The sequence below is a fragment of the Homo sapiens genome, chromosome X (assembly GCF_000001405.40).
Source record: "Homo sapiens chromosome X, GRCh38.p14 Primary Assembly".
NCBI lineage: Eukaryota > Metazoa > Chordata > Mammalia > Primates > Hominidae > Homo > Homo sapiens.
The window spans coordinates 116623944-116688394 of NC_000023.11; the positions used below are offsets into that span (position 1 = coordinate 116623944).

At 36.5% G+C, this 64451-nt stretch overlaps 1 pseudogene; it reads right to left on the reverse strand.

Moving 5' to 3' along the window:
- Positions 45867-54330, reverse strand: SLC6A14P1 (SLC6A14 pseudogene 1; annotated as a pseudogene).

Consider the following 64451-nt stretch of genomic DNA (forward strand, 5'->3'; position numbering starts at 1 on the left):
AGAAAACCCAGTTATCTCAGCTGCAAAACTTCTTGAACTGATAACCTTCGGCAAAGTCTCAGGATAAAAAATCAATGTGCAGAAATTACAAGCATTCCTTTACACCAACAATATGCAAGCAGAGAGCCAAATAGTGAATGAACTCTCATTCACAATCGCTACAAAGAGAATAAAATACCTCAGAATGCAGCTAACAAGGGATGTGAAGGACCTCTTAAAGTAGAACTACAAACCGCTGCTCAAGGAATTAAAAGAGGATATAAAACATGGAAAAACATTCCATCCTCATAAATAGGAAGAACCAATATCATGAAAACAGGCATGTAGGGAAAAGAAAGAGAGATAAGACTGTTACTGTGTCTATGTAGAAAGGGAAGACATAAGAAATTCCATTTTGACCTATACCCTGAACAATTGCTTTGCCCTGAGATGCTGTTAATCTGTAACTTTGCCCCAGCCTCTTTGCTTCAACCTCTTTGCCCCAATCTTGAGCTCATAAGTTCAGGAACAGAAAACCAAACACCACATGTTCTCACTCATAAGTGAGAGTTGAGCAATGAGAACACATGGACACATGGAGGGAAACATCACACACTGGGGACTGTCTGGGGGTTGGGGGCTAGGGGAGGGATAGCATTAGGAGAAATACCTAATTTAGGTGATGGGTTGATGGGTGCAGCAAACCACTATGGCATGTGTATACCTATGTAACAAGCCTGCATGTTCTTCACACGTATCCCAGAACTCAAAGTATAATAAAAAAAAATTTTAAAAAGAAATATAAATAAAAACTTTAGCAAGATATCACCTCACACCTGTTAGGATAGATATTATCAAAAAATAGATACTATCAAAAAATAACAGGTAACAAGTGTTGGCAAACCCTTGTACACCATTCGTGGAAATGACAAATGGTGCAGCATCTATGCAAAAGAATACTGAGGTTTCCCCCAAATTAAAAATAGAACTGCCATATATTCTAAGGATCATATGGCAATTATAAGCTGCTGATATCTGGATCTGGAAGAGGTATATGCACTCCCATGTTCATTGCAGCATTATTTACAATGGCCAAGATAAGGAGACAACCCAAATGCCCATAAATGTATGAATGGATAAAGAAAATATGGCACACATACAATGTAATATTATTCAGCCTTATAAAAGAAGGAAATCCTGCCCTTGGCAACAACATGAATAAACTTTGAGAACGTTATGCTAAGTTAAATAAGCCAGTTGCATAAAGACAAATACTTTAGGACTCCACTTATATAAGGAATGTAAAATAGGCAGACTCATTGAAGCAGAGGTACAGTGGCAGGTGCCATGGGTTGTGGGGAATGGAATGGGAGGTTGCTGTTTAATAGGGATAAAATTTAGGTTATATAAGACAAATACATTCTAGATATCTGCTGGACAACATTGTGCCTAGAGTTAACAATATTGTATTGTGCACTTAAAAATTTGTTAAGAGGGTAGATCTCATGTTAAAACTTTTTATCACAATAAATAATATAATTCTTTGACTTGATTTTTTAAAAGACATTCTATAGCAGAGGAATATGTCCAGTATTTTATTAAAATACCATTATTATTGTGATCCCAGTACTGCTGTGAAAGACCACACTCAATAAAAGGAATATAAAACTATTTTTCAATTTATAATCATATTAATTTAGCAAAGAAAATGCTTTTACAGAAACAGCATCATTTGTAGCCTCTTTCATCAGATTTTGCATGTTGCTATGGACTAATTTTAAAAAGTGCTCTCTCTCTTGTATTTTATTTGCTAGGAAAACTTGATATTTACTCGTGGGCTCATCTATGAGAAGAGTACTCACTTGTGTCCTGTCCAAATATATTTAGAGTAGCAGTTTAGAGCCCTAAACTCCCTTAATTCTGGTCTGCCTCCTCAGGCAGGGGCAAGGGGCAAATGGCAGGATGTAGTTCTGCTTCTTGCTTCCTCGCATTAGAGTTATATGATGGAAGATTTAGTTTGACCTTTTTTGGAGAGAAGCAGAAAGAGCAGGCTTCCTGGCTTTATTCAGTTTTAGATTCCTGCAGCCAAAGCAACCATATGTCATGAATGTGTGCTAGCTGGGCTCACTAAAGTTCTTCAGGAAGACAAAATTCATCAGCGATAACACAAACAAACACAACACTTACCTAGTGGTATTATAGAATTATAACATTACATATAGAGAAATATATAGCTAGATATATATACATCATACACACACATATGTATGTGTGTGTATAGATATATAAATATATATATATATGTATATATATAATTGTAAAGAGTAACAGAAGGGAATTTAAGGATTATTGAGTGGAAATCCCTAATTTTATAGACTGTTATGGACTGAATGTTTATGTCTCCCCAAAAATTCATATGAAGAAATTCTACCTCCCAATGTGATGATATTTGGTGGTGAGGCCTTTGTGAGCTGAGTAGGGCAGAGGTCTCATATATGGGATTAGATTCTATATAAAAGAGACCCTCAGAGAGCTCTCTCACTCCTTCTGCCTTGTGAGGACAAAACCAGAAGGCAGTCTGCAACCTGGAAGAGGACCCTCAGCAGAACCTGCCCATGCTAACACCCTGAACTTGCACTTTTGGTCTTCAAAATTGGAAAAAGTAAATTTCTGTTGTTTATAAGCCACCAAGTTTACAGTATTTTTTTATAGCAGCCCAAGTGGATTAAGACATAGGGACTCATAGATTTACAGGTATTAAGTGAATTGTTACAAATTGTTACAGTTGTTGGTAAGGCTGCAACTCCAAGATTAGTTTGTCTTTTCCAAGACATGAATGCTTGAATTCAAATGTATTCATAGGAATGTACTGAATAGTTTGATTTGCTTATCTCAATTCAGGGGCAACTTATGTACATTGCCAATACCCTTATTTCAAGTTATGTTGAGAATTTACAAACTTTGGTCACCAGTGCTTCACATTGAGGCAGTGATGATCTACCTGTTTGCACATAATTTTACACACTGCACATTTATGCACTGGTTGTGAAATATATTCTTCATTCATTCATTAATTCAAGTACTAAATGCACATTTATTTTGAGCACCTGCTTTGTGCAAATAAAAAAGGTACATACAATACAGAACCAAGAAACTTTCCACCACTGGGTCTTTAAGCTATAGTTTAGAGAGAAAAACAGTATGTTTCCAATCACATTCATTTTTATGCTATGATTTTATGATTTTATGCTATGATTTTATGATCATTTTATGATTGTTGTATGTGAATCTGATAATTATGTGTCTGGGGTTGATCTTCTCATGGAGTATCTTAATGGTGTTCTCTGTATTTCCTGAAATTGCATGTTAGCCTGTCTTGGTAGGTTGGGGAAATTATCCTGAATAATATCCTGAAGTGTGCTTTCCAGCTTGTTTACATTCTCCCTGTTTCCTTCCGGTACTCCAATCAATTGTAGATTCAGTCTTTATATGAAGTCCCATATTTATTGGAGGCTTTGTTCATTCCTTTTCATTCTTTTTTTTTTTTCTATTCTTGTCTGTAGGTCTTATTTCAGTAAGGTGGTCTTCAAACTCTGATATCTTTTCTTCTGTTTGGTCGATCTGGCTGCTGATACTTGTGTACGCTTCATGAAGTTCTCATGCTATATTTTTCAGCTCCATCAGGTCATTTCTGTTTCTCTCTAAACTGGTTGTTCTAGTTAGCGATTACTCTAACCTTTTATCAAAGTTCTTAGCTTCTTTGCATTGGGTTAGAACATGCTCATTTAGCTCATCATAGTTTTTTATTACCCATCTTCTGGAGCCTACTTCTACCAATTCATCCATCTCATCCTCCATCCAGTTCTGTGCCCTTGATGGAGAGATGTTGCACTCATTTGGAGGAGAAAAGGCACTCTGGCTTTTTGGGTTTTCAGCATTTTTTTTTATTGATTCTTTCTCATCTTCATGAGTGTGTCTAGTTTTAGTCTTTGAGGCTGCAGACCCTTGGATGGGGTTTTTGTGGGGGCCTTGTTGTTGTTGTTGTTGCTGTTAATGCTGTTGCTTTAACTTTCTGTTTGTTTTTCTTTCAATACTCAGGTCCCTCTTCTGGAGGGCTGCTGCAGTTTGCTGGGGTTTGCTTGAGACCTTATTCATCTGATTTCTTCCCATGCCTGGAGATGTTACTCAAGGGTGCTGGAGAGCAGCAAAGATGGGTGCCTTCTCCTTCTTCTGGGACCTCTAACCTTGAGGGGCACCAACCTGATGCCAGTAGGATTGCTCCTGTATAGGGTGTCTGACAACCCCTGTTGGGGGGTCTCACTCAGTTGGGTGGCAGTTGGGGAGCAGGACCCTTTTAAAAAAGCACTTTGTCCCTTGGTGGAGAGGGTGTGCTTTGCTAGTGTGGGAACCCACTCATCTGGGATGCCCGGATTCCTCAGAACTACCAGGAGGAGAGGGTAAGTCTACTGGTCTGCAGAGACTGTGGCCACCCCTCCACTTAGGGGCTCAGGCCCAGGGAGATCTGACTTCTGTCCCTGAGCCTCTTGCCAGAGTTATTGGAGACCCTGCAGGGAAGACCTGTCCAATGAGGAAGGATTGGTTGGAGTAAGCCTGAAAGGGCACTCTGGCCACAGACTGCCACAGCTGGTGTGTTAGGCTGTGGGGACAAGTCTTGCGAACAAGCTATCCAGCCTCCCTGGCTCCAGCAGGGGAAAGGCACAGCCTGGAGCTATAGAAATGGGTGTCACCCTTCCCTTGCCCAGGGAGCTTAGTGTGATGCAACTGCTTAGGCAGTTGCAAGTCCCAGTACTGGCTGCTGCCCCTCCCTCAAGGAGCTCAAAAGAATGAGACAGGGACAGGTGATGGTGGTTGCCCCTTTCCCCAGGAGTTCAGTAGGCTTAAGCAGATTCCTGCTGAGAGACTGTAAGAATCTGTGCATTCTGGATTTGGGATACTAGGCCTTAGTGGTGTGGGTTGATAAGTGGGAACTTCTGATTCGTGGGTTGCACAGTTCCATGGAAAAAACACAGTTTCCCTGGCTGGATAGTGTGCTCACTCACCGCCTCCCTTGGCTGGGGGAAGAGAGTTCCCCTTCCCTGTGTGGCTCTCAGGTAGGCCACGGCACCACACTGCTCTTCCTTCTCTCCATGGATCTAGCCAGCCTTCTAGTCAATTTTGATGAGAGTACCTGGATATCTTGGTTGCTGGTGAAGGATTCACATGCTTATTATGGTTTTATCCTTGAGAGCCTGGGAACACAACTGCTTCTAGTCAGTCATCTTGGCCCCGCCCCCTCAATAATTTTCTTTTAAAAACTTTAGTCTGGATATAAAAATAAATATTTGGCAAATAATTATTTTTTAATTTTAAAAATAAAGCATAAATTTGATGATTTTTATTATTATTCTAAATTAATAATCATAGTGTGATACTGGCAATAAGAACTGATATATACATCAGTGTAACAAAGTTGAAAATCCAGAACTAAATCCATGTACTTATGACAATTTTCATTTGAAAATTCTTATTTATTTTTACTTTTTATGGATACATAATAGTTGTACATATTTATGGGTACATGTGATATTTTGATATAAGCATACAATGTGTAGTGGCCAAACCTGGATAACTGGTATGTATCTTAACTCAAAAACATTGAGGTTTTTGAAAAAAAAGACAGCATTTCAAATCTTCTCTTCTAGCTATATTGAAATATACAATAAATTATTAGGTATAGTTGCACTATTGTGCTATTGAACACTAGACCTTATTCCTTCTACCTAACTGTATTTTTGTACCCATAAACCAACTCCTCCTTATAACCCACTCACTACTCTTCTCAGCCTCTGGTAACCACCATTCTATTCACTACATCCCTGAGAGCAATTTTTTTAGCTCTCACATATGGGTGAAAACATGCAGTATATGTCTTCGTGTTCCTGGCTTATTTCATTTAACATAATCTCCTCCAGTTCCCTCCATATTGCCACAGATGAAAAGATTTTATTTAATAGTTGCTGAATAATATTCCATTGTGTAATATATGTATTTTCTTTATCCACTTATCTATTGATGGACACTTACGTTGATTCCATATCTTGGCTATTATAATTTTTGATAAGGGAACCAAGACCGTTCAATAGGGGAAAAAAACAGTCTCTAACAAATGGTTCTGGATAATTGCATATCCACAAGCAAAATAAATGTAATTAGACTTTTACCACTCAAGACATGAAAAGTAACTCAAAATGGATTAAAAACCTTAATGTAAGGACTCAAACTAAAAAATCTGTTTGAAGCAAATATGGATGTAAATCTTCATGAACGTGCATTAAGCAATGGTTTCTTAAGTATATCACTCAAATAAATGACAACCAAAGAAAAGGTGAATGGAACTTCACAAAAATTAGAAACAATTGTATATTACACCGGGACAATTATACATTATACAATTACACAAGGAGAAGGAAGAGCAAGATGGCAGAATAGAAGGCTCCACCCATCATCCACCCAACCCTGCAAGGACACCAATTTAACAGCTACCTACAAACAAACAAAAAGAAACCCTTCATAATAACAAAAAATCAGATGAGCACTCATATTACCTGGTCTTAACTTTCTATCACTGAAAGAGGAACTGAAGAGGTAGAGAGAACAGTCTCAAATCACTGGTGCTACACCTTCTCCATCCCATTGCAGTGGTGGTGTGGTGCAGATAACTTTCCTGGGTCTGGGGGAGGAAGAGAACAATTGTGGGACATTAAACTCAGTGCTGTCCTGTTAAAGCAGAAATAAAAAATGGACCAAACTCAGCTGATGCCCACCCACAGAGGGAACATTTAAACCAGCCTTCGGCAAAGGAAAATCCCCAATCTCAGCAGTCAAAACTCAATCCCTGCAAGCCTCACCACCACAGGCTAAAGTGCTCGAGGCCTCTAAGTAAATTCAAAAGGCAGACTAGGCTATAAGAACTGCAATTCTTAGACAAGTTTAGTGCTGAACCAGGCTCAGAGGCAGTGGACTTGGGGGGAGAGGGTCACGCAACGCACTGAGACACCAGCTGGGGTGGCTAATGCAATGCTGGCATTACCCCTTCCCTAACCCCAGGCTGCACAGCTTGTGGCTACAAAAGAGACCCCTTTCATTCTTCTGAGGAGAAGAGAGGAAAGAGTGAGAAGGAATTTGCCTTGCATCTTGGATACCAGTTCAGACACAGCAGAACAGGGCACCAGTTAGATGCATGAGGCCCTCATTCAAGGCCCTAGCTCCCAGAAGATATTTTTAGACACAACTTGGGCCAGAAAAAAACCTGCTGTCTTGAAGGAAAGGACCCAGTCCTGGCAGCATTCATCACCTAATTGAAGAGGCCTTTGGTCCTTAATAACCAGCAGCAATACCCAGGTATTACATTGAAGGCCTTGGGTGAGCCTCTGATACATTCTGGCTTTAGGTGAGACTCAGCACATTACCAACTGCAGTGGATTTAGAAAGAAACCCCTTCAGCTTGAGAAAAGCAGAAAAAGTAAAGGGAATTTGTCTTGGACTTTAGGTATCAGCTTGGCTACAGTGGGGTAAAGTGCCAAGTGGGTTCTTGAGGACCTCAAATTCAAGAATTGAATATTGAATGTCACTTTCTGGACCTGCCTTGGGTCAGAGGGGAGCCCATTGCCCTAAAGGGTGAGTCCCAGGCTATGCAGCATTCATCACAAGCTGATGTAAAAGCCCTTGGGTCTTAAGGGAACATTTGTGATAGGCTGGTAGTATTCCCCATGGGCCTGTGGGGGTGAAGGCTATAAGATGAAGCTCCTCTGCCTTTGGAAAAGGGAGGAAAGAGTGAGAAAGACTGTGTCTTGTGGTTTAAGTACCAGCTTAGCCACAGTACAATAGAACACTACATAGATTTCTTACATTTTTGACTCTAGCCTCAGACACCCAGATGGCAGCTCTGGACATATACATTGTTATATACAATGGCCTAGTTATATACAATAGTTATATACTATTGTATATGGCCCCCAGCCATATACAATAGACCCTCAGCAAATATCATACTGAATTTGAAAAACTGAAAGCCTTTCCTTAGAGATCTGGAACACTACAATGATGCCCACTTTCTCCACTGTTATTGAGCATAGTACTGAAGTCCTAGCTAGAGTAATAAGACAAGAGATAGAAATAAAAGTTATGCAAATTGCAAAGAAACAAGTCAAATAATCCGTTTGCAGGTGATATAATCTTATATTTGGAAAAACCTAAAGAGTCTACAATAAAACTATTAGAACTGTTTTGGTACCAATACCATGCTGTTTTGGTTACTGTAGCCTTGTAGTATACTCTGAAGCCAGGTAGCATGATGCCTCCAGCTTTGTTGTTTTTGCTTAGGATTGTCTTGGCTATAGGGGTTCTTTTTTGGTTCCTTGTGAAATTTAAAGTAGTTTTTTCTAATTCTGTGAAGAAAGTCAATGGTAGCTTGATGAAAATAGCATTGAATCTATAAATTACTTTGGGTAGAATGGCCATTTTCATGATACTGATTCTTCCTATCCATGAGCACTAATGTTTTTTCATTTGTTTGTGTCCCCTCTCATTTTCTTGAGCATTCGTTTGTAGTTCTCCTTGAAGAAGTCCTTCACGTCCCTTGTAAGTTGTATTTCTAGGTATTTTATACTCTTTGTAACAATGATGAATGGAAGTTAACCCATGATTTGCCTCTCTGCTTGTATGTTGCTGGTGTATAGGAATGCTTGTGATTTTTGCACATTGATTTGTATCTTGAGACTTTGCTGAAGTTGCTTTTCAGCTTAAGGAGTTTTTGGGCTGAGATGATGTGGTTTTCTTAACATGCAATTATGTCATCTGCAAGCAGAGACAATTTGACTTCCTCTCTTCTTATCTGAATTCCTTTTGTTTCATTTTCTTTCCTGATTACCCTGGCCAGAACTTTCAATACTAAGTTGAATAGGAGTGGTGAGAGACAGCCACCACACATCTACAACCATCTGTTCTTTAACAAACCTGACAAAAACAAGCAATGGAGAAAGGATTCTCTATTTAATAAATGATGCTGGAAAAACTGGCTAGTCATATGCAGAAAACTGAAACTAGACCCTTTCCTTACAAATTGTACATAAATTAATTCAAGATGGGTTGAAGACTAAAATGTAAAACCCAAAACCATAAAAACCGTAGAAGAAAACCTAGGCAATATCAATCAGGACATAGGCATGGGCAAATAGTTCATGACTACAATACCAATAGCAATTGCAACAAAAGCCAAAATTGAAAAATAGGATCTAATTAAACTAAAGAGCTTCTGCACAGCAAAAGAAACTATCATCAGAGTGAACAGGAAACCTACAGAATGAGAGAAAAATTTTGCAATCTATCCATCTGACAAATGTCTAATATCCAGAATCTGCAAGGAACTTAAACAAATTTACAAAAAATAGACCAACCCCATCAAAAAGTGGGCAAAGGATATGAACAGACACTTCTCAAAAGAAGACATTTATGCCGACAACAAACATATGAAAAAAAGTCATTATCTCTGGTCATTAGAGAAATGCAAATCAAAACCAAAATGAGATACCATCTCATGCCAGTCAGAATGGCGATTATTAAAAAGTCAGGAAACAACAGATGCTGGAGAGGCTGTGGAATAATAGGAATGCTTTTACACTGTTGGTGAGAGTGTAAATTAGTTCAACCATTGTGGAAGACAGTGTGGTGATTCCTCAAGGACCTAGAACCAGAAATACCATTTGAACCAGCAATCCCATTACTGGGTATATACCCAAAGGATTATAAATCATTCTACTATAAGGACACATGCACATGTGTGTTTATTGCAGCACTATTTACAATAGCAAATACACGGAACCACCCCAAATGCCCATCAGTGATAGACTGGATAAATAAATGTGGCACAGGTACACCCTGGAATACTATGCAGCCATAACAAAGAATGAGTTTATGTCCTTTGCCGGGGCATGAATGAAGCTGGAAGCCATCATTCTCAGCAAACACACACAGGAACAGAAAAGCAAACCCAGCATTTTTTCACTCATAAGTGGGAGTTGAAGAATGAGAACACATGAATATGGGGTAGGGGGAACATCACACACCCGGGCCTGTCGGGGTGGGGGGCAAGGGGAGGGAAAGCATTAGAACAAATACCTACTGCATGTGGGGCTTAAAACCTAGATGGCGTGTTTATAGGTGCAGTAAACTACCAGGGCAAATGTATACCTATGTAGAAAAGCTCACGTCCTGCACATGTATCCTGGAACTTAAAGTAAAATTAAATAAATACATACATAAATACATAAATAAAATTTAAAAGAAAAATGATTGGAACTGATAAATTCAGTAAAGCTGCAGGATACAAAATCAATATACAGAAGTCAGTAGCATTTCCAGATGCCAAAGGAGAACAATCTGAAAAACAAATTAAAAAGGTAATTTTATTTGTCATATCCACAAATCAAATTAATCACAGATTGGAGGAATTAGTATTCTTAAAATGCCCATACTGCCTAAAGCAATCTACAGATTCAATACAATCCCTATCAAAATACCAAGGATATTCTTCACAGAAATAAAAATAATGCTAAAATTTATATGGAACCACAGAAGACCTAGAATAGTCAAGGCTATCCTGAGGAAAAATAACAAAACTGGAGGAATAACATTACCTGGTTTCAAATTATATTACAGAGCTATATTAAACAAAAAACTTGGTACTGGCATAAAAACAGAAACATAGACCTATGGAACAGAATAGAGAACCCACAGACAAATCCACATACCTATAGTAAACTCATTTTTTTACAAAAGTGCCTAGAACATACACTAGGGAAAAGATAGTCTCTTCAATAAATGGTGCTGGGAAAACTGGATATCCATATGCAGAAGAGTGAAGGTAGACCCCTATCTCTCACCATATACAAAAATCAAAACAAAGTGAATTGAAAACTTAAATTTAATACCTCAAACTATGAACTAGTGTAAGAAAATTTGGGGGAAAATCTTGAAGATATTGGTCTGAGCAAAAATTTCTTGAGCAATATACCACAAGCACAGGCAACCAAAGCAAAAATGGACAAATGGATTCACATCAACTTAAAACACTTTTGCACAGCAAAAGAAACAATCAGCAAAATGAAGAGACAACCTACAAAATGGGAGAAAATATTTGCAAACTACCTATCTGACAAAGGATTAATAACCAGAATACATAAGGGGCTCAAACATCTCTATAGGAAAAAAAATCTAATAATGCAATTAAAAATGGGCAATATATTTGAATAGACGTATTTTTTTGTTTGTCTAGTCCAACAAATGTCAAACAAACACACCTAGAGTGAACTCACATATGGTGAAACACACCTATAGTGAACAACTATTTATTTGCCATTTGTTTTAATAGTAAAACAAATGCCAAACAGACATATGAAAAGGTGTTCAACATCATTGATTATCAGAGAAAAGCACATCAAAACTACAATGAGATGTGATCTCACCCTAGTTAAAATGGCTTATATCCAAAACATAGGCAATAACAAATAGTGGCAAAGATGTGGAGAAAAATGAAACGCTAGTACACCATTGGTGGGAATGTAAATTAGTACAAGCACTATGGAGAACAGTTCAGAGGTTCCTCAAAGAACTAAAAATAGAGCTTCCATATGATCAAGTGATTCCACTCGTGTATATATTCTCAAGAAAGAAAATCAGTATGTCTATCAAAGAGATCTACACTCCTATGTTTGTTGCAGCACTCTTTACAATAACTAAGATTTGGAAGCAAGCTAAGTGTTCATTGACAGATAAATATATGAAGAAAATGTGGTAAATAAACAGAATGGAGTACTATTCAGCCATAAAAAGAATGAGATTCTGTCATTTGTAACAAAATGGATGGAACTGGAGGTCACTATGATATGTGAAATAAGCCAGGGAAAGAAAGAAAAACATTGCATGTTCTCACTCATTTGTGGAGCCTAAAAATCAAAACAATTGAATTCATGGAGATAAAGAGAAGAAGGATGGGTACCAGAGGCTGGAAAGGGTAGTGAAGTGTGTGGAAGGAATGTGGAGATAGTTAACGGATACAAAAAAATAGGAAGAATGAGTAAGACCTGCTATTTTATAACACAGCAGGGTGAGTATACCCAATAATAACTTAATTCTACATTTTAAAATAACTAATAGAATGTAATTGGATTGTTTGTAATACAAGTGATAAATGCTTGAGGAAATGGATGCCCCATTTTCCATGATGTGATTATCACACATTCATGCCTGTATCAAAACATTTTAGGTACCCATAAACATATACCCCACTGTGTAGCCACAAAAATGAAAAAATCCATACATAGGTACATAACACACACACACACACACACACACACACACATACACAATTGTACTTTAAAGAACACTATATATAAAATGAAAATATAATGCACAGAATAGGAGAAAACATTTGCAAATCATATATCTGATAAGAGGCTAGCATCCAGAATATATTTAAAAAATCTTAAAATTCAACAGTTAAAGGACAAATCATCCAATTAAAACGTGAACAAAAAATTGAATAAAATATTCTCCAATGATGATATGAAATGGGTAACAAACACATGAACAATGTTAAACCTCATTAGTGATTAGGTAAATACAAATCAAAACCACAATGAAATCCTTCACCCCCACTAGCATGGATAGAATTTTAAAAATGGACAACAACATAAGTGAAAGAAAACAGTCACAAATACCCACTTATTATGTAATTCCACTTATTATATAATTCCACTTATATTAAATGTTTAGAATAGATAAATCCATAGAAATAGGAAGCAGATTAGTGTTTGACAGGAGCTGGATGGAAAGGGAGAATACAGAGGGACTGCTGTTGCATATGAGGTTTATTTTCAGGGTGTTTAAGATATCTGAAAATAAATATCATGATTTTTTGCACAACTCTGAATATACTAAAAATCATTAAATTATACGCTTTAAAAGTTTGAATCTCATGTTGTGTAAATTATATCTCAATAAAGCTGTTATTAAAAAAATGATGGCTTTCTGAGAAACTTGCTGGAAAATATAATGCATTCAGGATTTTTTTTCAAATTTTTCATAAACATTTCTACTTCCTAGCCATTTGTAAGCTTCCAATTTTACTCATTTGTTCCAAACAAAATATATATATATATATATATATATATATATACACACACATACACACACACACGCATGCACACAAGCACACATCTCCTAACACATTACACATTGCCAAGGAAAACAAATTCAGCACTTGTGGAAACTTAAATGAAAATGAGAAGCTTTGTCTATGCAGAAATTTGGAATATTTTGTCATGAGCAGACGTGGGAAAACCGAGCTTACGTTTTAACTTCTTGTGTTACAAGGTTCTGTGTTAAAGTGGTTGAGTCTGGTAACATAACTTGCAGCAAAAATCATTGGATATTTCGGTATTCATTTAGCTCAAAATGGAAATTTCAATACAACATCAATCAGCTGGCTTTATGACATTTCAGAGATGAAAGCAGAATACAAGAGAGAAAGACAAAATAATAATCTTAGAAATGAAGACTTTTCAGTGCTCTGGAGGCTGCTTAGGGACGTGTGTGTGTGTGTGTGTGTGTGTGTGTGTGTGTGTGTGCTTACAAAGGCAAAGGAGCTTATGCTAAAGGTACAAGAGTCAGAGGATAATTTAGAAAGATAACTTGCAAGACTTGCAAATAACTAATGTCCAAGAAGCTTAAATATTCATTTCTACTTTTCTGGAGGAAACTGTAATGTTTCCAAAGATCTTGATTGTTGAGCATCATAGAACAAACACACAGAATATCAAAAAGTGTCATAAATAGCAATGGCCTATCATTTTCTTTTTAACAGAGGTGAATAGGATGTAGGATATGTTATTTTCTTAACAGCTTTACTGAGGTATAATTGATATGTAATAAACTGCATTGTTTGTGTTTCAAGTGTATAATTGGGTGGTTTTGACACATGTTCACGACTGTGAGGCCATCACCATAATCACGAAAGTATCAAATCTAACATCACCAGAAATTTTCTAGTGCTCCTTAATAATTTATTCTTTCCATCTCTTCCCACACAGTGCAATATATCTCCACCTACCTCCGTGACTACCCTCCCCTCCCCTGCGTATAGCAGCTGCTAATCTGCTTTCTGTCACTATAGGTTACTTTTCATTTTCTAGAGCTTTGTATTAATAAATTTTTACAGAATGTACTTTTTTCGTGCTTCTTTTACTGATCCCATTACAGATGTTCCTCAACTTGCAATGGGCTATGTTCCAACAAGCCCATTGTAAGTTTAATATATTGCAAGTCAAAATGCATTTGATGTATCTAACCTATGGAACATCATAGCTTAGCTTAGCTTACCTTAAAAGTGCTCAGAACACTTACAGTAGCCCACAGTTAGATGAAATCATCTAACACAAAGCCTACTTTATAATAAAGTATTAAATTCCTCATGTGATTTATTAAATGCAGTACACTGCAGGTTACAGTATCATTTCTTGACCCTCGTGGTGCTGTGGCTGACTGGGAGCTGTGGCTGGCTGCCACTGTACAACATTGCAAGAGATTATCTTTCTTACTATATAGGAGTAGCCTTGGAAAAGATCAAAATTCAAAATTCAAAGTATGATTTTTACTAGGTGCATATCACTTTTGTACTCTAAAGTTAAAAAATTGTTAAGTAGAACCAATGCAAGTTGGGGACTGTCTGTATTTTGAGGTTCTTATGTGTTATGTATGTCAAGAATTAATTCTTTTTATTGCATATACCACAATTTGTTTATTCTTCCATTTGTTGATCAACAATTTGAGGTTTTTTAGTTTTAGACTATTAAAAGCAAAGCTTCCAAAAACATGTGTGTATAAGTCTCTGTGTGAACATAAGCTTTCATTTGTTGGTTAATTTTTAAAAACATACAAACTATTAAATAGCATCAGGAGTCAAGATTTATATTGACTTAGTAATAGCATATCAATATTTTTTTTACTTCAGAATGCATTTTTTTCTAGTGAAGTTATATAAAATTATTGCCACGTAATGGCAAAACTACTGCTTACTGAGTTAGTTTGTGTAATAATCTGCAAAATCATCAGTTGATACAATTATATAGTTGCCTTGTCATTCAATGTAAATTACTGTTTTTATTTTAAAATATATTTTATGTTAATGGTAGGTGTTTCTGAGTTGTAGGTGATCTTTTCCATTTACACTTTTCATTTCCTTTTTTATCCCTGAGTGTGTATTATATGTAAAATAAATAAATATTATTTCAAATTGTTTAATTATTTGTTTTGCCCTCAAACTAACCACAATAATATTTATATTATTACATGGTATATTAGTCCATTCTTGCATTGCTGTAAAGAACTACCTGAGTCCAGGTAATTTATTTTCTAAAAGAGGTTTACATGGCTCATGGTTCTGCAGGATGTACAGGAAGCATGATTGATGAGGCCTCAGAAAACTTACAATCATGGCAGAAGGTGAAGAGGATGGAGGCACTTCTTACAGGGCTGGAGCAGGAGGAAGATAGTGAAGGGGAGGTGTTATGCACTTTTAAACAACCAGATCTCATGAGAACTCACTCACTATCATGAAAACAGCAAAAGGAAATCTGACCATTGATCCAATCACATCCCATCAGACCCCTGCTCCAACATTGGGGATTACAAGATTTGGGTGGGGAAAAAAATCCAAAGCATATCATTTTGCCCCTGGCCCCCCAAAAATCTCATGTCCTTCTCACATTGCAAAATACAATCATCCCTTTTCCACAGTGTAACGAGTCTTAACTTATTTCAGCATTAACTCATAAGTTCACAGTCCAAAGTCTCATCTGAGACAAAGCAAGTGTCTTCTGCCTATCAGTTTGTAAAATCAAAAACAAGTTAGGTACTTCCAAGATATAATGGGAGTACAGGCATTGGGTAAATATACCCATTTCAAAAGGGAGAAATAGGCCAAAAAAAGAGGCTACAGACCCCATGCAAGTCTAAAGCCTAGCAGGGCAAGCATTAAATCTTAAACCTCCAAAATAAACTCCTTGGAGTCCATGTCTCACATCCAGGCCACACTGATTCAAGGGGTGGATTCCCAAGGCCTTGGGCATCTCTGGCCCTGTGGCTCTGCAGGGTACAGTCCCATCAGCTGCTTTCATGAGCTGGCATTGAGGGCCTCCAGCTTCACCAGGCACATGGTAAAGGGTGTCAGTGGACCTACCATTCCTGGGTCTGGAGGATGGTGGCCCACTTCTCACAGATCCACTAGGCGATGCCTCAGTGGGGACTCTGCATAGGGTCTCCAACCCTGCATTTCCCCTCTGCACTTTCCTAGAAGAGGTTCTCCATGAGGGCTCCACCTCTGCCACAGACTTCTGCCTGGACATCCAGGCGTTTTCATGCATCCTCTGAAATGTAGGTGGGAGCTCCCAAGCCTGAACTCCTACCCTCTGTACACCTGCAGGCTTAACACCATGTAAAAGTCACCAAGCCTTATGGCTTGCACCCTATGGAGCAGCATCCTTAGATGTATCTGGGACCCTTTTAGCCACAACTGGAGCTCATGAGGACTCACTCACTATTATGAAAACAGCAAGGGGGAAAATTGCCTCTATGACCCAATCACCTCCCACCAGGTCCCTCCTTCAACATTGGGGATTACAATTCGACATGAGATTTGGGTGGGGACACAAATCCAAACCATATCATATAGTATAATTATTTTAATCTTTTTTCACTTGTGATGTATCTGAACATGCAAATTAAAAATTGTAATTTTAATAATATTCAAGTTGAAAATTTTGCCCTTTAAATTAATACCTTTCTTTTTGTAATGGCAGAAGGCATTGAGCAAGAATTCTCCAGGTAAGTGTTTCAGCATTTCACTTGGCTGTATATGCGACGGCATACATAAATATGGATTTGGATATCCTGCCTTCCATGAGAAACACTTTGTCATATAATATGAATGAACCTGGCAGCTGACAACTTTATCACATTATAATAGACCAAAATTGGAGTTTAAGTGATCTTTAAAAAGAACAGAAAGTATTTTGAAAAACACTGATTTTTCCTGCCACGATCCTGTTGAGGTTCTGTCCCATATCTTCTATTTCTTTGACTACAACAATAATTTGCAAGATATTTTTTCAGTTTAGCCCACATTGATATATTGCGAGAGATATATTGTGCCTTCTATAAAGGTTTGGGTTATTTGAGACCAAAAGTAGCTTCACAATGTTTGCTGAAGAAAGGAAGAGAGGAATGATAAGAATTGTGTTGCTTGCATCCTGCATATATTAGTACTGGTACATTTTTGAAGCAAATTTTAGATGGACCACTAATATTTTCTACTTACTGTCTTGTGAGAAACATCACATATGTAATCCCATACTATGCTATAATCTTCAAGAAAATCTCACAGGATAGATAATATTATCTTCTTTGTACAGATTGCTAAGGTTAGAGAAGTTAAATAGTATGCCCTCAATCACACAAATAAAAAGGCAGAATGAAAGTGGAACTTGGATTTGATGAACTCCCTTGAAGAAGGGAGATGTTTATTTGACATTTATTGGAGGTTAGAAACTCTGCTAGGTGCATTAAAAAGTTCTTTCAGAATTTAATCACCATAGATAGCCCTATTAAGTAGAAACCATTATGACCTCCACTTTATTTTTTAACAAGGAACCCAAATCACAAAGAGTTTTAATAGTATGCCCAATATCACATACACTGGATGCAAACAGAAGCCTAGGAGGGTAATCTGGGTTTTCTTACTCCTGGCCTAATGTTATTTCTTCTATGCTACACCTAACGCTATGTTAGGGGAATTATCTTGGGAAAACATGGACAATAATAATCTTTTCTGTGCATTTTAGGAATTACCTGGGCCTTGGGTTTATGCTTTCTGCAAGAGTAGTAGTAAGAATTCTGGAGTTTGAGATAATTTGGGGAATGGAAACAAGTTAACATGTTTGTGATGCTGTGCAAAGCATAATGAAAAAATTAAAATCTTTCATTAGATTCCAATTGATACCATTTTCTCATTTCTGTTTAAAATCATTATAAGCAGATAATACAATCAATGGTTTTGGAACAAAAATCATCTTGAATATTCATAAGCCAAACACCTGCTTCCTTTTGCTCAGAATCTCAAAGAAAACCCGTGGAGATTCACAAGATAGAAGGCCGCAGATTTTAATCAAAGCTTTTTCTTTTTATTTTAATAAATTAGGCAAGAGAGCAATGTCACCCTTTATACAAAAGTATAACAGTGCTCAGAGAAGTGGAGGTAAATATCAAACTGAAAAAAACTCTATTAGAAAATAGATTACAGTTTATCAACAATGATGTATGTGCATGGAATACCAATGTTATAACATTTTAGATATTTTAATGTCTAATAATAGTTACTAATCAGAAGCATTATTTTTAAAAAGTTTGCAAAATTAATGGCAATACTAATTTTATTTAGTATACAAGTCTGTTCAATAATTCTGAGGAATTCAAAGTTTAATTATATTTAAATTTGATGTGGAATGAGTTCCCAGCCATCATATTTTTAAAAACAAAAGTTAGATCTAGAATAACAATTGTTGAAAGAATTGTACAATTTAATTATACTGACATAATGTACTAAAATGCCCATTTATAGCCATTTAACTTCAGAAAGATTTACATTATATTCAAGTCAATGGCTTAACGGCAGGCCAAAGATCTTATAATTTCCTTGAATTATCAACTTCCAGCTCTATTTTCTAAAAGTACAATATATTGATCTAATATAGTTGACATCACTCAGGTAATCATGTTTAAATACCCCAATTTCATCAAACATGAAATAATTGTATTTTATTGTTCAATGGCTGAAGTTTGCATTTAAAATAATGTTAATTGCATTTTTAGAATTATATAAAGAACATGTAACTATTGTAAAATTGTAAAATATAAAAATGTGAAAAGGAGCATTATCTCACTACTGAGAGATAATCCATTGTTATTTTAATGTATATTCTTTTCAGTTTTTCTATATCTTTATATAACATAATAATATAGGAATCTCACCCCACATATGACTTTGCAACCTGACTTTTCCCTTAATGTGATATTACTGAAATGGTTTCTTCTGTCTTATGCTTCAGCCCACTCTGACACAACTTTTGTCCCCTCCATTCCAAGAAAACTGAAGTACCAAATGGACAATTTTCTGTGTTCATCTTTCAAAACTCAAGCTGCACTGTTTAGTGTAACAGTAACTAGCCACATTTGGCTATTAAGGTTGAGATAAAACAAAAAATTTAGTTCCTCAGTTGCAGTAGCCATCCTTCAAGTGCTTAGTAGCCACTTGCAGATAGTGGCTACTGTGTTGCACAGCACAGATATAAAATATTTCCTTCACCACATAAACTTCATTTGGACAGTTCAGCAACTTTTGACAGAGGTGTTCACTTCCTCTCTCTCAGGAAAGTTTCCCTTCTGCTTCTATGAAAACAAACTCTCCTGGTTTTCGTCTTACGTTACCGATGCCTCTTCTAGTTCTCCTTTGCTGAATCCTCTTCCTTCCATCTAAAAATGTTAAAATGTTATTGACTATAGTCTCCTTGTTGTGCTATCAAATGCTAGATCTTATTCATCATATGTAACTATTTTTTGTACCCATTAACCATCCCCATCTCCCTGCCACCAGCTTTCCACTACCCTTCCCACCCTCTGGTAACCATCCTTCTGCTATCTACCTTCATGAGTTCAATGGTTTTGATTTTTAGATCCCACAAATAAGTGATAACATGTGATGTTTGTTTTTGTAACACAAAGTATAAATGCTTGAGAGAATTTATACCCCATTTTCTATTATGTGATTATTACACATTGTATGCCTGCACCAAAACATCTCATGTACCTTATAAATATATACACCTACTAGGTACCAAAAAATAAAAATAAAAAAGTAAAAATAAAAATGTTAAAGTGCCCTAGAGTTTAGTGCCCTAGAAGTCCACAGACATCTATTGCTTTCGCTCTTGTACCCTCACTCAAGGTGATCATATCAAGTCTCATAGATTTAAATATCATCTATCAGCTGGCTACTCCCAAAATTAAATCTCCTAAACACTAACTTTGAAATCCAGACTTGTTTATTAATTGTCTACTAATTATCTTTGTATCCAACTGAATACATCTGAAACAGACTTATTTCCAACTCTCCAAACCTATTATTCCCCAGGTATCCCTTAACTCAGTAAATGGTACCATAATCCACCTAGTTACTCAGTCTAAAAAAACAAAGGAGTAATTTTTTTTATAAATATCTTTCCCTCTACTGACATAGCAAATACATCTATTTCTCCTAGTTCATAAAGAACAATGCTTAAAGCGTAATGAAATAAAAAGTTTGAAAAGAAAGGGATGAGAAAAATGCCAACACATTAAGGGCTAATATAAAGAAAATGGGCATCGTGATGTTAATATCTGAAAAAAAGTCAAGGGGTTGTAAGCTTGGATAAAAGTAATATTTCATGTTAATAAAGCAGATATTCTAGATAGAAAATAAGCTTTATATCACAAAAAAGGAAACACTGATGAACGTGCAAAGAGAAACAGCAGACAAACCCACATTGGCATGATTTTTTTGGTCACAGAATTTGACAAATCAAAGTAACCAAAAATGCATAAGAATTTTATGAATTTAAATATTTCATTTAATTATCTTGTTCTAAAATATACTGTATTGTACCAGAGAATACATATTCTGTTCAAATATTAAATATCAACAGAAAAATAGCTATTACATTTAAAAGTAAAGTATTCTATGCCAGCAACAAAAATGATAAAATCTCTTAGAATAACTTTGGAAAATGTGTTGGATCTCCATCAAGTAAACCGTAAAACTTGACTGTGGTAAATAAAAGACCAAATCTTCTATAAAAACAAGACATGCCATATTATTTGTTAGGAGGAAAATTTGACAAACTGATCTAAATATCATCTCTAAGTGCTAATGAGGTGATACAGCCAAGATAATTTTGAAAATAAGAATAATGAAGAGACTAGCACTATTAGATTAAAAATATTGATGGAGTATAAAGCTAAAATAAATCAACATAGGACTGGTGCAAGAATAGCAAAAAATGTTTATGTAATCTACATCTTTATATATGTTGACAAACTTTATAAATCATAAAGGTGTTATTTCAAATTAGAAAATAGTGACAGACAATTGAAAAACTTCATAGGATAAGACTAAAAGAATCAACTATAATTTTATTTTTAAATTTCTGTATCTAAACAACCTCAAGAACAATTACAATCAAAATTGAAAGGTGAGTGAAACCTAGGTAACATTTGCAACATAGAGTTCAAACCCTTGCTATGTAGAGTTCTAACAAATAAATGAGACAACTGCCAACATCCCAGTAGAAAAATGTTTGAAGGACAAAAACAGGAAATTCATAAATAAAGAATACAAAAGGTAAACCTATAAAAATAAATTGTATATTATTAAAAGTTGAATAAATTTGCTTAGTATATTGTTAGCAATCAAAGAGATTTAAACATAAATACCTTGATAAATTGCTTCTGTATCAAATTGGCCCAAATTCCTTTATGATAAAGTGTTGAATATAGGCATGTATATGTATATATGTATAAATATATACATAGATATACATAACTAATATATACACACATATATTTATATATGTAGCATATTTTACTAACAATGTGAGTGTATATACCAAATACATATGTATTTTTAAATATATATATACTTTATATATATTTATATTTAAATATGTACATATATTTAACAATATTTATATACCATTTATGTCTATACATAAATATATATTTAGTACATAGGTTTGCTACATATAAATATATATTTATATTTATGAAAGTGTATTAATATATCTCAAGTATGTATTAATATGATGATATATATATTTACTGATCCTTGAACAAAGCAAGAACTATTCAAACTTGGTGATTGCCATCAAATGAGACATTGATTATTCTTATCCCACTCTTTGTCCAAAATAATAATGACACAAACTTCTTTTCAGATATAGCAAGGCCTTTCTTTTTCTGTCTCCACCCACAAACTTTAATTATGGAACTGTATTTCTCAGGATATAATATCTATCTTAGGCTTCTTGACATGTTGTATTCTCAGAGTTGAAATCTCTATATAAATTTGGAATGAGTGGAGACAGGTGACATAATATAACAGCATTGGCCTTATTTCCAAAAGCAAGCAGCTTCCTTGAAGCAGAGAGAAGCCTAACCATTTCTGTCATTGGTCCGATACTTGAGTATCAGATTCAGGGTACAGACAACCACAAAGAGATAAAGCATTTCCTATCTTTTTACTGGTTGGCATGCTTAATCTAATTGTTGCTGGTAATTCAAAGTTTTTGGTAATAGATTGCCAGTCCAGGATTTTGCTTTAGCTCTTATCTTTTTAATGTCCTCATAAGTATCTTGGTGGGAGATAGAGGCTGAATCAGAATTTGCTAAGCATTTTAATTTTAAAATTGTAAATTATTGATCTTTTTCCTGATTGTGAAAGCATTCTTTTAATCTTACAGAAGATGTAATTACTGTGCAATTGTTATGCATAATAAACATCTTTTTGGAGAAAATAGAGTATAATTTTTAAAACTACTCTAGTGGAATATATACCTATATACCTATATTCACATGTCATGCAATTCATCTATTTAAACTCTTCACTTAATTTTGAAAATATATTCTGAGGCAGGCAGATCACTAGGTCAGGAGATTGAGACAATCCTGGCTAACACGGTGAAACCCCGTCTCTACTAAAAATACAAAAAAATTAGCCAGGTGTGGTGGTGCGCGCCTGTAGTCCCAGCTACTCGGGAGGCTGAGGCAGGAGAATCGCTTGAACCCAGGAGGCAGAGGTTTCAGTGAGCCGAGATCGTGCCACTGCACTCCAGCCTGGGCGACAGAGCCAGACTCTGTCTCAATATATATATGTACTCGTCATTTTTTATGGCTGCATAGTATTCCATGGTGTATATGAGAACACTTGGACACAGGAAGGAGAACATCACACACCGGGGCCTGTTGTGGGGTCGGGGGAGGGGGGAGGGATAGCATTAGGAGATATACTGAATGTAAATGACGAGTTAATGGGTGCAGCATACCAACATGGCACGTGTATACATATGTAACAAACCTGCACGTTGTGCACATGTACCCTAGAACTTAAAGTATAATAAAAATATATAAAAATATGTATATAGTATATATATTACATATATACGTATATGTTATATATTACTTATATATGTATATATATGTAATATATATATACATATATTCACACAGTTGTGTAACCATCACAACTATCTGATTCCAGAAAATTTTCATCACCACAGAAAAGAAACTCTGTACCTATTAAAAATAACCCCCCAACTTCGTGTCCTCCCAACCCTTGGTCCTTGTCCCAGGAAACCACTAATATACTTTCTGTCTTTATGGATTTGCTGATTTTAGACTTCATATAAATGGAAATATACAACAATTGGTCTTTTCTTTATGACTTATTTCATTTAGCATAATGTTTTCAAAGTTCATCTCTGTTATGGCATGAATCTATACTTCACTTCTTTTTGCTGCCAAATAAAGCTTTATTATATTATTGATCATTAGATATAAATTATTAATCAAGTTGATGGACATTTGGGTCATATCCACTTTTTGGCTCTTATGAATAATGATACTATGAACATTCATATTTTTTGGTCATATGTTTTCATTTCTCTTTGATATGTACCTTGAAATAGAATTGCTGGATCATATGGTAACTCTTTATTTAAATGTTTAAGAAACTGCTAAATTTTCTCAAAGTGGTTGCACAAATTTACATTCTCATCAGCAATGTAGGAAGCTTCCAGTTTCTCCAAATACTTATCAACATCTTTTGTTTTCTTTTCTTTTTTTAAGATATATGGCATAGTTGTTATGAGCACAAGTAGCTCAGTGGCTTCTGTCACTATGCAACTGATGAAATGAAAATTATGGAAATCATCATTATGAGACTTTAACATGACAATGGATGTGCAGTTCTTAGGTACAGTGACCGGTGCATATTGACTTCTCAGTAAATGTTAAGTTTATTTTAATAATCTATCTATTTATTTATTTATTTATTGAGATAGGGTCTCACTCTGATGCCCAGACTGGAGTGCAGTGGTGCAATCTTGGCTCACTGCAACCTCTGTCTCCTGGGTTCAAGTGATTCTGGGGCCTCAATCTCCTGAGTAGCTGCGATTACAGGCACGCACCATCATGCCCTGTTAATTTTTGTACTTTCTGAGGAGTCGGAGTTTCACCATATTGGCCAGGCTGGTCTCAAACTCCTGACCTCAAGTTATCCACCCTATTCGGCCTCCCAAAATTCTGGGATTACAGACGTGAGGCACTGTGCCTGACCAGTAATTGTTAACTTTAAATACTATCCTACCATACATTGTAAAAATGTAATTTTCTAATATATTTGAAATATATCAGATGAGATTGAGCAATATTGCAGAACTCCTGCTCTTGAACAGTAACGTTAAAAATTTCTCAAATCCTATAGGTGAAGTGTCCCTGATCTGAAATGCTTGGGACCAGATGTGTTTTAAGATTTCAAGAATTTTCAGATTTTGGAATATTTGCATAGACATAATGAGATGTCTTGGGAATAAGACCCAAGTATAAACATGAAATTCATTTTGTTTAATATATACCTTATATACATAGCATAAATATAATTTTATACAATATTTTTATATTATTTTATTTAGTTATCATTTATTTATTTTTGTACATGAATAAGTTATTTAGTGATGATTTCTGAGATGTTGGTGCAATCAACACCTGGGCAGTGTACACTATACCCAATGTGAAGTCTTTTATCCCTCACCCCCCTCCCACCCTTTCTCCCAAGTCCCCAAAGTCCATTATATAATTCTCATGCATTTGCATCCTCATAGCTTAGCTCTCACATGAGATCGAGAACATATGATGTTTGGTTTTCCATTCCTGGGTTATTTCACTTAGCATAATGGTCTCCGGTTCCATCCAGGTTGCTGCGAATGCCATTATTTTGTTCTTTTTATAGCTGAGTAGTATTCTATGGTATATATGTGTATATATATGTATATATATAGACACACACACACCATATATATGTGTGTGTATATATATGCATGAATATATATATGAAAATTATATGATTTTCTTTATATATGTGTATATGTTTATATATATACCATATATGTGTGTGTATATAAACACACATATATACATGTATAAAGAAAATAATATAATTTTCATTATCCACTCATTGATTGATGGGCATTTGGGCTGGTTTCATATTTTTACAATTGCTAATTGTGCTGATATAAACATGTGTGTGCAAGTATTATTATTATTTTTTGTATATTAACTTCTTTGCCTCTCGGTAGGTACCCAGTAGTGGTATTGCTATATCAAATGGTAGATCTACTTTTAGTTATTTAAGGAATTGCCAAACTATTTTCCATAGTGGTTGTAATAGTTTACATTGCCACCAACAGTGTAAAGGTGTTCCCTTTTCAGCAATCCATGCCAAGATCTATTATTATTATTTTAATTATGGCCATTCTTGCAGGAGTAAGGTGTTATCGCATTGTGATTTTTATTTGCATTTCCCTGATTATTAGTGATGTTGAGCATTTCTTCATGTTTGTTGATATTTGTATATCTTCTTTTGAGAATGATCTATTCATGTCCTTAGCCAACTTTTTGATGGGATTGCTTGATTTTTTCTTGCTGATTTGTTTGAGTTCCTTGCAGATTCTAGATATTAGTGTTTTGTTGTATCTATAGATTGTGAAGACTTTCTCCCATTCTGTGAGTTGTCTGTTAAATCTGCTATATTTCTTTTGCTGTGGAGAAACTTTTTAGTTTAATTAAGTCCCATCTATTTATCATTGTTTATGGCACATTTGCTTTTGGTTTCTTGGTCATGAAGTCTTTGCCTAAGCCAATGTCTACAGGGTTTTTCCCATGTTATCTTCTAGAATTTTTATGGTTTCAGGTCTTAGATTTAAGTCTTTGATCCAACTGGAGTTGATTTTTGTATAAGGTGAGAGATTAGGATCCAGTTTCATTCTTCTACATGTGGCTTGCCAATTATACCAGGACTATTTGTTTAATAGGGTGTCATTACCCCACTTTATGTTTTTATTTGCTTTGTTAAAGATCAGTTGGATGTAAGTATTTGGCTTTATTTCTGGGTTCTCTATTCTGTTCTATTGGTCTATATGCCTATCTTTATACCAGTACCATGCTATGTTTGTTACTATGGCCTTATAGTATAGTTTGAAGTTGGGTAATATGGTGTCTACAGATTTGCTCTTTTACTTAGTCTTGCTTTGGCTATGTGGGCTCTTTTTTGGTTCTATATGAATTTTAGGATTGTGTTTTCTAGTTCTGTGAAGAATGATGGTATTTTGATGGGAATTGCATTGAATTTGTAAGTTTCTTATGGCAGTATGGTCTTTTTCACAATATTGATTCTACCCATTCATGAGCATGAGATGTGTTTCCATTTGTTTGTGTCATCTATGATTTCTTTCAGCAGTGTTTTGTAGTTTTCCACGTAGAGCTCTTTCACCTCCTTGGTTAGGTATATCTCTAAGTTTTTTTTTTTTTTTCAGCTGTTGTAAATGGGGTTGAGTTCTTGATTTCATTCTCAGCTTGGTCGCTGTTGGTGTATAGCAGAGACATTGACTTGTGTACATTAATTTTGTATCGTGAAAGTTTGCTGAATTCATTTACCAGTTAAAGGAGTATTTTGGATGAGTCTTTAGGGTTTTCTAGGTATACGATCATGTCATCCGTGAATAGCAACAGTTTGACTTCCTCTTTACTGATTTGGATGCCCTTTATTTCTTTCTCTTGTCTAATTGCTCTGGCTAGAACTTCCAGTACTATGTTGAATAGAAGTGGTGAAAGTGGATGTCCTTGTCTTGTTCCAGTTCTCAGGGGGAATGCTTTCAACTTTTCCCTGTTCAGTATAATGTTGGCTGTGGGTTTGTCCTAGATGGCCGTTTTTACCTTAAGATATGTCCCTTCTATGCCAATTTTGCTGAGGGTTTTAATTATAAAGGGATGCTGAATTTTGTCAAATGCTTTTTCTGCATCTATTTAGATGATCATGTAATTTTTGTTTTTAATTCTGTTTATGTGGTGTATCACATTTATTGACTTGTGTATGTTAAACTATTCCCACATCCCTGGCATAAAACCTACTTCATCATGGTGGATTATCTTTTTGATATGCTGTTGGATTATATTAGTAATTTTTTGAGGATTTTTGCATCTATGTTCATCAGGGATGTTGGTCTGTCATTTTCTTTTTCTGTTATGTCCTTTCCTGGTTTTGGTATTAGGGTGATACTGGCTTCATAGAATGATTTAGGAAGGATTCCCTCTCTATCTTTTTGAATAGTGCCAATAAGATTGGTACTAGATCTTCTTTGAAAGTCTGTATAATTCAGCTGTGAATCCATCTGGTCCTAAACTTTTTTTTCATTGGCAATTTTCTTATTACTATTTCAATCTTGTTGCTTGTTATTCATCTGTTCAAAGTTTCTATTTCTTCCTGGTTTAATCTAGGAGGGTTGTATATTTCCAGGAATTTATCCATCTCCTCTAAGTTTTCTAGTTTATATGCATAAAGGTGTTCATAGTAGCCTTAAATGATCTTTTGTATTTCTGTGGTATTGGTTGTACTATCTCCTGTTTTGTTTCTCATTGAGCTTGTTTGCATCTTCTCTCTTCTTTTCTTGGTTAATCTCACTAATGGTCTATCAATTATATATATGTATGTATTAAAGAATCAGCTTTTTGTTTCATTTATCTTTTGTATTTTTTTGTTTCAATTTCCTTTAGCTCTGCTCTGATCTTTGTTATTTCTTTTATTCTTCCAGATTTGTGTTTGTTTTCTCTCTTTTTTCTCTCATTCATTGAGGTGTGACCTTATATTTTCTATTTGTGCTCTTTCAGACTTTTTGATGTAGACGTTTAATGCTATGAACTTTCCTCTTAGCACCACTTTTGCTGTATCCCAGATGTTTTGATAGGTTGTGTCACTATTATTGTTCAGTTCAAATAAATTTTTAATTTCCATCCTGATTTCTTTGTTGACCCAAAGATCATTCAGGAACAGGTTATTTACTTTCTATGTATTTGCATGGTTTTCAGTGTTCCTTTTTGAGTTGATTTCCAATTTTATTCAGCTGTGGTCTGAGAGAGTACTTGATATAATTTACATTTGTTTTAAATTTGTCGAGACTTGTTTTGTGGCCTATAATATGGTCTATCGTGAGGAATGTTCCATGTGCTGATGAATAGAATGTCTATTCTGCAGTTGTTGGGTAGAATGTTCTGTAAATATCTGTTAAGTTCATTTGTTCTAGGGTATAATTTAAGTCCATTGCTTCTTTGTTGACTTTCTGTCTTGATGACCTGTCTAGTGTTGTCAGTGGAGTATTGAAATCCCCCATTATTATTGTGTTGCCATCTATCTCATTTCTTAGGTTTAGTAGTAATTGTTTTATAAATTTTGGACCTCCATTGTTAGGTGCACATATATATAGGATTGTGGTACCTTCCTGTTGGCCTAGTCCTTTTATTATTACACAATGTCTTTCTTTGTATTTTTTAACTGCTGTTGCTTTAAAGTTTGTTTCGTCTGATATAAGAATAGCTACTCAGCTGGGTGCAGTGGCTCACATCTGTAATCCCAGCACTTTGGGAAGCCGAGATGGGTGAACCACCTGAGGTCAGGTGTTCAAGACCAGCTTGACCAACATGGTGAAACCCCGTCTCTACTAAAAATACAAAAATTAGCCAGGCATGGTGGTGGGTGCTTGCAATCCCAGCTACTCAGAAGGCTGAGGCAGGAGAATCACTTGAACCCAGGAGGTGGAGGTTGCACTGAGCCAAGATTGCACCAGTGCACTCCAGCCTGGGCAACAGAGCAAGGCTCTGTACCCAAAAAAAAAAAAAAAAAAAAAAAAAAAGCATAGCTACTCTGGCTTGCTTTTGATGTCCATTTTCACAGAATATCCTTTTCCACTCTTCTACCTTAAGTTTATGTGAGTTCTTATGTGTTAGATGCGTCTCTTGAAGACAGCAGATACTTGGTTAGAGAATTCTTATCCATTTTGTATCTTTTAAGTGGAGCATTTAGGCCACTTACATTCATTGCTAGTATTGAGATGTGAGGTACTATTCTATCCATCATGCTATTTATTGCCTGAATACCTTTTAAAAAAATTGTTATTGTTTTATAGGTCCTGTGAAATGTATGCTTTAAGGAGATTCTATTTTGGTGCATTTCAAGGATTTGTTTCAAGATTTAGAGGTCTTTTTTTCAGTTCTTGTAGTGCTGGGTTAGTAGTGGCAAATTATCTCAGCATTTGTTTCTCTGAAAAAGACTAACTTTCCTTCATTTATGAAGCTTAGTTTTGTGGGATACAAAATTCTTGGCTGCTAATTGTTTTGTTTAAGGAGGCTAACAATAGGACTCCAGTCCCTTCTATCTTGTAGGGTTTCTGCTGAGAAATCTGCTGTGAATCTGATAGGTTTTCCTTTAGAGGTTACCTGATGTTTTTGCCTCACAGCTCTTAAGATTCTTTGCTTCATCCTGACCTTAGATAACCTGACTACTATGTGCTTAGGTGATCTTTTTGCAATGAATTTCCCAGGTGTTCTTTGAGCTTCTTGTATTCGTATGTCTAGATCTCCAGCAAGGCCACAGAAGTTTTCCTTGATTATTCCCTCAATTACATTTTCCAAACTTTTTGATTTCTCTTCTTCCTCAGGAACACCAATTATTCTTAGGTTTGGTCATTTAACATAATCCAAACTTCTTGGAGGCTTTGTTCATTTTAGAAATTTTTTTCTTTGTCTTTGTTGGATTTAGTTAATTCAAAAGCCTTTTCTTTGAGCTCTGAAGTTCTTTCTTCTGCTTGTTCCATTCTATTGCTGAGACTTTCCAGTGCATTTTGCATTTCTCTAAGTGTGTTTTTGATTTCCAGATGTTGTGATTGTTTTTTTGTTTATGTTATTTCAGTGGAGATTTTTTCCATTCATATCCTGTATCTTTTTTTTTTATTTCTTTAAGTTGCACTTTGCCATTCTCTCATGCCTCCTTGATTAGCTTAATAATCAATGTTCTGTACTCTCTTTCTGGCAATTCAGAGATTTCTTCTTGGTTTGGACACATTGCTGGTTAGCTAGCGTGATCTTTTGGGGTTGTTAAAGGACCTTGTTTTGTCATATTACCATATTACCTTCTAATTTGCATAGACTATGTCAGAGGGAAGATCTGGGATTTAAGGGCTGCTGTTCTGATTCTTTTGTCCTACAGGGTGCTCCTTTCATTTAGTGCTCCCTTCTTCCCCTAGAGATAGAGCTTTCTGAGAGCCTAATTGCAGTTATTTTTATTTCTTTTGTTGATCTAACCCCCCAGCAGAACTACTGGGCTCTGGGCTGGTACTGGAGAGTGTTTGCAAAGAGTCCTGTGATGTGATCCATCTTAATGCTCTCAACTGTGGATAATAGCACCTACTCCAGTGGAGGTAGCAAGGGAATGAAGTGGGCTCTTTGAGAGACCTTGGTTGTATTTTTGTTGAGTGTTCTGCTTTTGTGTTTGTTGGCCTGCAGCCAGGAGGGTGCACTTTCAAGAGTGAATCACCTGCAGTAGTATAGGAAGGATACAAGATTGCCCTAGGGTCAGGCAGTGGGCAGAGCCATAGAGCTCCCAAGATATGTCTTTTGTCTTTGGCTACCAGGGCAGGTAGAGAAAGACCATCAGGTGGGGGCACCATTAGGCGTGTCTGAGCTCACACACTCCTTGGGTGGGGCTTGCTGCAATGGCTGTAGGGAATAGGGTGTGGTTTCCAGGCCAGTGGATTTTATGTTCCCAGGGGGATTATGGCTGCCTTTGCTGCATCACACAAATAGCCATGAAAGTGTTCCCAGGGGGATTATGGTTGTCTCTGCTGCATCACACAAATAGCCATGGAAGTGGGAGAAAGCCGGCAGCCACAGGTCCCACCCAGCTCCCACGCGGCCTGTAGCCTGAAAGGCCTGTCTCACTCCTACCGTGCCCCCACCCCCCAACAGCACCGAGTTTTTTTCCAGGCAGTTGGTGAGCAGGGCTGAAAACTTGTCCCAGGTTACAAATCTCACAGCTGAGAAAGCAAGCAAACTCTGTTCCTTGGCTGTCCTACAGAGCCTGCAGCGGCAATCCACCTCCTTCAAAGGGTCTGTGGATTCCCTCTGCTTTCATGGTATGTTCCTGCCATAGTTCTGGGAGCAAAATTTACCATGTGAGTCTCTGGATGCTGCTCTGTCCATCCGAGTGGAGCAGCAAGTTGGTTCTGCCTCCTATTCACCATTTCCCATGTTTTAAACACTTTTTATTTTCTTTCTTTCTGATTTTAGCCATCCTGGTAGGTGTGAAGTGGTATCACATTATAGTTTTGATTTGTATTTACCTGATGACCAATAATATTGAATATCTTTTTATGTGCTTCTTGGCTATTTGTATATCTTTCTGAATAAATATCTATTCAAATCAATAGATTATAATTTCTAAAATTTATGGCATTTATTGTCAGTAGCCAGATATGAAAGGATATTTGGAAAACATTTTAAAAACAAAATGCTTAGTGCGTCACATCTTGCTCTTTTTATTGCATTCTGCAGTTCTTTGTGTATTGATCAAACCTTATCAGAGATACTATGTGAAACCATTAGAATATGTCTTATTTTCATGTTACATTTCTAATTATATTAGTCTGTTGATGTTAAGACCTCTTTATTTACGTTATCTTACTTCTACAGAAAGCATTGTTTCCTTATTTTTAGAATTTTGAACTAGAAAGTGCATTAAATATTGTTGTAAATTTAAATTACAAAACAAAAAGCCTGGTTTCCTAAATCAAATTCATTTTTAGCCCAGGAGGATACTGTAGCAGAATATGATTTTCTTTGTCTTTAGTGATCCACCATCTTAAAAAATATAGAGGATTTATTTGGGACAGACCAACATAATTCAGTCATAAATTTACTTGGTGCCTATGTCTACTGGGAAAATACTTCAATAGTACTATTTTTATATTGTAGAGTATTTGTTCTTTCCCCCTGTCTTTGGTGCTACTAGGTCTAGTTGTGAGCCTGATTGGACCATGTGCTCTTACTACCCCCTGCGGCTTCTAATCAACCTACAGTTGAACCTACTAATAACAGAAAACTTACCACCTTTAGAAACAGCTCTCTTCATATTTGGACAACTTTGACATAAAGGAAAATTATTTTCCTACTTGTTCAATCCTTCTGATTTATAAAGAAAAAGTGAGGACACATTGTTAAAAAGGAAATTCCATTTTGGTTCCAACTGTTTACAGTAAGGGCTATAGTGGAAATGAAATTATAGTGGAAATAAAATGAAGAGAAACTACTCTTTCTTACATACGCAAACTTTTTTCAGCGTGCTCTGAGGGCTGTCCATTTGGCTCCATGGCCTACACTATATCTTTAATTTCTGGTCCCTTTTTGCACTATTCACTTGCCTTCTTTGTCCATCCATTCTATCGTGCCAAACAAAAAGCAATCACCCAGTTGCAGGAATGCTTACTTAGAGAGAAGTATTTCTCCACAAATATTTTTCCAAAAACTTCCTAATATTTTCTCTGCTACATCTTTTATGCAATATGACCTTTGGCTTATTAATCAAATTTTATATGCCTTCTTAGAAATCTATCTGCTGATTATTTGTCTCAAATAAAAAATTAAAAATAAGATTATTTTGAGGGTAGATATTAAGGGAGGTGGGGGAAAGTATCTGAGATCATTTTATGGATTCTTCTTCTCAATGAGGAGAGAGTGAAAAATTCAATGGTTAATTATTCAAACTTATGTGTGTGTGCCAGTGGGTGTAACTGTCTATACTTTTCTCAATTTACATTAAGTGTAGATCACATTCACAAATACTTATTAACTGAATGATAAATCTTTCCTCAATAATAAAAACATTCTGATCACAGTTCAGAAAAGAGGGAAGGAATCTGGGGTCACAATTCAATTGTTTGAAAGAAAAATTTAATTCATACAGAAACTTGTTGCAGAAATAAATTGCCCTTAATGTGTTATTATATAAAGGCTTCCTTCCTGCTCCCTCCTATTACCTGAAGGTGGCATCCTTTCTATAAACCAATTTTTCATTACCCTCACAGAAAGGCATGTCCATGTTGCCAACATACTCAATACTACAAAGGTCAAACCACCAGGCAAAACCACTTTTCCTCACAGAATATATTAATCAAGAAAATTAAAGATTATTTATGCCCATCTCAAAGATGACAACAAAAAGAAAAATGAGAATCAAGTCTCATCATACAGCTGCATAACCAGACCTTTAACAAGAATCAGAAGAACATATAAACAGAAGAGATCTTGTCTTAAATGTCTTAAATTTTGTACTTTATCAAAGAATGAATTAAAATGCTTCAAAACTTCTGCATGCTAATAGCACCTGTGAACCAAAACAACCTGCCAGAATATAAAACATGTTGCTTCAAAATAACTGCATCTAAAAGGAAGTTTTTAAGGAGAAATTATTCTATAATTACTATTACCATCCTCGGTTTAAAGTGACCCTTTTCAGAGGTTCCATATCTCCCATGACAGTCCTGGGCAAGGAATAACTTCCAGCATTTCAAAAATGTCTCAGAAATGCCAAGTAGCTGATTTGTTCTTGGCTTTGCTCAAGTTATGCGTTTTATAATCCATTAAAAAATAAAAACAAATTTAAACTTCATCTACCCTTGGAACAAACCCTAGATATTACATGTGTTTTGTCTACTCTGGCCCACACAGTAATAAAATGTCAGAGATGAGTTTTTAGTGTAGAGAGTAGACATTATAAGGTTGTGCTTCATTGAGGCACACTTGAAAAGCAACCAAAATTGTGACTCAGAATATCAAAAGTTTCAAACTAAATCATTTGATAATAACATAAAATGATTTAAGAATGTTCTATGACAAGTCTTGTACACCTTAATCACAATAATTCCCTATTTTCTACAAGACAGTGCAGTTTTATATTCACCATTCCTGTGCAGAATTTAAAGGTCTTAGGAAACTGACTTTCACAGGCTCATGCTGGTTTTGCCTGCCTTTATAATGAAAAAGAAATCCCCTATTTTGCTTCCATTTCATTTCCTGTATTCGTGATTATGCATTTAGACCAGTGTTGGAAAATTACATCCCTAGCAAAAACCTGGCCCACCACCTGTTTATGTAAATAAAGTTGCATTGGAACATATCCACGCTCATTAATTTATGCATTCTCTATGGGTACTTTTGTACCACAACCACAGGGCTTGATATGTGTGGCAGAGATCATCTGGTCTATAAAGCTGGAAATATTTTCCTTTACACCAAAAGTTTGTTGACCCCACAATAGAATGTAATATCCATGCCACTCCAAGAAGGTAAGTTTCATGGCAACATACACTATATTTGTCTTATTTGTTGCTGTATTCCTTTTCCCTAGAACAATGTCTGGTATATAATTGAGGCTCAATAAATACCAGTTGATTAATGAGTGAATAATTGTTACCTTGATCACATTTAAGCAGCCAGTCTTTCCATACTCAGATACAAGAAAGACTAGCCTACTCCACTGACCCTATGTCTTTCAGTCACTTGAGTCTTGGAGCCTGGACAAGGAGAATGGAAGGTAATCAGGAATGGAGAAGCAGCCAATGGCTTAACATCTGAATCACACTGTTTTCATTGACCATGCAGAGGAAAAGCTCCTTAAAGTTTTGTTTTGTTTGTCTATGCAGTGCCTAGCATGGAAGAAGCAGAATTCAGTAATTAACACACATATTGTTGTTGTTGTTGTTATGATAATCAGAATAGTGATAGCAATTATCTAATTTGGTCACTGCTCTGTAAAAATCCTTTCTGATCACAAACACCAACTTTACCCCCTTCTATTCTTAAGGCACAAAACAAATAGGAGGTATCTCCTAACTTAGTTCTTCAAAGGATAAATGCTGATGAAATAGAGGATTTTTAAAAGTCAGAAATTAATTATAACAAATGATTCAGAGGTAGTGATAAAGAATATAAAGATATGAACATTGGATTTTCTAACCTTTGCTAGAATAGTTTCAATCGAAGTGTGAACTTGTATATCTAACTGCAGGAGATTAAAATAAAATGGGTATACCCAAACCAGACAAACATTACAAGAAAAAAACCACACAACTATAGACCAATATATTTTATAAATATAGACATAAAATTCTAAACAAATGCTAGGAAAAAAATCCAGCAACAGGCAAAAAGAAATACTTAGCACAACCACATGGGATCTATCCCAACATGCAAGGGTGATTCAACATACATAAGTAAATCAATGCAATATACCATATTAATGGCAGTAAGAACAAAAATCCCATTATCTTCGCAATAGATGCAGAAAAAGTATCTGACAAATTTCAACATCATTTTACCATGAAACAATCAACAAATTAGTAATAGAAGAAAATGTCTTTAACCTAATAAAGAAAAAGTATGAGAACCTAGAACGAATATCATACTTAATGGTAAAAAAATGAAAGCTTTCTCACTAAGATCAGGAACAAGACAAAGCTACTTGCTCTCCCCATTTCTATTCAATATTGTAGTAAGGTTCTAGCCAGAATATGTAACAAAAAAAACAAGTCATCCAAATTATAAAGAAGTAAGACATCTCTTCTCACAGATGACATGACCTTATGTACACAGAAACTCATGAGGATTCCACAAAAACTATTATAAATAATAAACAAATTGAGCATGTTTTCAGGATACAATGTTAATATCAAAACTTAAGCTCCTGTAATCAAGATTGCGTGATACTTAAATATGGAGAGCCATATATGTCAAAGAAATATAATTGAAAGTGTAGAAATAAACCCACACATTTATGATCAATTGCTTTCTGATAAGAATGCCAAAATAATTCAATGAAAAAAGAATAGTCTTTTTGACTGTAGGTAAGAAAGTCAGTAGAGAAGAAAAGGGCGCAGGACTACCATGTTTCATTTTGTTGATATGCAAATTAAAGCCTATGTAAGTCAAAATCAGGCTCAAGGGTATTTCACTCATGCAAAATCAGTTCTATCAGAGGATGAAAACAGCTTTAAGAATACATATGCTTCTTGGGAGCCAAGATGGCTGACTACACGCAGCCAGGAAGAACTTCTGCCACCAAGAGACAAGACCATCAAGAGGAACAGCCAACTCTGAGAAGATCTTTGGAAGGCACTGAGAATGGGTGGAAGGAGAATGCAGACCCTGGGCTGAAGAAGCTGGGAAGCATGGGGTTGCTGAACACAAGAACTCTTTCCTGGTCCTGAGTGGCTCTGGGGAAGGGATGAGTTAAATAGGCATGGAGTGTCCCACTATCGCCATGGACTTAGAGAGTCCTAGCTGCAGGAGACCACACAACTCCACAAAACATTCAAGCTGTCAGGGATTGCTGCCTGGAGAATTGGAAGGGATGGTACTAGAGACTGCACGAGCCCACAGGGTTTGACACAGGAACAGCTGCAGTGGAACACAGCTAGGAATACCAATCCCCACAAGGCTTGCCACACTCCTCTAGGTGGCTTTGGCCTTTGTTGACTATCAGACCCGGACAGATAGACAAGGAGCCAGTCTGATCTCAGTACCTCCCTGTCTGCCAGCCTCTCCTGGGGTCCCTGCCTGGCCACACCTGCTTGCCGTGAAACCTCAGAAGCCCAACTGGGTAGCTTGCCAGCAATCACTGTCATAGCTCTTTCACTGGCAGACCCTGCCTACAGAGCAGAGAGTTTTTGCAGATGGGCCCCCACCAGCATGCACCTGCCCACAGCCTTTGCCCACCACTTTGCCAACATGAACTGACCCACAGAAAACCCCAGTGCTTTGCCAGCACATGTGTGCACACCATCTCCACTTCCACCTCGACAGCCGCGGGCACGCAAAGCTCAGGGCACATTCCCTCACCCTCTCCTTTTCCAGCCCGGGTGCCTGGGCATATCCACAGCATGCAAAGGCTGCGCCCAACAGCCATGAGGGGAAATAAATAAATAAATACAAACACGGCTATCGCTGGAACCCCACAAGGCTGACAGGTGGGTGCTTCTCATGCACCATGCCAAAGGAACATTTTTCCCCTGGCCACAGAATTCCACCCGGTCTGAACCAGGGGAAGAATACAAGGATTAAAGGGACCCACTAGCACTGAGCAAGGGGTTCTTTCCCCAGGACCTGCCCATATTGCCCCTTAAATTCTTTTTCTTTTCTTCTTCTTCTTTTTTTTTTTTTTTTTTTTTTTTTGCCTTTTCTAAGTGAGAGGGCTCCTCCTCCGCAGCGCTCTGTTTTTGATAGGGCAGTTAATGGAGTAAAGATCCTGGCTGGCTGATAACTGCAAAGTCGGCAGGGCCCATTTGAGACAAACAGCCCCTGAAATATCTTTTAAGTCCTAAACTTGACTCCAAGTTGCTGGCTGAGGCCCTAGAAAGGAAAATAAGGTCTGAGGGATCCAAAGCCAGGCAACAGGCACAATGTAAATAGGCAGGACCAATTCCTGCCCACTGAACCCCCCAACCCCCACCCCATGGAAGGAGGCCATGCTCCATGGCATAAACAGGCCCAGGAAACTCAAAAGTTGTTGACAGCAAAGGAAAATAGAGGCATAGGTGTGAGAGGTTAATTCCTATTCTCCAGGTTTTCCCTGCTACATGGGTGCATACGGCATTGATATCTATGGCCAGCACCTGCGAAGTTCGCCAGGACTCAGGGATACAAAGATGGAAGAGAAAGGGACGATCACTTTCTCTCTCCATCACACCCTGAGTTTTCACTAAAAGAAGCAAGGGAAATGAGAGACACCTCTATTTTCTGTCTTTCAGAATGAGCAAAATGTGGCACATATACACCATGGAATACTATGCAGCCATAAAAAATGATGAGTTCATGTCCTTTGTAGGGACATGGATGAAACTGGAAACCATCATTCTCAGCAAACTATCACAAGGACAAAAAACCAAACACCGCATGTTCTCACTCATAGGTGGGAACTGAACAATGAGAACACATGGACACAGGAAGGGGAACATCACACACCGGGGACTGTTGTGGGGTGGGGGGAGAGGGGAGGGATAGCATTAGGAGATATACCTAATGCTTAATGACGAGTTAATGGGTGCAGCACACCAAAATGGCACATGTATACATATGTAACAAACCTGCATGTTGTGCACATGTACCCTAAAACTTAAAGTATAATAATAATAAAATTAAAAGAAAAAAAACAGAATTTAAGCTCAACCAATTAGAAGTAGCCAATAAACTAATAATTATATAACGAAGGAGTTTCCAACTGGATAAAACAAATATGGCAACAGTTTAACTGTAACCAATCAAATACTTGCTTAACTTCTGTGTCCATCTTTTAAAAGCCTCCCTTTTGCAGTTCCTCAGTGGAGCTCCTAAACCACTCCTGGTTTGGAGCTGCCTGATTCATGAACTGTTGTTTGTTCAAATAAACTCTTTAAAAATTAAAAAAAAAAAAAAAAGAATGAGCAACCAGCTCTCTTCACCCACCCCAGCTTATACACCTCTGGGTTGTATCCTGCTTTGACACTCAGAATCTGGAGGACAAATGCCTCCTAGCCCTCTGCACAAAGGTTTGGCAAAATTATGAAAGACTAGGTTTGCCTCAGGAAGTAACTATTTGCTTCAATACTGTCCGTCAGTTGGAACTTTTCTGTAGATGTGAGGACAGATGGTCTGAGGCACCATATTGTTGCATAACTTTTCCTTAGTTCAGCTAAAGATGGGGTCCTTGCCGCAGGGCCATGAAAATTTAGGCTCATAGACAATTTGAAGGGTAAGGCAGGGTTTTATTGGGTGAAAAGGGGGGAAAAAAGAAAACAGGGACCCTCGGCAAAGCCAGAGTCCCTGCTGGTGCACTTCCTGCCTCACAGTTTGAACTCCAGGTTCCACACAGAAAGAGGGGCCAGACTCCTCCATGCTGAAAACTGCACAAACTTCTGCAGCTCCACCCCAGTATGCACTCCTCTCAGTGTGCAGGCCAGCTGGAGTTTCACCAGGTAGCCCTTCCCACCTGTCTGTCTCATTTCCCCCTCTAAAGCAGTACATCCAACTGACATTAGAATAAAAAATATAGATAAGGATGAAGACCAATCTTAACTGCTTCCTGGTGACGGTGGCACTGTTTTGGGAGAAGCAGCAGTCAGAGCTCCCTCAGAGGTATATCTAAGGGTTCCCAGCAGAAGGGGCCATCATCCAAGGCTCTGGTTATATGACCCTTTGGAATTTGATGGCCTGAAGTCAAGAAGAGACAAACCAGGTTGTTAGAAAACATGTAATAAAATGAAACAAGGAGAGGGATAAGGACAGCTCAGAAATCCTAAGGCCTTTTTCCAGTTTGCACAGGAAGAGGGAGGCCAAAAGCCCTACTGGTAAAAAAAAAAAAAAAAAAAAAAAAAAAAAAATTTAGCCAACATATTGGGCTTCTGTGTTCCCTTCCCCTGAGGCCAATCCTAAACCAACCAGTTTAAGGATTGGGAAATTAACTCTTTCCAGTTTGGAAGATGCATGAGTGTCCCATAGTAAAAAGACACAATTACCTATCTGTAAAGATAGAACCAAGGAGAAGAAAAAAAATAATAATGCTTTTTTTCAAAGGAGTTCCAGAGGTTCAGAATGCATCCAAAAGGGGTACAGACTGGGCCGGGAGCGGTGGCTCATGCCTGTAATCCCAGCACTTTGGGAGGCCGAGGCAGGTGGATCATGAGGTCAGGAGTTCGAGACCAGCCTGACCAACATGGTGAAACCCTGTCTCTACTAAAAATACAAAAAAAAAATTAGCCGGGTGTGGTGGACGCCTGTAATCCCAACTACTCAGGAGGCTGAGGCAGGAGAATCGCTTGAACCTGGGAGGTAGAGGTTGCAGTGAGCCAAGACTGCACCATTGCACTCTGACAGAGCAAGACTCCATCTCAAAAAAAGGGGGCTACAGATTGAAGATGAATGATTACCCCTCTAGAAAGAGGGGAGCAGGCGTCTTCTGAGCAGATACACAGGGTACGTGAGGGAGAGAAGAAAGAGCATCCTCTTTCCCTCTTCCATCCTGCATCCCTGAGTCCTGGCAACCTTGGCAGGTGCCGCCATGAGTGCCAAAATGGCTTGCACACATGAATCAGGGCTGCCTAGGGAGTGGGAATCATCCACTCTTACCCATGTATGCCCTATCTCCCCTGGTATCAATAGCCTTGAATTCCCTAAAACTCATTTATGCCATGGATACTAGCATGGCCTTTATCCATGGACATGGGAAGCCTGAGCTTAGCTTGATCGGCAGGAGGTAGCCATGCTTACCTGTACTGTGCCCTTTTAACCTATGTTGTCATCTGCCTCTGGATCCCTTAGATACAGTTTCTTTCCTAGGGCTTTGATCCAAAGCTTGGAATTGAAAATGTGTCTGGCGGGGGCGGGGTTTGCAGGGGCTTCTTATCATAAGTCGAATGCTAAGGTGAAGCTCTGGAACTGAGCCCTTCTCCAGCAAGAAAGAGAAAAGGATGTCTTGTGACACACCCAGATAACTGGTAGCTATAGTTATGCTTTCTAGGATTTGGGTGCATGGTGCCTGGCCTTTGTTAGCTCCCTTGGTCTTACTTTCCCAAAACAAAACCTCAGAGTGATGGCATCCTATCACCTGGCAGGTCTTGCAAAATTAAATTGCTCAGAACTAGAATATTATCCCAGGTTTCTACATCACCCATCCCTTTTGTTATTTCTGAGATGTAGCTGGATATTGCTGATTGTTTCACAGGAACAAGCAGGGTTAGTCTAAAAATGTAGGCAAAAACTTAAAAACAACTAATAAGCTTAGAATTTAACGACAAATGCATGATAAGTTTTAAAACATAATTTCTCTCTCTCCAGTTCTCATTTTTGTTAAAAAAAAATCATAGGACTGAGTGGTTTGCAAAGTAGACTTTAGTTTTATACTTGGCCTAATTATTTGCATGAAGTATAGCAAGAATAACTCTTTCTACACAGGCCTTTTGGATTGGCTTTGATGGAAGTCTGTTCCACAAGGAACCTCCGATGAGGCCTTTAAAGCTAAGCCCAGCCATGGGTTTGTATCCTCAAATACCTGTGAGTTAGGTGATCCTCTCCTCTTAATGTCCCAAGATATACTTGGAGATCCTGGACCTCTTAGAAAGTGACATTCTTAACTGACCACAGGTCAGGAACCCTGTACAGGGACTGTGTAGATGAGGGTATAAGACCAGTCTCCCATGGGGCTTTTACTGGCTCTGCATGTTGAGATTTACTCCTTAAAGAGAAGCATACACTTCCAGTCAAAGCCTTGGTAAAATACCCAGTTTTTCCAATTGCATCCTATTGCAAAAGAAAAATGGATTCTTATTGCACAGATACAAACAACTATATTGCCGTAAGTTAAGAATACTTACAGATAGTTTCCAAATTCTAGAGGAACCAGGCAGAGAGAAACAAACATGCTCTAAATTTTGATCACAGGAGTATACTCAATTATTAAAGGCCATAAATCGTTCAAAATACATTTCCTTGACTCTGAAAAACAAAACGTGGACCAGCAATTTTTCAAGCAAAAGTCATAAAGGCTGTTTCAGCTTTCTCAGTTCAGTCCATTTAGTTAAAACTCTTGTTTTGCATGATATTCATGAACATATCAGCTCTTCATGAGTCTTGTAAACTTTCCTTTATTCCAATGTCACAATCTCAAAAGTTTTCAGAAGCTTGTATTTGACAGCACCTGTTAAAGTTCTATAGCTTATTATAAACCATCTTTTGAAAAGAATAAAACAAGACAACAATTGTCCATGAATAGCAAAATGTCCAGGATAGTTACAAACACAATTGACAAAGAAGTTTGGTAATTTCTGTGGTTTACAATGACTTAATATAATGACCTTAATTATGATTGATAGTATATACTTGGACTAGAATTTGAGAAATCCCATACAATTTTGGAACATATGTTAGCATTACTCACAAAAATATAACCTAAAGAAAATTGAACATCATTTTGGCAACACCATGCACCTAAATATGTCAAATAATCCTGTTTATCTTGCTTTTCTGGACACTGTAGGGGCCCTCTGAAGTATCCAAAAAGCCAGGCATCAGGAAAGACAATTTTGAAACTGAAGTTTGATTTTGGGAAGCCTATTAAATATGTTTAAAGCATTTGATATTATGAAATAGAATTTCAGATTACCATACATTATTTATTTTTCCAAAACTGTGACTCAGAATTTTTAAGAAGCAAAAACCTTTTATAACCCTTTACAAATTTTGCCAAAGAGCATATTAGTACCTTAAGAATACCTTGTTATTGTTCTCTTTCAATGCTCAATTTACAGAAAAGTCATATAATACCCTTTTGAATTTAGTCAATATGTTTACATAGAGAACCCCTTTGTGAGATTAATTTTCACAATCCTTCCACCACTTGTTTGAGCCTTCAGATTTTCCTAACTCAAAACAATCCTTTAACCCTAGGCAAAAATTTATATATCCATGACTTCTTACAACCTTTGACTAAAACACACATTTTATTATTCTTACACACCTTGCATGTAAATTTATGTTCAGTAGTTTCAATTACATGTTATAATGGTAACTCCTAGTAATTTTTAACGTTAAGGTAAAATCTGGTAAGTTGCTTTAATTGTGTGCTAAGTACAGCCAAGGTTTGCTTTCCAGCGTAATTAGGGGTGTGGTTAGTTCCATATGTCCTCAAGCCTTACCAATTCTGAAGCAGGCAAGTCAAATATTTCTTAAAACCCATAAATCAGTTTGTAACCTCAAAACACTGAGCAAACCTTGCATCTGACTTGCATAATTTAGTTCAGCTATTTACATTTTAATGACACCTGCATTTTACCAATAATCTTCAAGGCTGTTTTTATTTCTCAAGGATTAAAGTTACGTGAAATGAAAGGCACCACAGCTTTTATCTTCCTTTAAAGGAATATTTGATCCAAGTGCTTGTCTTTCTTTAGGCCAAATTAATTAGAGCTCTTTTTACAGACATTACAAACAACACACACACAGACAGGCAGAAGAAAACCCAGTCCCCACAAGATCCTTTTTCACAACCAAAACTTTACAGAGAATATAAACAGTGATAGTTGGGGGTCCTGGCCTAGCAAAATGCCTTCTAAAAAAAAAAATTGGCTTAAAACATAACTGCTGATGGGGTAGATAAGGGGAAGAAAAAAAAGTTTAAAAATGCCTGGGGAAGAACCTCTTACTCTTATGCAACTGGTTCCTCCACCTGGAGAAAAGCTTAATTACTGTCTGATGGAGTTAAACCCCTTAGCTACGGAAGGGGAAGGCGCCTGGCAGGAATGGCAGTGCAGGGCCCTTGGGCCATGTGTCCCAGCTCCGGCAGGGGTGGGGAGTGGCGAGGGGAGAAAGGAGCTGCAGCTCGCTGGTCCATGCAGAAAAAGAAAGGAAAATGCCATGAAGACCGAGGCTGACCTTCCCAAACCCCAGGAGCAATGGGGGTAGGAGCAAGGTCTCCCCTATGCTCAGAACTCCCAGGATGAAAAGGCTTACAAATGACAGTGAGAGGTTTTGAATCCCCATTTCACTCACTGCTTCTTGAGCCCCCATGTTGCATGCCAAAAATGTTGCAAGACTATTTCTTAGATCAGCTAAAGAAGTGGTCCTTGTCACACAGCTGCAAATGGTGCAAACTTCTGTGGCTTCACCCCAGTGTGCACTTTTCCCAGTGCAAAGCCCAGATGGAGTTTTGCCAGGAAGCCCTTCCCACCCGTCTCTCTCAATATGTGCAGGCTTTCTACATCTCGCAAAGCAATCCAGACCTTTGCTGACAGTGTAGGTTTGATACAGGCCTCCTGTTTGCCATCTCAGAGAAGGCTGCAAGGGCAAGCTCAGGGAATTAAAGATATGAGTCTCAGATTCACCCCCAGCAGAGGCACCAGCTCCGTCCAGCCCTGCTCCTCTGAGTCCACCCTGACATCCCTATCCAGCTTCAGCCTCTCACTTGCCCCCTCCAAAAAATCCTCACCCTAATTCAGCCCCAGTCTCAGTCTTGCCCTTGCAACAGATGCCCAGTGAATTTGGACCAAGTAAGGTCCAGGTCGCCTTCTCCCTATAAGACTTAAAGTAAATTAAGGGGGATCTTGGAAAGTTTTCAGATGACCCTGATAGATATATAGTGGCTTTCCAGAATTTCACCCAAATATTTGAACTCTCCTGGAGAGACGTTATGTTACTTTTGAATCAGATCCTGACAGACACTGAGAAGCAGGCCACTCTGAAAGCAGCAGAGGGATTTGGGGATGAGCTTTGTATCATATATAGCATCAGGAAAAGGAGCAGACATTATCCAACTGGAAGAGAGGCAGTACCAGTAAATGACCCTAACTGGAATTCCAGTGATGAGATGGGAGACTAGAAGAGGAGACACTTTTAGGTGTGCATAATGGAAGGTTTATGTCGAACTAGGACCAAGCCTCTCAATTATACTAAGTTGTCCATGATTGACCGAGGATTTGATAAAAATCTCACTGCCTTTCTGGAAACGCTAAGAGATGCCTTGGTAAAGCACACCTCTCTATCTTCTGATTCAGTCAAGGGACAGCTAATCCTAAAGGATAAATTTATTACCCAGGCAGCTCCTGACATCAAGAGGAAGCTACAACCAGGTCCTGGGACCAGATAGTATTTTAGAGAACTTTCTGAAAGTAGCCACCTCAGTGTTTTATAATAGAGATAAGGAGGCCCAGAAGAGAGTGAGGAAATACAGGAAAAAGACAGAGGCCTTAATGGCCACCAGGAAAGCCCACAAAACTTTTCCTTTTCTAGGAAAACCTTTGAAGCATGAAGACAATGAAAACCAAAACAGATCTATGAAGCTTTGACACTGCCCCACCCCACCATCATTATTTCTAGCTCATAATCATTCTCCATCCAGTGTAGTGTTTATTTTGGTGCTCAGCCATCTACTGTCCTAAAATATTATTTGAAGATTTTAAGTCTATATGTTATGTCTCTCAAGTAAAACAACTTTTGCATTACCTCAGCTCCTAAATAGTATTAATTGTTGAATTTATTAACATAAACCATTGCCCCTATTGACACAGGTAAGTTTCTTTGTTTTCAGTTGCCAAATACCTTCCTCATTAAGATATAAAATGTGAATTAAAATATGACTGGTGTTTCTCAGCAGTCAGTATATTTAAACTGAATTCCTTGAAGGCAGGATGTAGGCCTTATGTATCTCTGTGTTTTCTGTGCCTGGCAGAATGGTTAGGAACATTATTGTTGGCTCAAAATATTTTTTAGGGAATAAGAAAATTCATGATTTATTTTCCTTTATTCTACTGATAAATTTTAAATTATTGATAACTTTTAAGTGTATATGAACCTGTTTATTTTCTCAAATGGTAAATGTTTAAACTGATGGTCTCAAAATAATACTGCAAAGGCGTTTTAATTGAAGCAACTTGGAGGCACCAGCTATAAATACTGCAAAACTTGAAAATCATTCACTTATAAAATTAGTTTGCCTTTTGTCTTCAATGTGAATTACTAAGTTTTAGAATGTATATATTATTGATACCAATGTCATGGTATATTATTACTTACAATCAAAAGGATAGGAGTAATGACAAACCAGCCAGCTCTCCACCATAGCCAGAATATCCACCTCTTTGCTCCAATCATCATTTCTATATCCTCAATGAATCTGTTCCCTCCTAAACAAGACAAAGAGTACATTGAATGTTTGCTAGTATTTTCTTCCAATAACCATTGTGGCATCAATGATCTTTCTGTGTCTAAACATTTTTCTGTAGCACAACAATGAAGCATACACCTGTAACTACATTTTCTTCATAATATATTTTGTCCAGTATATTGTACTTTACTATTATAATAGTATAAAAATTAATAGTATAATTAGGTAAACATAATGAAAATGAGTCAAACTAAACTATTTTAATAAAACTTGAAAATAATTTTATAGTTACTATTTACCATAAATCCAGATGATTCCAACTAGCTCCAGCACAGCTGCAATTAAAATGCCCCATCCAGCACAGAAATGGTCAATCAGATGAATCCAGTAAATTCCAGTCTACCAAAAAATATTGATTACTTCTAAGTATATTTTAATCATTTTTATGATTGCTGAGGTATTCAAATTGAATCTATTAACTTAATCTTGACATATGTTCCTTAGTTTCACCTCTGCTAAAATGTGTAAAGGAATGTTTCAGGTGTAAACCCAAATGTGGCTTTAAATATCTCAAAAATCTTTCAATCTATATTGAGTCACTGGAAAAAAAACAAGCACTTAGAATAGTTGATTATCAGAATGGTATGCAATGTCTGTATGTTCTGCAGTGGTTACCAAGAAATGTAGTATCTGTATCTGTAGTGTTTAAAGTCTGTAATCTTATTGTAACTGAAGTAACTGTCCATTATTCGGCCTCCTCATCTGCAAAATAGACTTATGAAAGTAATAATGGAGAAAAATGGGCTAAAACCCAGAAAACCTTGATCCAAGTCAGACCTGGACTTGTCACTAAGCAACCTCTTAAGCCTTCGTTTCTTTCGTTAGGTTATAAAGTATGTTCCAACTAATAATTTGTGTACGAAAAAAATGCTGTAGTATACCTGAGTCACACAGACAAGACCAAGGAGAAACAAAACCAAGCAGCAGCCCAAAGTTATGGAAACCATCATTTTCTTCATCACTTTGGGAAGTAAATCTTGAATCGTTGTTTTGATCACTTCTTCAGAGGGGGAAAAATGACATGTTATATATCAACTTATTTGCCAATACTGTTAATCACAGAATTCCATGTCTGTTTATCAAATTTACAAACATATGTTGAGTAGACACTCTGAGCCCTGCTCCTTGCTTTTAAAAACCCATAGGGTCATTTCTTTTGGCAGTCATTACTTGGTTCTGATGAAAACTGAATGCAGTTCTATTTGTTGTTTTTAGTCTGCTTTATATGATTTTTCATTGATAGCAATCGTAAGGTAACAGTCCTCTGTGAGCTGAATTCGTCTAAAAGGAAGAATTCTAATAGGACTTTTAAATAAGGTAAATATTTGAATCAGTGGTATGGAGACATAAAGGATTCTAGGTTTAGAAATAAATGTGTTCATGAAATAGGGAACTGGCCAAGAGTAGAAAGATGTGTGAATGAAAATATCAGAAAAGATGTTTGAGATTTTCGAGGATTTTAAAAGTCAACAAGAAAACTCTGGATTTTATCCTATAAACAGAGTAAACTATGAAACTGTTTTATATGAGAGAGTGGTAGAATGAAATTTTTTTTTCAGAATTTCCCTCGTCATATAATCTAGGTAAATCCCTATATGTGCATAGAACTATGTGCAAGTATGATCATTGCAGCAGTGTGTGTAATTTTTTTAATTAAATTATTCAAATGCTCATTATTATGGTAAAAAGAGATTGTGATTTAATTAGATCTATATACCTATGTATCAACTTGATTCATAATTAATGCAAAAACAACTTTCAGAGTAATATGTATGCCATGAAACTTCACATTTATGGGAAAATTTAAAAATGTATATGTTATTTTTGAATACATATAAAATGTATATAAACATGGACAGAATAACATACACAATCCATGGTAACAGTTGCCTCTAGAGAAAAATATGAATTGTATCAGGGAGAGAAAGACAGGGGACTTCAAATTCACCTGTAACACTTTATTTTTTTAAATAGCTGAAAGAAGTATGATAAAATATTATTGGGTATTCCTTTTGAGTGTCAAGTATTTTTCTGTATTTAAATTTAAGTTAAAATATCTTTCAGAAAGGTCATTCTGAGATTAACTGCTAGGGGGCAATATGGGTAATAAAAGCATGTCAATTAGAGGAAACACAAATGAAATGTGTTGTGTTAACACTGGAAATATTACTTACCAATGGAAGCAAACTGAGAATCGAGACCCAAATTTAAAAGCTTGAAAAAAATAATATGATCTAAAATGGACCACCTGGTAGTTGCACTAGAGCTTCTGGATAGGCAATGAATGCCAAATCAAAACATACAAAAATGTATGATATTTTAAATTAGTTACCAATATTTAAACATTTAAAAAATAAGATATTAGAAAAATCTCATCTTATTTGGCAACACAATCTATGACATAAATTCTTTACCAACTGTTTCACTTTCCTTTTTAAAAACATTGGATTTGGTTGTTTTGTTCGTTAAAGTTAGGGAGTTCACGAAGTTTTCTTTAAAGCTGGACACTCAAAGTCACTTGACTCTCTTACCTTTATAATATTCATATGTTTTAAATAATCAGTCCCAATACTTTAATTTTACATAAGGAATTTGTATATTGTCTTTCTCTCCCTGATACAATTCACATTTTTCTCTAGAGGCAATTGTTACCATGGATTGTATATGTTATTCTGTCCATGTTTATATACATTTTATATGTATTCATAAATGTATGGGAAGTGCTTAGCATGATGCCTGAACCTTGTAGTTGTACAGTAAGTAGTTCATATTAAGGACTAAACAAAATCTGGGAAAACATTCTATTTTCTTAAGCAATGTTTTCCTAATATACTCCTGTTTACATGGATAATCTAAGAATTATTATATTATTAAGGCAACCAAATTATGTAAGACTGTGATGGGTGATACTGAGTGTCAACTTGACTGGATTGAAGGATGCAAAGGATTGATCCTGGGTGTGTCTGTGAGGGTGTTGACAAAGGAGATTAACATTTGAGTCAGTGGGCTGGGGAAGACAGACCTACCCTTAATCTGGTAGGCACAATCTAAACAGCTGCCAGAGAATGTAAAGCAGACAGAAAAACGTGAAAAGGCGAGACTGGCCTAGCCTCCCAGCCTACCTCTTTCCCCCGTGCTGGATGCTTTCTGCCCTCGAACACTGGACTCCAAGTTTTTCAGTTTTGAGACTCGGACTGGCTCTCCTTGCTCCTCAAGCTTGCAGACAGCTTATTGTGGGACCGTGTGATCATGTAAGATAGTATTTAATAAACTCATGTAAGGTAGTATTTAATAAATATATATATATTTATTAATATATAATACACACACACACACACACACACACACACACACACACACACATCCTATTACTTCTGTCCCTCTAGAGAATCCTAGTACAAAGACAAAATGAGAAAGAAAATGCAATACTCTAAATTATGACTGTTTTAAGTAAATTTCTATAAACTATATTAGAGTTTCATAAGTGAGATACATTGAATTAATCAGAGTTGATAATATATGGTATTATATACCTGATTTTCCAACTTGAGAAAATTCCTTTCCAGATATATGAGCCATTTGGCCCAATATAGAAAAAAATAGCAAATCCAGCAAACACACTAGTGAGACAGTTTGTCAAAAAAACTACAATGGCATCAGAGAAGCAGTTGTTTTTGAACTTATTGTAAGATAATAGAGCAACTAAGCCACCCCAAGCCACTGAAAGGGGGTAAAATATCTGAGTGTCAGCATCTACCCAAACCTATAAGAGAAAATAATTTAATATTTTAAAACATATACTCAATTTTTTATTTGTATAAGTATCTCACATATGCAAATTAATATATTATACGTAACAGTGAAATGAACACCCAAATGCCACTACTCAGCTTAAGAAATAAAATATTACTGTCCCTTCTTGATTACATCACCCTATCACCCTCCAGTGGTAATTGCTATCCTGACTTTTGTGTTCATCATTTCTTTGTTCTTTTTTATACTAGGTTTGAATGTTTTGGAATTTATAGAAAAGTTATTTTAATGCATGTAAACATATACAATGTGCACTTTTCTATTTGGTATTGTGAGATTTATCCATCAGCAAATTGAACTATATAAAGTGTCCACTTTATGATTCTAAAATGAAAGAATATAAGCAAATGTATTTGTTTAAATTAAATATATATAGTTCTTTTAATCATTCTTTATTGCCACAATGCATATGTCACAATTTATCCTTTCTCCTGTTGATGGACATTTAGGTCATTCACTGTGTTGCTCTTATAGAGCTGTAAACATTCTTATATATTCCCCATATGTAGGTGTGGAACTGTGATGTTGAAAAGTATACGCATTCCCCTCTTTTACTAAATCTTGCCAAATTGTTCTTTAAAGTGGTTATACCATTTTGCACTCCCACTAGCTGGGTTTGAGGGTTCCCATTCCACCATATACTTGCCAACACTTCATTTTCCATAGGATTTTTTTTCTGTGAAATTCTTGTTTATGTCTTTTGCCAGTTTTTGGTTTGGCCTGTGTTACTTGGTTTCTAATAATTATTGATGTCTTTTGGATTCTAATTCTTTGTCTATTATATATGTTGATTTTTTGCCTCCCAATTTGTGGCTTATTTTTTTTACCTTTTAACATTGTATCCTTTGATTAACCACAGTTGTTGTGGGTTTACTGAAAATGAAGGTATCCATCTTTGATTATATGTATTGCCCTTGATCTCTGTTACTTTTAAAAACTGCTTAGCCCAAGGTTATAAAGGTACTATTCTATATGTTCTTCTAAAAGAATTCAAGTTTTTGCCTATATTGTCAAATTTTCAATTCACCTAATATTGACATTGTGCATATCAATTTATGTGATATGTGAATGATATGTGAAATTTCCAACTGATGGTGTTTCCTAAATAGGATATCAATTGTTCAAGGATAATTGATATTATCAATTAAATCAATTAGATATCAACTCTATCAATTGGATGATTATCCCTTTCCCTATTGATCTGCATTGCCACCTCTGCCACATGCCAAGTTCCATTTGTTTTTTAATCTATTTCTGAGATTACTATCCTGTTCCATTGGCCTATATACCTATACCTATGCTAACAACTCACTATTTTAATTAGTACAGTATATAAATATTGTTTCCTATCTTTATTTAAATAAAGGACAAGTCCTTTTCACATCAGATACACCTTGGGGTTTTGACCTTTTTCTTTTTCGAACAAAATTTACAATCAGTTTTCAAGTTCCACAGAAAACTGTTTTGGGATAGATTAAGGTTATTTTATTTATATTTAAGAAAATCATATTAGAAATAAAATTCCCTCTTTTTTCTTAGGCTTTTGTCCATATTAAGAGATAAGCAGCATGCTCAGGTTGGTCTCTGACCTTCTTTTACTTGATAGATTATGTGTGCCTGTGTGACAGGGGAGCTGGAAGTGGGTGTGGCAGTTCTGTGCTGTGTAAGAATGCTACTGCATACTATGATGTGTACCTAGGTTGCAAACAAAAGTGAAGATAAATTCCGAACATAGTTTAAATCTCCATATCTATGAATCTCATATCCATATACAATATTATTACATTAGAGATTAGGAAATCCTAATTCAAATTGCATTAATTGGCTGTACACTATTGGCACAATTTGAATCTATCTTGGTTTTAGTTTCATCACTGTAATGAGGTAGTTAGAAAAATAATTTCTGCATTCCTGAAGACCTCTCTATCTATAAATTTGTATGGTTCTCTACTCTCCTGGAGATCTCAATGGAGTTCAGATATTCAAAGAAAAGGAAGGACACCTGATTATAATTCTCTGTTTAGAACATAGATTGTGAGGAATACAATCTGTGCCCAGCTAATTTTTGTATTTTTCTAGAGATGTGGTTTCACCATGTTGGCCAGGCTAGTCTCGAACTCCTGGCCTCAAGTGATCCACCCCAATCAGCCTCCCAAAGTGCTGGAATTACAGGCATGAGCCACCGCAGCTGGCAGACCATGTTGTTTTAGAAAGTCTTGATAGACAACAAGGAAAACTCTTTGTTCATTATTTAATTAAGGATAACCTTAATTAATCAGTTATTAAATTTTTTAATTGACACATAATAATTGTACATATTTGTGGGGTACAGTGTGATGTTTTGATACATGTATGCAATGTATAACAATCAAATTCGGGTAATTATATCCATTACTGAGACATTGTCATTTCTTTGTGGTAAGAACATTCAAAATCCTCTCTTCTAACTATTTTGAAATATGCGATGTATTATTGTTAACTATAGCCACCCTACTGTATAATGGAACACTAGAATGTTAATAAGGAAAGCAAGCTGAAGATTTAGAAAACAAGAGAAATAAATCAATTGAAAGGGAAAAAAAAAAAAGAAAAGAAAAACAATTCTCACTGCCAACAAACCCAAAGAAGGAGTTCGGTTGTGTTGTGTTGGAGAGCAGAGGGTGAGAAGATTAAATTGTATGTTTCACAAGGAGCTTTAGGTTTCACTCTGATTTTTTTAAAGATATTAGAGACACTGAAACACGGGCCAATAAAAAAGAATCATATAAATTTTTCAGAATGGTTTCAAGTAAGTACAAAATCCAGTTATCTTGGGCTTTTAAAATCCACTAAAAGAATATCAAAGGTGCTTTTCAACTATGCTCAAAGTCATGAGTTTTAAAGAAAATGGTGAATCTACTTCCTAGGGAAAATGTTGCAACTATAACAAGATAGTATAATGTAACAGAAATAATTGAAATAATTGTGTGTTACCTCATATTTATTAAAAAGTTTACTATTTCCAAGTGCATTAACATATTTTATCTTGTTCAGTAACCTAACATAGAGAAGGTGATGAATCCCAACTTTCATTTTATTTTTTATTCACCATCCAAAATGGTCTTCAAATGGGGAAGAGATTAACCCACAGGGATAAAAAGAGTAAGGCCCAAGATAAATGAAGAAACAAATTAAGATGGCCTGTGGACACATCAAAGTATATTAAGCTCCAAGACTATAATAATACAATTCCATAGATCTAAAATAACTTGGTTATGTGATTAATCGTTGAGTAGAAATTACTGAGCACAAAAATGTAACCAAAGACCAATGATTGACATTTCAATTTTCAGAAAGGTAATTGTAAATAAATGACAGATTTCCACAACTAAAATCTCATACACTTGGCACTGCTTACCAAAAAACTTACAAAAAATAATTACATATCCTCTTGTAAATATTTAGAAAAGAAAACAGCAATGGCTGGAAATTAGCATGAGTTCCATGAAGAATACTATAGCAAACTAAAACTAATATCCATTTTGAATAGTACCACTAGTATGGCAGATAATATTAACATAGTGTCTCTTGATTTCAACATAAGATTACAGGTTTTTACTTGAACAGAACTTAATGTGTGCTAAGAATGTGATGTGACTAGTAAAAAAGTGAAAGCATTCTAGGCCATACTGATAGAAGCATACTATCTGTAGTACACTTACTGTTAATACTCTCTGCAGTAAAACTGTAAATGATTTTACATACCAGTGATATACTCAGCCATTATCTAAAGGTAAAGTTAAAAGAGTGTTACCTAATTCTTTTTCATGGCATATGTTTAGATTTTTGGTATAAGTAACAATTTTGGTTATGGAATGCTTAATCCATGTCATATTTATGTTTTGACTTCACAATTCACTAGGCAAAACTTGACAATATTTTGGGGATATTAAATTTTGAAGAAAATTAAAATGTATATTAGACCATTAAACTTTCAACAGTAATCTCTAAAGCTACTATGAGTTTATCCAATAAAACACATAGCCCTAGTCATCAACTTGCAGGTATTTATGAATGCAATATTATTTTTCAGATTAATAAGCCCAAAATTTTGTTGGTCAAATAGAATCTGTTTAAATGAATAAAAAATGACTTTTAAAATCCTATTTCTAAAAATTATCTCACCATCAATAAAAGAGCATTAATGGCATATTAAATATTAGCTAAATCAGATATCCTAGTGGATAGAAACTAATAAATCTAGCTGTATATTTTGTTGCGAGCTACTACATTATGATATTCATATGGAACCAAAGATTTTTGGCATTTGCTTTTAAGATTTACCTCCTCAGATAATTCGAAATCCAAAATAAGACTCACCTCAGCTTCCTTAAGTTTTGTAAAATGTGTGCTCCAATATAGTATGAAATGCCTACTGAAGCACTCTCCCAAGTTGCACCTCTTACTAACAAGATGAGTAGGACCACATAGGGGAAAAGAGCTGTAAAATATAACACTTAACAAAAAAATAACCAAAAATTAATGTTATTTTTTAAATCATGATATATATTTACAATCATATATAATTGTACACAAGTAAAATTATTAGCAAGTTGAGATTATTTAAATAAAATACTGGGATTTCATAGGGTCTGATGATATAGCAAAGTTAGCATAATTTCTTATTTGTGTTCTCACAACTCTCAAATGATCCATTTAAAAAATACTTTGATGTATTAATCAGCATTTCCCAGGTTTAGGTTGTATCCTTCTTCTCTCAGTAAATTACTGCATTGAGATGAGGCAGGAAATGATTTTAAACCCTGCAGTGGTTAGTATATATTCAGCCTTCAAGACGAAGGAAAATATTTTCTAGTAGATATCCAAATCCCAGAAAAGCATACTGAAGTGAATACTGGACACTTGTTACTGTTATCCTTACAGCTACCATTAAGAGAGTTTGATAGCATACATACAAGTGCACTGCTTCTGTACCAGATTACACATGGTTCCAGATGAGCAGATTGCCTTTGAGACCAGCTTTGCCTGAATATGGATGTTTTCTTTGATCCATAGATGTCCTATGTTTTATAATACATCCAAGGAGATGATTTAAACAAGTCATTCAGAGACCAATAAAAATTAATCGCCTGGGTAAATGGCCTTTAATGGACTCTTTCAATATTAACATCAAAAGGAAACCAAGGGTTTAAAAAATGTGGAACTAAAACATTTTAGGAAGTTTTCCCTGGATTTGTGATATTCACAGTATTTTTGTGATGTAACAGCATGTCTCATTACAACTTAACATTAACTGAATGTGCTGGATATTGTACTGAGAATACAAAGATAAGATCCCCAGTTATTCCTGTCCTCCACCTTACAGAAATTTCCATTGACTAGTTAAAAACTCATAGACATTTTTTCTGGGTATTGTGCAACTATTCACGGAGAAAATTTCATGTTGTTTTCTTAAATTATCATGATTTTCCCTGAAAGTTTATAAAAGTAAAAAATTAAGCAGGAAAATATAACAGAATGTTTTTCAAAAGAGGCCATTTCCCTGAGAGAAAAAGTTCTGTGTATATTTTGGCAATATTTAAGAGAATAAATACAGTGTGTGTACACACACACACACACACACACACACACACACACACACACACACACACATATACACATTTCTCTCTCTTTCTCTCTCTCCAACTAGGGGATTCCTGATACTATTATTCTATAGAACAAGGATCTAGATTTTCCAAACCAAACATTGCAATATACGATTCCATTCAAAATGCTTCCTTATATGGTAGGATAGAAAATTTTATAATATACTCTCAAGCCTCAGAATGCTGTATCAGCTAAAAGGGTCCAATTTTTGAGTAATTGTGCAACTCTAGTAGTAGTTACTATTTTGTTTGTTTGTTTTGTATTTAGCAAGACAGAGATCCGGGCTGGGCACGGTGGCTCCTGCCTGTAATCCCAGCACTTCGGGAGGCCAAGGCAGGCGGATCACCTGAGGTCCAGAGTTTGAGATCAGCGTGACCAACATGGAGAAACCCTGTCTCTACTAAAAATACAAAATTAGCCTGGCATAGTGGCACATGCCTGTAATCCCAGCAACTCGGGAGGCTGAGGCAGGAGAATTGCTTGAACCTGAGAGGCAGATGCTGCAGTGAGCCGAGATCATGCCACTGCACTCCAGCCTGGGCAACAAGAGCGAAACTCCGTCTAAAAAAAAAAAACACCAGAGATCCTATATATTTACTTATAGCTTAAGATGACTACTTAGAAAGCTTTTCATACATTTGAATCCTTCCATTATAGAAAGAAAAATGCTTTTGATAATGCTTGACAATGAACTACAATGAAATTAGAAAGCTGCCATATCACTATCTAATGTATTTTTCAAATTACCTTGGCAGGGGACTTGATTCCTTTAAATAGTGCTGCCCCAAGTATGAGCCGAGCCAGAAGACAACAAAATGCTAAATACCACACAATTACTGCAGTCTCATCCATTCCACTTGTCCGTTGGAGCACCATTTTACTGAAACACATAAGCTGTTTTCTGATCACAGAATCACTTGTGTTATAGAAAATACATTGCATTTTGTAATATAATTTATCCGGGGGAAGCTTCATGAATATTGTATCTTATTAATATATCAATCTCCTGTGAGCCTTTATTGATAGATACTAACAATATGAAGGGGCAAGAACATTTTATTAAAAGGCCTGGCTCTAAACTTTGGAAAGTCTAGATCACTCTGAACTTCAGAGTAAACAAAACTTCAGCCAATCCAAATTTTCAAAACCCTAGTATTCTCTATTTTGGTCAGTGGGTATGCAGTTAGATGTAAATTCTTTGATTTTATACAACTTTTTTTTTCCAATTTCTGTTTCTCCACTGATTCCTTTATTTTTACATTTTTGTAGCTGAACATAACCTCCTATCTTGGAATTGCTGTAGTTCTTTGTTATGTCAGTCCCAGAATGATCAAACTTACTGAATACGTGCATATTCCCCATTTACTCCTGTCTAATCCTTCTATAAATTGAGATATTATTTACATACTATATAATTCATCATTTTAAAGTGTACAATTTAGTGGGTTTTAGCATGTTCATAACCATGACCACTTTCGCATCTCAGAATATTTTTACCACCCCAAAAAGGAACCCTATACCCAGTAACAGTCACTACCCAATCTTCCTTTTTTTCAGCCCTGGTAACCACAAATCCACTTTCTGTCTCTGTTAAATTTGCCTGTTCTGGAAATGCCATAAAAAAGTAATCGTACAACATTTGGCTTTTTATCTTTGGCTTCTTTCACAAAGCATAATATTTTAAAGGTTCATCTATGTTTTAGCACAAATCAGTACTTCATTCCTTTTTATGGCTGAATAACATTTAATCATATAGATAGATCATATTTTACTTACACATTTATCACCTGATGACATTTGGCTTGGTTCTACCTTGGCTATTATGAATAATGCTGCTATGGATATTTGTGTACACTTTTTTGTGTAGACTTATGTTTTCAATTATCTTGGTTATATACCTAGGAGAGAAATCGCCGGGTCACATGGTAACTCTGTTTAAAATTTGAGGAACTGCCAGACTCTTTTTCAGAGTGTCTACACCTTTTTACATTTACACAAGAAATTTACAATTAATTTAAATTTACATTTACACAAGAAATGTAAAAAGGTGTAGATACTTTGAAAAAGAGTCTGTCAGTTCCTCAAGTTTTAAACAAAGTTACCATGTTACCAGCAATTTCTCTCCTAGGTATATACCCAAGATAATTGAAATGGTAAGACTATCATCAGAGTGAACAGGCAACCTACAGAATGGGAGAAAAATTTTGCAATCTATCCATCTGACAAAGGACTAATATCCAGAATCTACAAGGCACTTAAACAAATTTACAAGAAATTAACAAACAACCCTATCAAAAAGTGGACGAAGGATATGAACAGACATTTCTCAAAAGAAGACGTTTATGCAGCCAACAAACATATGAAAAGAAGCTCATCATCACTGGTCATCAGAGAAATGCAAATCAAAACCACAATGAGATACCATCTCATGCCAGCTAGAATGGCCATCATTAAAAAGTCAGGAAACAACAGATGCTGGAGAGGATGTGGAGAAACAGGAACGCTTTTTCACTGTTGGTGGCAGTGTAAATTAGTTCAACCATTGTGGAAGACAGTGGGGCGATTCCTCAAGGACCTACAACCAGAAATACCGTTTGACCCAGCAATCCCATTATTGGGTATATACCCAAAGGATTATAAATCATTCTACTATAAAGACACATGCACACATATGTTTACTGCAGCACTGTTCACAGTAGCAAAGACTTGAAACCAACCCAAATGACCATTAACAATAGACTGGATAAAGAAAACGTGGCACTTATGTACCATGGAATACTATGCAGCCATAAAAATGGATGAGTTCACGTAATTTGCAGGGGCATGGATGAAGCTGAAAACCATCATTCTCAGCAAACTAACACAGGAACAGAAAACCGAACACCGCATGTTCTCATTCATAAGTGGGAACAATGAGAACACATGGACACAGGGAGGGAAACATCACACACCGCGGCCTGTTCAGGGGTGGGGGGCTAGGGGAGGGATAGCATTAGGAGAAATACCTAATGTAGATGATGGGTTGATGAGTGCAGTAAACCAGCATGGCCCGTGTATACCTATGTAACAAATCTGCACGTTCTGCACGTTTCCCATAGCTTAAAGTATAATAATAAAATAAAATAAAAGTATGGGGTTTCAATTTCTCCACATTCTTGCCAACATTTGTTATTGTCTGTTTTTTTGACAGACAAACCTAGTGGGTGTGAAGTGGTGTCCCATCGTGGGTTTGATTTGCATTGATGACTAATGATGAGTATTCTTTCATGTATATATTGGCCATTGTGGATCTGCTTTGGAGAAATGTCTTTTTTTTTTTAACTTTTATTTTAAGTTCAAGGGTACAAATGCAGGTTTGTTACATAGGTAAACTTATGTCATTGGAGCACAAATTATTTCATTACCCAGGTATTAATCCTAGTACCCATTAGTTATTTTTTCTGATCCTCTCTCCCTCCTCCCTCCCAATGTGTATTTTTCCCTCTATGTGTCCATGTGTTCTCATCATTTAGCTGCCACTTACAAGTAAGAACATGCAGTATTTGGTTTTCTCTTCCTCTGTAAGTTTGCTAAGGATAATGGCCTCCAGGTCCATCCATGTCCCTGTGAAGGACATGATCTTGTTCCTTTTTATGGATGCATAGTATTCCGTGGTGTATATGTACTACATTTTCTTTATCCAGTCTATCATTGATGGGCATTTAGGTTGATTCCATGTCTTTGCTATCATGAATAGTGCTGCAATGAACATACACATCCATATGTCTTTATAAAAGAATGATTTATATTTCTTTGGGTATATACCCAGTAATAGGATTGTTGGATCAAATGGTATTTTTCTCTTTAGATCTTTGGGGAATCACCACCTTGTCTCCCACAATGGCTGATCGAATGTACAATCCCACCAACATTATATAAGCATTCCTTTTTCTCCACAACCTTGCCAGAGTCAGTTATTTTTTGACTTTGTACTAATAGCCATTCTGACTGATGTGAAATTATATCTCATTGTGGTTTTGATTTGCATTTCTCAAGTGATTAGTGATGAGCTTTTTTTCATATGATTCTTAGCCACATGTATGTCTTCTTTTGAGGAGTGTCTGTTCATGTCCTTTGCCCACTTTTTAATGTATTTTTTTCTTGTAAATTTGTTGAAGTTTCTTACAGATGCTGGATATTAGACCTTTGTCAGATGCATAGTTTGAAAAAATGTTTTCCCATGCTGTAGGTTGTCTGTTTGCCCTGTTGATGGTTTCTTTTGCTGTGCAGAAGAAGCTCATTAGTTTAATTAGATCCCATTTGTCATTTTTGCATTTCTCAAAATTGCTTTTGGTATCTTCGTCATGAAATCTTTGCCTGTGCCTATGTCCTAAATGGTATTGCCTAGGTTGTCTCCCAGGGCTTTTATAATTTTAGGTTTTACATTTAAGTTTTTAATTCATCTTGAGAAACTGGACCCCTTTCTTTTACCATGTACAAAAATTAACTCAAGAAATATCTTTTTAAATTCTATGCCCATTTTCAAATTGGGTCCATTGTCTTTTCATTATTGAATTCTAAAAGTTCTTTATATACTCTGAATACTAGACTCTTATCAGGTATGTGATGTGTAAACATCTTTCCCCATTCAGTAAATTGTCTTTTTACTTTTGATAATGCCCTTTGAAACACAAAGTATTTTAATTCTGATGAAATGCAATTTATCTATTTTTTTCCTGGTTCTTTGTGCTTTTGGTATTATATTTTAAAAAGCATTGCCAAATCCAGGGTCATGAAGATTATGCCTGTCCTTTAAAGAGTTTTATAGTTTAACTTTTACATGTGGATATTTGATCCTGTTTGAATTAAATTTTATATATTGTGTAGTAAGATTTCAAATTCATTTTTTGTATGTGGATATCCTGTTGTCCAGACACCATTTGTTGAAAAGACTATTCTTTTTTCTTAAGTCAAATACATTTCTATTTATTATAAATTAACCAGTCCATGATATTCCACTATAGTAGCAAAAAATGTACAACACTACCTTAGGCACTGAATTTTAGAAACTTGGTCATTTCGTTATGTTAAAACTATATTAGTTGGGAAATATTATTTTAAACCCCACAAGAAATGTTGTTAATTGACAAGGCAGGTATATGTAAGCAAATGCATATGCTTTCTTATTTGATTATTTTTCTAATTTAGAAAGACAACTACCTAAATTCACTCTGCAGGTGTCTCTGATTACAAAAAATTGGGGAAAAATATGTTAAGAATCTACTATGTGAAAATTACTGTAAAAGCATGTAAGAGATACAGAGATATGTAAGACATAGGCTTCTCCTTTAGGAATAATACAAAATTATTTTATCAATAGCATATGAACACAAAACATAATTAAAATAAGGAACGCTGTATAAAATTATATTCATATATTGGGCCAGGCACAGTGGATCACACCTGTAATCCCAGCACTTTGGGAGGCTGAGGCGGGTGGATCACGAGGTCAGGAGTTTGAGACCAGCCTGGCCAATATGATGAAACCCCATCTTTACTAAAAATACAAAAATTAGCCAGGCATGGTGGCATGCCTGTAGTCTCAGCTACTATGGAGGCTGAGGCAGAAGAATCGCTTGAACCCGGGAGGCGGAGGTTGCAGTGAGCTGAGATCGTGCCACCGCACTCCAGCCTGGGCGACAGAGCAAGTCTCCGTCTCAAAAACAAAAAAAAAATTATATTCATATATTTATTTAGCACATAGTTACTGATCAGCTGCTTTTTCACATTGTGTAAGAATCCAATGGTGAACACTAACACTAAAGTTTATGCCTTTGTAGTCTTTACAGATTTGGGGATAATTAGATAGATAAGTACAAAATAATAGGACAAATGTAACAACTGACACAGAAAAAGATATAATTTTCCCTTGTCACAGTTCAAAGCTAAATTTATTCTTCATTTTAGATACTGTTTAGAATAAATAAGTTGGTTAGAATAAATAAAATATTGATAGGAAGAGAAAACAATTGAGGAAGGCAATTAGCCTTCTAGGAAAAGGTTTTCCTAGAAAAGTAATTCTATCCATGATTTGCATCAAATCTAAAGTGTCATATTTGTTTGCAGAGAGGATTACATTTCTTTAACATTATGAGATCAATTTCAAAAAGTGAGCAGTTTGGAACTAGATATGCTGAATTGAAATATTTGGACACTCCATATTTTTGCTAAATGACTTTAAAAATGCTGCTAAATGACTTTGAAATGCTGCTAAATATTTTTATTTGACAAGTCTCCATAATAAAGTAAGCCCCCTTGTCAACTTAGAAGGTCTAGCTGGACCTCTTAACAAGCTAATATTCAATGATTACATAGGTTTGACACCTGAATTTAATTTAAAATGCAAAAGTATTACATATGAAATGATTTACAATGCCATCTATTTTGTATAAAGTCATGTGTATTGAACTCCACTATCTCTCAGTCATTCTCTTATAGTTATGTACATTTATAATAATTATAAAATACATTTAAATTTCTGTAATTAAATTTATGAAATGAAGCCATTGAATTTTTGATATGGTTTGGCTCTGTCTCTACCCAAATCTCATCTTGAATTGTACTCCCATAATCCCCATGTGTTCTGGGAGGGACCCAGTAGGAGATTAATTTGAATAATGGGGGAGGTTTCCCACATACCATTCTTGTGGTAGTGAATAAGTCTCATGAGATCTGATGGTTTTATCGGGGGTTTCCACTTTTGTATCTTCCTCATTTCCTCCTGCCGCTGCCATGTAAGAAGTGCCTTTCACCTCCCGCCATGATTCTGAGGCCTCCCCAGCCATGTGGAACTCTAAGTCCAGTTAAACTTCATTTTTATCTCAGTCTCATGTATGTCTTTATCCTCAGTGTGAAAATGGACTAATACAGTAAATTGGTACCAGTAGAGTGGGGCGTTGCTGAAATGATACCTTAAAATGTAGAAGTGACTTTAGATCTGAGTATCAGGCAGAAGTTGGAACAGTTTGGAGGGCTCAGAAGAAGACAGGAAAATGTGGGAAAGCTTGAAACCTCCTAGAGAGTTGTTGAATGGCTTTGGAAAAAAAAATGCTGATAGTAATATAAACAATAGGGGCCAGGCAGAAGTGGTCTCAGATGTTGATGAGGAACTAGTTGGGAACGGGAGCAAAGGTGGCTCTTGGTACATTTTAGCAAAGAGACTGGCAGCATTTTGCCTCTGCCCTAGAGATTTGTGGAACTTTGAACTTGAGAGAGATGATTTAGGGTATCTGGTTGAAGAAACTTCTAAGCAGTAAAGCATTCAAAAGGTGATTTGGGTACTGTTAAGAGCATTCCATTTTAAAACAGAAACAGCATAAAAGTTCAGAAAATTTGAAACCTGACGATGCAGTAGGAAATAAAAACCCATTTCAAGGTGGCCGCAGAAATTTGCATAAGTAACAAGGAGCTGAATGTTAACCTGCAAGAAAATGGGGAAAATGTCTCCAGGGCATGTCATAAGTCTTCATGGCAGCCCCTCCCATCACAGACCTGGAAGCCTAAGGAAAAAAAAAATGGTTTCATAGGCCGGGCCCATGGTCCCCATGCTGTGTGCAGCCTTGGGACATGGTGCCCTGTGTCCCAGCCACTCCAGCCATTGCTAAAATGGGCCAAGGTACAACTCAGCCCCTGGTTTCAGAGGGTGCAAGCCTCAATCCTTGGCAGCTTCCATATGGTGTTGAGCCTGTGGGTACAGAAAAGTCAAGAATTGAGGTTTGGGAACCTCCACCTAGATTTCGGAAGTACAGAAACTCCTGCATGCCCAAGCGTTTCCTGCAAGGTTGGGGCCCTCATGGAGAACCTCTGCTAGGGCAGTATGGTAGGGGAATGTGGGGTTGGACCCCCACACAGATTCCCTACTGGGGCACTACCTAGTGGAGGTGTGAGAAGAGGGCCACAGTCCTCCAGATCCCAGAATGGTAGCACCAACAGCTTGCACCGTGTGCCTGAAAAACCGCAGACACTCAACACCAGCCTGTGAAAGCAGCCAGGAAGGGGGCTATACCCTGCAAAGCCACAGGGGCAGAGCTGCCCAAGACTATGGGAACCTACCTCTTGCATCAGCATGACCTGGATGTGAGACATGGGGTCAAAGGAGATCATTTTGGAGCTTTAGAATTTGACTGCCCTGCTGGATTTGGAACTTGCATAGGCCCTGTAACCCCCTTGTTGTGGCCAATTTCTCCCATTTGGAATGGCTGTATTTGCCCAATAACTGTACCCCCACTGTAGCTAGGAAGTAACTAGCTTGCTTTTGATTTTACAGGCTCATAGGTGGAAGGGACTTGCCTTGTCTCAGATGAGACTTTGGACTGTGGTCTTTTGGGTTAATGCTCAAATGAATTAAGACTTTGGGGGACTGTTGGGGAGGAATGATTGGTTCTGAAATGTGAGGACATGAGATTTGGAGGGGACAGGGGAGGAATGATATTGTTTGACTCTTTGTCCCCACCCAAGTCTCATCTTGAATTGTACTCCTATAATTCCCACATGTTGTGGGAGGGACCCAGTAGGAGATCATTTGAATCAGGGATGCAGTTTCCCCATACTGTTCTTGTGGTAGTGAATAAGTCTCACGAGATCTGATGGTTTTACCAGGGGTTTCCGCTTTTGTATGTTCCTCATTTTCTCTTGCTACTGCCATGTAAGAAGTGCCTTTCACGTCCTGTCATGATTCTGAGGCCGCCCCAGCCATATGCAACTCTAAGTCCAATTAAACCTCTTTTCTTCCCAGTCTCGGGTATGTCTTTATCAGACATGAAAATGGATTAATACAATTTTAAAATTAAACTGATAGATCTACTTATAAAGATTCTTACAATGTATTTTCTCATTGATTTTAGTAAAACAAAAACAGCTAAATAGTGTGTGTAAATGCATGTGTGTTTTTGATGTGCTAAAAGGGGAGCTTTGTGCAGTGGGAAAGAATAGA